Source organism: Crocodylus siamensis, chromosome 2 (genome assembly GCF_052110815.1).
Source record: "Crocodylus siamensis isolate JL-2025a chromosome 2, ASM5211081v1, whole genome shotgun sequence".
Classification (NCBI taxonomy): domain Eukaryota; kingdom Metazoa; phylum Chordata; order Crocodylia; family Crocodylidae; genus Crocodylus; species Crocodylus siamensis.
Window position 1 is genome coordinate 97,623,406 of NC_143396.1, and position 72,089 is coordinate 97,695,494.

General features: G+C 44.5%; 1 protein-coding gene across 3 annotated transcripts; it reads left to right on the plus strand.

Moving 5' to 3' along the window:
• Nucleotides 1-23,182: 23,182 nt before the first annotated feature.
• Nucleotides 23,183-50,737, plus strand: NPY2R (neuropeptide Y receptor Y2). Of its 3 annotated transcripts, XR_016440779.1 has the most exons (3): nucleotides 23,315-23,596; nucleotides 29,452-30,928; nucleotides 49,797-50,737. XR_016440779.1 is itself a non-coding variant. In XM_090036452.1 (2 exons), the coding sequence occupies exon 2, from the start codon at nucleotides 29,488-29,490 to the stop codon at nucleotides 30,643-30,645; it is 1,158 nt and encodes a 385-aa protein (XP_089892578.1). In that variant the 5' UTR covers nucleotides 23,183-23,304; nucleotides 29,452-29,487; the 3' UTR covers nucleotides 30,646-33,198. The 3 variants fall into 3 exon arrangements, 2 of the variants coding, with proteins under 2 accessions (XP_089892578.1, XP_089892577.1); XM_090036452.1 differs by lacking the exons at nucleotides 23,315-23,596; nucleotides 49,797-50,737 and adding an exon at nucleotides 23,183-23,304 and having other exon boundaries at nucleotides 29,452-33,198; XM_090036451.1 differs by lacking the exon at nucleotides 49,797-50,737 and having other exon boundaries at nucleotides 29,452-33,198.
• The last annotated feature ends 21,352 nt before the right edge of the window (nucleotides 50,738-72,089 follow it).

Genomic DNA, 72,089 nt, shown 5'->3' on the forward strand with positions numbered 1-72,089 from the left:
AGTCCCACAGGGGTCTGTTTTGCTCCCAATGCTGTACAACATGCCTATTAATGATTTGGATGCTGACATAGAAAGCTTCTTGAATAAATATGTAGGTGATATGAAACTGGGAAGGATTGTGAACACTTTGGAGGACAGGAGCATAATTCGGAAGGATCCTGACAGGTTGAAAAGCTGGGCTGGAGCTGCCAGGATGAAGCTGAATGCTGACAAATGCAAGGTTGTACACCTCCAGAAGTGTAATAAAAATACAGATAGAAGATGGGTGACACCTAGCATCCTGGAGAAGAATCTGGAAGTCCTAGTACTTCACAGACTCGATATGAATCTGCAGTGTGATGCAACTGCACAAAAGGCAAATATGATTTTGGGATACATTAATGGAAGCATTAGGTGCAAGATACTGGTTAGGCCTCGTCTAGAGCGTTTGTGCAATTTTGGACTCCACGTTTTAAAAAAGACACGGAGAAGTTAGAGAGGCTCCAGAGTCAGGTGAAAAAAATGATAAAGGGGTTGGAAGACATGTCATAGGAAGAGAGGTTGAAGGAGTTAGGCATGTTCAGCTTTTCGAGAAGGCACCTAAGAGGGGACATGAATGTAGTCTTCAAATACTTGAAGGGCTGCCATAAAGGAGTGGGAAAACACCTGTTCTCTCTTGCTGCAGAAAATAGGACATGGCCCAATGGTTTGAAGTTGCCGCCAAAGAGGTTTAGATTGGATATCAGGAAAAAAACCCATCTCTGACAGAACAGTAAGGCAGTGGAATAGACTACCTAGAGAAGTTGTGGACTTTCAGTCACTGGAGCTATTCAAGAGGAGGTTGCTCAGAAATAACCAAGGCATAGGTGGGGAATACTATGAGTGTTTTCCAGGTTTCTAGGCTTTGTTGGGGCTGGGAGGGAATTCCACCTTCATTCTGTATGTGTCAGGGTTTTTTAAGTCTTCTTCAGAGGCATTGGATGTTGGCTGAGCCAAGGCTGAGGATTTTGACTGGAGTGTGGTAATGCCCCTGCTGTGATTAAAACCTAGATCTTCCTGGCTAGAAGGTCTTGCCTCTCCACTCTCCACTTAGGTTCCAATTGCCATATTTGGGGTTGGGAAGGAATTTTACCTCATGATCAGATTGGGGTGGACAGTGGGAGCTTTTGTCTTCCTCTGTAGTAGGGGCATGGCCCTCTACCTGAGATCTCTTGACCCTAAATTAATCTTTCACACAAGCCTGTGGCAGATTAGTTTATGTCTTGTGTGTGTCAGGGTTTGTGGTAGTTTTACTAAGAGGTTAGAGTATGGGTTTATATAGGGTGGTTTGGATAGGATGGTCCTGCCTCATGCAGGGGTTTGGAGTAGATGTCATCTGGAGGTCCCTCCCAGCCCAATTTATCTACAGTTCTATGATTTGATTCTATAGACTCAGGTAAATCAGGCTTGATTCAAGCAAAAGAAAACCAAATCTAACAGCAGAAAGGAAATTACTGACTTGGGTTTTTAATATTGCTATTATATAGGGACATACAGATGTTAAATTATCTGCAAAGAAAATTGCCATGCATTAATTCAGATCCCAGCTCCTCACAGAGAACCAGTCTATCAGAAGGGTTTTTTTTTTATTAAATATTTGCTTTTCCTAATCTCCAGCATGAAAAAAAAATTGCTTCTGTGCATCAACGTTTTACTGCAATGTAACACATTTCCAAACAACATGATTTGACACGCTTCTCCCTTGTACTGTGACACAACAAATGGACGTTAAAATTGAAGCCTGATAATTGTCTGGTTATGGTCTGATACCTGATGAATATAAATGACTGGCTGTAAACACCTTTCAAAACACTTGGAAAGAAAACAAACTAAGAATACATATAAAAGAGTATGGAGTATATGATCCTTCAAAGGGAAAGTAATCCTAACCAAATGTAAAGCACTGCAGCAACTTTATATTGATACTGAGTTCTTATTGATACTGAGTTCTTGCTGGTGATGGCTGCCCCAAGAAACTTAAGGTCTCTCTACAGCTTGAACCTCATTAGCTATAGTCATGCTCAGCTGTATCCATCTGATGGGCCATGTTTGAAAACAGTTGTATAATGAAGGTAGGAAACACAGGGTGTATCTACACGAGACATTTACAGTGGAGTAACCTAATTAGCTCTGCATTAAAGTCTTGGCATCTACACGTGTAGCCCTATTGGCCACAGTAAACTAACTCTGCCTTAGGACAAATACTGTCCTATGGTGGCATTCTTTAGTGCACAGCAACAAATGTGTACACTGATGTGATTGGCGGGGGCACGAGACTGCTTCAATGTAGGAGATGCCTGCTGGCTAGCGTCGTACTGGAGCACCCTCATGCCCTGGCCAGCCCTTCTGCAACATGGTGATCTGTGTCAGAGCAAGCCCAGGCTGTGGTCCCGGGCACATGTGTAAACATGGCACCCAGGAGCAATAATCTCTGCTGTGTTATGCATCAGAGTTTATTGCATCACCTTAATTTCACATGTAGACACATCCACAAAGTGCTAGTAAGAAAGCGACCTCTCTTTTCTGGCCCTAGGCAAAGATGTGTGCTGAGGTAAACACTAAAACCTGTACATTTTTTGAAAGGACTATCTCTGCAGTCTTGGTGCCCATTCAGACTAAGAGAACAGTTGTGTGGACCAACTTTTGATCCAATAAAAATATGACCTCACCTTTCCTTTGTATTCCTTTCCATTAATAAGGTAGGGGGCTCTGGATATATTATTAAGTTTACAGTCAAAGCAAAAACAAATATAACTTTATTGGAATGTGCATTAATTTGTTATATCACATATTAGGTATTAAAAACCACAAAAGACTAGGCAAAAATACTCAAAATATGTCATTTCTCTAGTCCTGTAGTCATTAGAATTAAATGTATATCTCTCTCAGATTCTTAAAAGAAAATCAGGACTTGTTGTGCATCCAGTGTTTCACTGAAATTTATTTCCACACCTGAGCAAATGTTTCTACATCAGAGTTAATGTTTTTAGCTAGAGTTAAAAACAGTCTGTAGGGCTGTGAAATAAGAGAGACATTACCAGAAGCAGTGAACAGACTGCAGAACTGAAGAAGAATAGTTTGTTTAGTGAAACATTAAGACCATTAAAAAAGCAGAGGCCCTTTACACCTGTGGAATGAAGAGTTTAGCAGGAATCATGTACAAAAATATGATAATGAGCCATAAGTCAAGTGTTTCCATCACCACTGCCTGAGTAGAAATGCTGTTGCTACTGCTTGGCAGTTGGTTTTAAACTTTGGGTAGACCAGAAATCAACCAGGGGGTGCAACCGCACCAATAGAGCCCCCCTTGGAGCCTTAAGGCTTTATTTTCCTCTCTCCAAACATAGCCAGACATTTCTTCTTGTTAAAGATTCTGGGTAATGTCTTCCACGACCCTCCCCTACATGAAAAATACTGTACTGAGGACTGCCACTAGATTTTCCCACTAGTGCAGCTTGGGCATCTATTCCAGCTGCAGTAGGAGAAAGTTTCAAATGGGTGGAACACTATGCCAAGCACTAGCCTGCTTTCTTTCTTCCAGTGCTATTCATGCAGTTTTCCCCAATCAGACTTGGTAATGCAAAATTTTCAAACAGCTTTGGAAGCAGAGTTAGTTTCCTTCCCAGGCACTATTTGTCTCCTTGACAGAGTCAGGTTTCTTCTTGCTTGTTCTCCTTCTGGTCCAATGAATCTTTCCATCTTAGCTGCCTAGTAGTCTCGCTTGAATAGGAAGGTGTTGTCACTTATTCCTTGCTTGTATTAGGATACTGCCCTATGAGGTGAGAGACCAGATTTCAGATCTCTTTGGTAGGGGTAATGCAGTCTCAGTGTCCATTCAGACTGTAAGAGAAGAGTTGTGTAGACCAACTTTGATCCAATAAAAATATAACCTCACCCTACCAATTCTGATTCTCAGATATCCTTGGATCATAACAGCTACGATAGCAACAGTATGCTACACTCAAACCATCATATTTTTCCTATTATTTCAATTTTTCAAATCCTTGCATAAAACTTTACCTTGATTACAAACCTGCTCTTTGAAATTAATGATATACCCAGCAAATAAAGCATAACTCAAGTTGTGTAAGGCCATCAGAATGTGCTCTTTGGTGTCTTGGGGTTCACGTAGGGCCAAATTCTGAGCCCCTTACATTGAAGAGTATCTGAAGAGTCTCTTATGAATTAATATTGATCTTAATAATTGGTCTTTACCATAATTAAGCTTTGTCATGGATAGCACATGGTTGTTGCGGGAAAGAGGCCTGACACTATGCCAAACCTCTGCCTAATGCAGCAGACGTCTCCAAGCACACCTGTGTGAAACTTCTTGGGGCTGGTGTAGCTAAAGCACTGCCCGCTGCCTGCCCTTTACTCTCCATACTGATCCACAGGTGAAGAGGGCTGTGTGGGGTGACAATGTAATCTCTCCAATGGTGGCTGCTCTGCAAAGGGGAGGAAAGGAGGCACCTTATATCCTAAATTTTTCTTATGCAGCTGTATGAGCCAGGTCATGATCTGGCCTTCTCTGAGTGAAAATATCAGCGCATGGCCCAGAAAGTCAGTCAGCTATAAATAAAACTTGTCTATGGTGCTACCTTGTTGATCCCATCCCTTCCAATCAGCACATCTCTCATTTGTTTTTCTTCACTTCACACTATAGTTGTGTGTAGTTAAAGAAAAGATTGAAAGCTATTTAAGATGGTATAGTCAAATCTTTTTTTTAGTTTGCTGAGACTCATATTTTTCCTAACTCCATTGGAAAAAATGACACTATCAAAACAAACAAAAACAAAACCTGTCATCGATAATTACAGCTGAGTTCATCTAGTTAAAAAATATCCTTCATTGTTTACTGCCTGCTGAGATGCAATCAGAATTAAATTACTCTGAAGTCACTACTTTAAGATTGAAGAAAGGAGAGTGAAAACTTATTTTCCAGGCTATAAAAGGCTATGCAAATTCATAAACTGTATCCTACCATCGTCACAGGCAGAGGGCAAAGCTTTTGAACAGGGTGTGTCATAGTTAGACATTTCTTTTTTAGAAAAGCACAGTTAACTACTAGTGTCCTGAAAGCCACTACTTACCTGAAACCACTACCTAAAAATGCATAGAAAATCTGCTCAGCTGTCTCTGTTATTCCAAGCATAGGATCTCTGAAGCCATTTTAGATTGGTATTAGCATAGGGAACACTACCTGCTTTGTAAGATCAGCCCTGTTTCATGTAGAAGTGATGTTTAGCCACCTGTATGGCATCACCTTCATCTGCCATGTTATAAGTCCTCTACAATCATTTATTAGTGGCTGGGGCAAGGGACATAGGGCAGGAGCAGTCAGGATGGGGGGATGACATAAAACAAGCATCACAAACACTGGGGGGAATCCCCAGGAGGGTTAAATGGCCAAAGACCCCAAGCTTGTGTTATATGGTCTGAAAACCTTGTTGCAGAAATCTTCATCCTGGTCTCCAGAGCCAGATGCCAGTTCAGGAAGTCTTGAGAACTCAAATATTCTCCAGAAACCAGGTGTTAGAGGTAAAGAGCATCAGAAAAACTCTGAATGGATGTCCGTGGCTTCTTGCATATTTCAGAAGAACCATGTAATTTTGTTACCCTTTGTGCATCTAAATGGCAGTTTTTCAGGTGCATAAGAAGTCTTTTGTCTTTTGGTCTAATAAAAATATCAGATTCACACAAAGAACCTTGTCTGCCTAAGAGGTCTTTTGGAACATATGCACAGTTTGTGATTATACAGTCTGTGCAGTGCAGACACATAAGAAAATATATGTATACTGAGCATGCTCAGTAGGTTACGCAGTGCCCAGATGGTAAGCTATGTATACAGAGCAAGTGTATGTATGTAAGTCACAACATTGTAGAAGTCCCTGACTGGGGGTGGGGAATAGCTTCCTCCCATGCTTTAGTCCCAATATCTGAGTGATTAGAGTAGTGAGTGAGTAGCCCAGGAAGCAGGAGACCAGCTGGGTACTAGGACTCCTGCATTTAGATAGTTTGAGGTTGTGTTTCTTTGACTTCTTAACACAGTGCTTTAACCAGCACAGCACAGGTTAGGCATTAGCCGCTGCCTTATCTAGCCCTCCTTGTGAAATTGGCCTATCTGGTCAGCCAAGACATGGAGCTATAAGGAGCTAGGAGGAAGCTAGTGACCTAACGTGTCTGTGAGTCAATAAGATGGCTGCTGTTCTGGAAGAGACCAATTTTAGGCTGGACCCTTGTTCCCAGTGGGCAGAAACTTCCCCACTGCTTTCTGCCCATTTTATCCAATGGCTATAAAAAGTAATAGCAGCCCATTTTATCCTATGGCTAGCTCAGCTTCAAGAGGAGGGCTGGAGAGGGTTTTGTATCTGTAATGTGGCATTAATGCACCAGTTCTGCTGAGTTCCATAGGAAAAAGGCATGGAATGAAACACTTCTAAATGTGTCATCTGTATTAAACAGATGACTTTCTCTTTGTGTGTAACTAGTGAGCTTTATTTTCTGATACGTTTTGTACAAGCTGAAAAGTAGCATAGTCAGCAAGAGCAATATTATCCTGGACCCAAATACTAAAAATATAGTTGAACCTAATTAACTACAAAGGTGAAGGGGTTGGAAGAGCATGGAAGAGTAAATTTAAGCTGGGAGATTTCAGAAACTTCTGAGAGCAGCAGCCTAAAACAGCTGCTGTTGAGAGGGGGTAGTGGTACCTTACCTGGGAGTTTGATAGGGAATTGCTATGTACAGTTTGTAACCATCTCTGTTTGAGGAATTTGGACTTGTATATGTTAATTCAGGTACATTGAGTTAAATCAGTGAGTGGAGAGGACTTTACCAGGCACCAGCTGCTCCATGACCATGATAACTGTTTTATGTGTCTGCCCCATCTCACAGGAAATGGAAACCAAATTGTCGTTAATATATATATATAGGGGGCTATGATTATATTATTCAGTTTACAGTCAAAGCAAAATCAAATATAACTTTATTGGAACATGCATTAATTTGCTATATTATATATTAGGTATCAATTAATGTGTGTGTGTGTGTGCGCGCGCGCGCGCGTGTATTCTCCCCATTAAGAGGTAAACTACTCCTGTTTAAGCTGTTGCTTACCACAGAGCAGAAACAGACATTTGAAACAGTAGATATGGAGCAGCTGATGTACAGTAAATCCCACTTTTAGTGTAATATATTTTGATTGTCTGTCCACACCCAAATAGTTTATGCAAAGAAAACACTCCTGACTCTGTGGGCACATCTACACATGGTGTGTTAAGGCACATTAACCATTTTTAAGGTGCATTAAGGGCATGGGTCTACACGTGAGTACCCTTAATGCACCTTAAAAAATGGCAATTTTAGGCTAATTGCACCTAAATTTAATATCTGCATAAAGCAGGTATCAGATTTAGGCACAATTAGTTAAGACAGCTTAACCCACATGTGGGTGCCTTAAGGCACCTTAATGTTATGTGACTGAACGGGCCAGAGCTGAGCCTGTGGGGCCTGTGAGGCCACTAGGCACCAAGAAGAAGACGCAGCAGGTACTGCTTTTCAAGGTGCAGACACTAGAGCTCTAGCAGCAGTTCTGGCAGCAGTGATCCCTGTCAGTGTGTGGTAAGTTGGCAGAGGGGCAGGAGCTCTTGTCAAAGCACAAGGGAAAGGCCCCTCCACAACCCCGTGCAGGGGAAGTTGGCAGTGCAGAGCAGGCAGGGCCTTTGCTACTGGCTTATCTGTGCCTCTCCCTTGGGGTGGGTTTGTTCTGGCTAAGTAATGCAGCCCTGAACAGGCTGGATGCCTTCCTGCCCACCTGGGATTTGGGGGCCCTTAGAAGCCCATGCTGGGGTTCCCACCTGGGACAGTAGGCAGTCATAGTCATGTAGGGTGAAAGTATAGCCCCCAGCACAGCTCTCCCTGCTCCACCCACCTCTGTCCTGGGCAAGAACCCGGCTTCAGTGCCAGACGCTGTGGGTGGGAGAGAAGCTCATTTTGGACAGCCTCAGCATGGGCTTCTAAGGGTGTCTGAATCCCAGGCTGGCAGCAAGGTACCCTGCCCCTGCAGGACTGCATTGCCTGGCCAGCAAACCTGCCCTGAGGGAGAGGTGCAGGGGAGCTACCAGCAAAGGCTCTGCCTACACTGAGCTGCCCCCTCTGCATGGGGGGCCTTTTCCTTGTGCTTTGATAGAAACCCGCACCTTCTGCCCCCTCTGCCAATTTACCGCACACTGACAGGGACCACTGCTGCTGGAACTGCTGCTACAACTCCAGTTTGACTTGCAGAACATTACCCGATGTGTCTTCTTCTTGGTGGCACCCAGCAGCAGCATGGGGCCCTGTGGACTTTCATAGATTTCATAGACATTAGGGCTGGAAGGGACCTCGGGAGATCATCGAGTCCAGCCCCCTGCCCAAAGGGCAGGAAGTCAGCTGGGGTCATAGGATCCCAGCAAGATAAGCATCCAATTTACTCTTGAAGGTGTTCAATGTAGGTGCTTGAACCACCTCCGCTGGCAGACTGTTCCAGACCTTGGGGGCTCGGACAGTAAAGAAATTCTTCCTTATGTCCAGCCTGAAACGGTCTTACAGGAGTTTGTGACCGTTCGACCTCGTCATCCCTTGGGGCGCTCTGGTGAACAGACGTTCCCCCAGATCCTGGTGGTCACCCCTGATAAACGTATAGGTGGCCATCAGATCACCCCTGAGCCTGCGCTTTTCCAGGCTAAAGAGTCCCGTGGCTCTCAGCCTGTCATCGTAAGATCTGTTTTCCTGACCTCTGATCTTGTGCGTGGCTCTCCTCTGGACTCTGTCAAGCTTCTTCACATCCTTTTTGAATTGTGGAGCCCAAAACTGGATGCAGTACTCCAGCTGCGGCCTCACCAAGGCCGAGTACAAGGGGAGAATGACGTCCCGGGATTTGCTCGAGAAGCATCTATGGATGCACGCCAGCATTTTGGTCGCTTTACTAGCCGCAGCATCGCATTGCAGGCTCATGTTCATCTTGTGGTCAATGATGACCCCCAAGTCTTTTTCTTCTGTAGTGCTAACCAACGTAGCACTGCCAAGCCTATAAGGGTGCTGCAGGTTTTTCCTCCCAAGGTGGAGAACCTTACATTTTTCGGTGTTAAACACCATGAGGTTCTCGTCTGCCCATTTGCTGAGCTTGTCCAGGTCAGCCTGGATCACCCGCCTATCTTCTGGCGTGGATGCTTTGCCCCAAAGTTTGGTGTCATCGGTGAACTTGGCCAGTCCACTCCTAACTCCAATGTCCACATCATTAATGAAGATGTTGAACAGTATGGGTCCCAGGACAGAGCCTTGACTCTGGCCCACTGTCATCCAACACTGGGGAGGCAGAAACATGGGGAGGGATTAGAGCCAGAGTCGGAGCCGGAGCCGGGGCCAGGCTGTTTGCATCTGAGGGCTGGAAGCTCCTACCCCTCAGCCGGCACTGGGCTGCACCGCCTAGCTATGCTGTCATGGGCTTCCAGAGGCTGTCCAGGCCCTTTAAGGTGTCCACATGTTGATGCACACCTAAATTGCCTTAATGTATCTTAGGCTAAGGTGCATTAAATTTAAGTGCACATAAATTCACATATAGACATGCCTTGTATCACCAATTTTAACTCGAAAAGAAACTAGCAAATTTCCTACCAGGTGACAGCATTTGCTCTATTTTAGCAAAGGTATAATAATATAGCCAAAGGATAACAATAGGTGTACCTACAGTGTATCAACGCATAGATTATTTCTTGAGCACAGTTCTAGGACCAACAGATCTTACACTTTAATGATTTAATCTTCCTCTATTGAAATCACTGGCAGCTTTGCCCTTTGATTTCAGTGGGAGCAGGATGTGGTCTTTTACTCCCATTTCTTTCATTGGGAGCTGATGTTGCTGAGTAACACTTGGCACTTCAGGGAGCCATCATGACTTCAGAACTATGGCATTCACAATATTACTTGACTCAAAAACCCCACAAATATATGTTTTGCAATAAATGTGCCTTAGTTTATGTTTTCTCTGAAGTTTTACAATGCGTAGTGATGCCTTGGCCTGAAAATAGAGCACAGAAGTGGCATGAACAATGTGTGCCCATGGCGGCTGGAGGGGCATGGCAGTGGCAGGAGCGTGGCGGTGGTAAGCAAGAGTTCCCACAGATGCTGCCGGCACTGTCGGCAGTGGGGGGTGCCAGCAGCGATCATGGACCACCCACAGACGCCACCAGTGGTGTCAGTGCCGGGGTGGTGAGCAATGACCGCCTGCAGTGCTGCTGACAGTGTTGGTGGTGCCTTTTCATAGGGGGTGCACTGCCACGCTCAGGGGGTGCACATGCACCTGCATGCACCCCCTATGTGTTGCCCCTGAGAAATGGTGTAGTCATCTTTTTTCAGACCCCTCACCCACTCCTGCAAGTACAGAGCTCAGGCACAATCATGTTTATGATTTTTCAGCTAACAAGGGTTCCTTAGATGGATTATTTCTGTTTATGTATCAGATGCCCTACATACTTCACACCTTGACATGTATTTATAAGATCTAAGGAAATGATGTAACTTACTGAAGCAAGTATTTTGGTAATGAATCAAACCCTTTGATATGTAGTATTCACTGGTATTTCTGACTCACTCCTTGACATGGATGCTACTTGCTGAACAGTCAGAAATAATACTTATTTGAGAAACTGTCATGTGTGCACTTTGAAAAGACTTTAATGGATTTAAAACTTTGTGATGGGGATTTTTTAAAGGAAGCTAAAAATCTAGATACCCATCTTTTGTTAGATTTCAGTAAATGATGGGCCACATATTTCTTCATGCATTTTACAAAACCCCATCTTGTAGGTTTGGATATAGCAATCATCCTCCATAAAAGACAATATTTAACAGCACAATAAAATATGTTTGGATTTTGTAGAACAAATAATCATTACATGGGGCATCCATTTGATATCACTGTTTTATTTCCTTTGACAAGTAAATTCAATTAGTGAATTCATTTTTCACTTGACATACAATCTCATTATAAAGTTTTGAGGTGGTAGCAAACCAGCAAAATTATAAAAGAAACAGTCCAAATTTCTGTTACTAACATTAATTGTTCTTCCACTAAAAAGAAACTAAGATATTTGCACTGTGTAGAATATGACCAATAAAACAGAGTCCTGGTGGTTAGTTTGACAAAATGAGGTTATAAGGGAACAGTATGGCAAAATCATTCCTGAAATACAGTGATAGGACAGTGGCAAAAGCTCACACCCACTCACCTTCATCACTTCTGTTCTAACACTGAGCACAACATATTTTGAGCTCTGAGAGAGGTTTGATAGGAATCTTTGGAAAAGAAACATCCCAGGGAAATGCCCTGAAGGGAGGGCAGTGGTTGGATCAGGGGTGGCAAAAGATATGGGGTTTAATAGGAACAAGAGAGAAGAGGCAGGAGTGATATGGGTGCATGGACAGAACTTGAGGGGTAGGCAATTCGGAGGAATAGCTGCAGGATGGGCCAGGGTCATGACTGGGGGAAGAGAATCAAAAGCATTACACATGCTTCCCTATTGAAGTTGGAATCAGGGCTGATGCAACTGGCCATGGAGCACAGGTGGCCACCTGGGACAGAGAATTGGAGGGAGTGGCAAAGACAGTGCACACACACCTTGCACATGAAGTGAGCAGGGCAGCCGCAGCAGTGCTTAGCTGCTGCTCTGGGGCCCTGTCTGGTGTCCGCTCTTGCCAAATCCCAAGTATGTTACAAGGGAGGGCAGCAATGTTTTGCTCACCTGGGGTGGCAAAAATCCTTGCACAGGTCCTAGTTGAATCCATTTTTGGTAAACTTTGTGTGTCCTCCTATCCTCTCTGTACAGGAAAGTTAACAAAATGACTAGCAGGCTTCTGCTGCTACAAGTATGTCCATTAGTTCAAGTGTTAGTGGCCTGTGCTGTGAAAATTAAGAACCCAGGCATATTATTAATCATCAGTTTGGGGCTCCAAAAAAGGTCCACGCATTGAATTGATTGTTCTTTCAACGTTTAGGTTGTTCAGGCTTTTTTAAAAACCCTTATGACATATGGAGAATGGCTAGGTTGCAGCACTGAACAGAAGGACATGGGAGTTATGGTGTATCACAAACTGATTATGAGCCAACAGTGTGCTCTTGGTGCAAAAAATGCCAACAGCATCCTGGGTTGTATTAACAGGAGTATCACTTGCAAATCAAGGGAAGTGATTCTTCCACTCCATTCAGCACTGGTGAGGCCTCACTTGGCATACTGTGTCCAGTTTTGGGCCCCACACTTCAAGGACCTGGACAGTTTAGAAAGAGTCCAGCACAGAGCAACAAAAGTGATCAGGGGCCTGGAAGACAAGATTTATGAGGAAAGGCTGAAAGAATGAAGGTTATGGAGAAGAGAAGACTGAGGGGTATGTGGTAAGTGTTCAGATAGTGGAAGGGTGATTATAGGGAAGATGGAAATAGGCTTTTTTCTATGGCTGTAGGGGAGAGGACTAGGAATTTTCTGACTGTGAGGATGGTCAGGCATTGGAACAGGCTACCTAGAGAAGCTGTGGACTCTCCGTCTTCAGAAACTGTCCAAAGCAGGTTAGACAGGTACTTGCCTTAGTCAGGGGTGATCCTGCCCTGAGCAGGAGGCTGGACTAGATGAACCTTCCAGCACTCCTTTCTATGATCCTGTGATTATATTAAACAATAATATGAGAACAGTAAGATTACAGTAAAGTCAGGCATTCAAACGATAGAAAACACCAGAATTTGCCCATGTAATACACAAAATGGACAGTACTTCAGAACTGCAGAAAAAGGAAGAAGGGTTTTCTGAGGAAGGCCACATCAATCTACTGTGAGGGGGAACTCGTGCATTGGTGAACAAGTCATAGAAACCAATTTTCACAGTTGGATTCTACATGTTTCTCATTCCTGAGTCTCCTGCAAGAAGCTTATTGAGTTTAATTTGCAGAATTGCTGAGTACAAAGGACTGTAACTGAGGTCAATGGAAGCTTCACTCTCAAGACACACGGTGCTACATAATGCTAAGTACTTTGAAAAGTCAGGCCCCTTAATTTTCAAAATAGCCACCCAAAATTAGTGGGCACATTTGCCAGTTTTGCCTTTAACATCTGTCCCTCAGAGTTTGTCTGCCTGAGGAAACGGAGCAGAATAACTCCCCTCCATCTGGACACTGTTCCAGAATAAAAGTCACTTTTATTTTGAAATAATTAGCCTGAAAATAGACAAAGTATTTTAGAAAAAGGTGACATATACTCAGAAATAGCATGTCCATACAGGGAGCTTTTCTGCCATAGCTATTTCAGTCAATTTTTCCAACTATCAAGGGATATTACCTCATCTCACAGGTGTGTTTAAATTTGTTAATGTTTGTTAGACACAAAGGCTCAGCTCCTCAAAGCTATTTAATCAATGAGACCTAGGAACAAAAATATCTTTAAAGTTACTGGAAGATACTGGGATAAAAACACCATAAAAAGCTCGTGAAGATATGTATAATTCTGTCCACAGTTTGGCCAGTATTCATTTGGTACTGAAGAAAGAATTCAGTACTGAAGTACCAAAAAGTTAACCATTTACTGAGTACATCCACCCTGAACACTGAGGCTAAGTACAGAGAGTCAAAAAGCCCAAAGGCTGAACTGATTTAATCTTCACAGGTTATTCATAAGATGCATAGATTAAACTGACACACAAATGAACAGACATTGACTTTTGAGTACAGAAATGCAGCCACATTTCTGCAGTGGCTCAGGCCAGAAGCTGGAGGGGCACTAGAGCATGGCTGTCTGCTCTGCTGGAACAGACAGGTTAGGCCAAGGCTAGCCTGCCCACCCTGTTAGGGGTGTGTGAGTGTGTTCTTCTAGGGCACACAACAAGATGTTATAGCTGTGTCTTCCTTCATTTTGGTGTCAATCTCTCCTGCCACGACTTTGATGGGAGTAAATAAAAGGGAGACATCACACGAGAGGAGTGCTCACTTAGTTTTAATAATGAGCATCAGCAATGCCCACTCACAAGAAGTGTAACTCAGCTAGCTGCCAGCTGTAAGTCCCTCAGCTGGATCTCCCTACAAGTTCCTGATTCCTTATCAGTCCCACAATTAACACTCACTGGGTGGGCATTTGCAAGACCTCCATGCTTATCAGTTCACAGCAACAAAGTCCTTGTCTTGGATCCGGAGGGAGCTACAATCATTCTGCTGAATCAGCAATTCATCTTCCAATGGGCTAGATGCCTGACACTGCTTCAAGAAGAAATTCTTGGCTAATCTCTCTCTCATTGCCTGTGCCTCCACACAGGTTATTTGCTGTCTCTGACATCTAAAGTCTCAGCTCCTCTTCCCCTTTCAGGAAAATGCTGATCACACCCACAGTCCTTTATACAATGTTTCCACTCAGCTGTTGTCAATCTCTGGTTGTCCCCTGCCAGCCAGGAAGACTTAATTAGCAATTAAGCCTTTTGTTTTCTCAATCTGATTGAGCACCTCATCACTGTCAGCAAGTAACAGACACTTCGCCCAAGTCCATAGTGGGTATTTAGCGTCCTGGATGAGTGAACAGTCAATATGTTGCCTAGTTCCACGTGTCGGACAGAAAGTTCTCAACAAACTGGGTGCTTTTCCTGAACATTCCCATAACAGGGGCAGTGTCTCCCTGTTACAGGGGCATTTGTGGGGGAGGTACAAAGCATCCTGGGATGCTGGAGGACTGTGAGTTAATGTGAATATGGAGGGTATCTGAGAGAGAAGTTCAATAAACCAAATTAATCTAAATCAACGAAGTCTGATACTACATCCATCCAGGTTTATCTTAAACGAGTTTCAGTCATTTTGAAAGCAGTTTATGTGCACTGAACTTCTGTTGTGTTACAGATTTGAACCGGTTTCTGATCACTTATACCAGTTCATGAGAAATTTCTGTCCCTAGTCTGAACCACTGGCTTCTTGTGGAAAAATAGCATGTGACTGTTAATGAAGCCTGTATCACCATGCATCCATACAAAGGGGTTTGAATTAAATTATTTTAATTAAATTAAATTAAACCTTAATTCTGACATTTCCTAACCTTTGGGTATCTGACCTTACAGCCTTAATGTTCTTTGAGTAGAGTATTTTTATATATTAAAGATTCTACACTGTGAGAGAAGCAGATCTGAAAACAAAGCATTTACTTCTGCAGCTGCTCAGTGTGTGGAACTTCAGCTGAATTTAATCACGCTGGGTGCACCTACAAGTGCAATTAGCATATACTAATAAGCTCTGGTGCAGTTTGCACTTGAGTTTATTGCTCCTGGGCACAGTATTTACATGTGGACCTGGGACCAACAGCATGTTGAACCAGGGTGGAGCAGCCTGTCAGTCTGGGCCTGCTCCACCCTGGCTCAATGTGCTGTGGAGGGGCCGGCTAGGTCATGAGGGTGCTACAGTGTGGGGGTTGCTGGCAGGCAGCCCCTGCACTGTAGCACCCTTGTTTCCTAGCCAGCTCCAGTCACTGTCTACACATGCATTTTGGTGAATGTAACTACTCCACTGCAGGATAGTACTTGTCCTGGGCAGTACTATCCTACAGCACAGTTAATATATTGCACCCTAATACAGTTGCATGTGTGGATAATGACACTTTGCTGTGGAGCTAATTAGTCAGTTCCCCAGTAAAGTGTATGTGTAGATGCACTCACTCAGTGGACAAACAGGCAATAGAATCAACCGGAGCCAGTCTTAGGGGTGGGTGATGTGGGTGACCACCCAGGATGCATGGTCAGGGGGACACCAAACACACATGCACACACATGGGTAAACGGCTCATGCTCACAGCAGCACTTTCCTCCCACCCTGCCTTGCCCTGCCTTGGCTGATCCCCACCCCACCCCAGCCTTCCCCCCATCTCCAGCCACTGCTCAGGGGTAGCTGGGCAGGGTGGTGCCTGCTCTAGTCTGCCCACCTTACTCCCTCATAGGAACAGGGGTGACTGCCTGCCTGCCTAGTGCACCATACCACTCTGCCTCCTCACTGGACGATGCACCATGCCCCTGCCTGCCTACCTCTGCCTATGCCTGCAGCAGTACCACTGGCTTGGGATGTGGAGGTGAGGGTGCCAATATACAAGTTTGCCCAGAGCACCATTTTCCCTAAGGCCAGCTCTGGAATCAACCCTTTAGTGAGCTGCATGTTTTTTCAGCAGATTGGTTGGTGACAGGTATTATCTAGAACGGGGCGGGGGGGGGGGGGCAATTATTTTGGACAGAGGGCCACTTACTGAATTTTGGCAAGCCATGGAGGGCCGGATGATAGGTAGCCAGGGGAGATAAATATTAATTTTCTAAATTTTTTTGGGGCCCCATGGGCTGGATGGAATGGCCTGGTGGGCCGCATCCGGGCCACATTTTGCCCATCCCTAGTCTTGAAAGTCTGTTAGAGTTGCTATTAGCAATTTTGAAATGATACTTACACATGTCTAACAGTTGCACCTTTTGCTACCTGACTGCAGTATCTCTATAGCCTTCTAAGGCAGATATATTGCACTTGCATGCCTATACAACAAAAGTTATTTCCTATTTTGACATTTACATGTATATATATTGAGAGAGAGCACGAAGTGGATCTATTGTACTGAATCTAATGCAAGAGGGAGCAAGAAAGAATGATAGTTATAAATGTATTCTGAAATGTCTACCATATCATAAATTTAAATGATTAGACACAAATTTTAAGTCTGATCTACAGTCTTGAAAATCTGATTATGGACATCTTATGAACAAAGACTACCAGCTGTGTGATGGTTTAGTTATTCAAACAAATTCATCTCTGCAGTAACTCTATTCGTTTTTGTAAAACTGCACCAGTATTGAATATGATCTGTTGTGTATACAAAGAAACCAGTAATGGAAAGCTACCAAATTCATTTGGTAATAATCTTGTGGAACTGAATCTAATGCAAAAGGGAGGTCCATTGATTTTCATAAACCACAAGCCCTGAAACATGAGGTTCTCCATTTTGCCATGCAATAAGAATGGGTACTAAGAATGGGCAATAGCTATTACTTGCTATTAGTATTTTGAACCTGATATTCACATGTCTATTAGTTGTGAGTTTTAGTATGTAAGTTAGCCATAAGTTAGTTGCGTAATTATACACTAATAGTATGTGCTTTTTGTCACTGGTGTATATTTAAATTAACAACTGAACATGCTTTGATTTTTAAAGTAATGTTTCAAATAATCAGTTGGAAATATCCACTTTGTTGTACTCTGAATTCCTCATTAAATTACCTCTCTCTTTGTTCCTATAAACCTTATGAATCATTTGTATTTAAAACACTCTTTTAAATTGCTTTCTTCCATCTTTTGTGCTTCCCATTAACACTCAAACCTTAACTATTTTAAAAAATATTACTCACTCCTTTTTAATTAATATAAAAGCCAGTGAAATCTTTCAAAACAAAAAAAATCAATAAATGCATAATATATTTGGAAAGATTTTATGTAAAACTTGTAAAAACAAATCTGTTTTTACAGCAGAAGTGTCCTAAGCACTAAATTAGGGGCAGGCCTGGCTGGGTGTGAACATGTTCCAGCCACACTGGGAAGCCTGAGGGAAAGAGTCATGGGGCCAGAAGGAAAGGGAGGAAGACATTGCTATTGCAGGTTTTGGCCTCTTTTCATGGCTGTTTACACATTTTACCTGTTAACTATATTGGCTTTAGCCAAATGCATACTGATGTAAATCTGGAGTAAAACCATTGTAAATAATGGCACTATTCTAGATTACACATTAATAACAGAGGGTGGGCTTGGGCTGGTTGAGCTGGATTGATGACAGTGAGAGGGGACTTGTCTACTGGAGACAGGATGATCTGAAAACAAATGGATCATGTGTCATTAGTATGTCTACCCCAACTTTCTTTGTAAATTGGATGTGTGGTCACCTGTCACAAGCAAAGTGTAATTATAGGAGAGAGTCAGTAGGCTTGTGTCCTATCAGCTTGTGTCACAAGCAAAGTGTAATTATACTACAGGAGTCAGTAGGCTTGTGTCCTATCAGGTTGGGAGGGCTAGTGACTGAGGACTGGAGAACTCTGAACATTGTACACCCATGTACATTGTACACCCATGGGCTTTCTTTTTCTGAAAGGAAAGAAAGAGACTTAGGAGAGGATTATGACTAACAGTCCACCAGGTCATGGGTGTTTGGATTTTGAAAAGAGGAATGCAGATGGTGTGGTACATCATCACATTAAACACAACACTTTTTTTCTTCCACTAAAAAGAAACCAGAAGTTTCTTTTTTCCTTTCCTTTCCTTTCCTTTAATAAGCCGGTGGCTATGGATATATTATACATAGGAGGCTATGGATATAGTTTTCAGTTTACAGTCAAATAAAAAACGAATATCACTTCATTGGAATGTGCATTAATTTGCTATCTCATATATTCGGATTAAAAATCCACAAAAGACTAGGCAAAAATACTTAAAAGGTATTGTTTCTCTAGTCCTGTAATCATTAGAATTAAATGTATATCTGTCTCAGATTCTTAAAACAAAACCAAGCCTTGTTGAGGATCTTGCCAGTGCATTCAATGCTTCACTGAAATTTATTTCCACACCTGACTCAATATTTCCATGCCGGAATTAATGTTTTTAGCTAGAGTTAAAAACAGTCTGTAGGGCTGTAAAATAGGAGCTACGTTACCAGAAGCAGCTAACAGACTGCTTAAGGCTTTGTTTTTCTCTCTCCAAACATAGCCAGGCATTCCTACCTGTTAAGGATTCTGGGTAATATTTTCCACGACACTCCCCTACATGAAAAATACTGTACTGAGGACTGCCACTAGATTTTCCCACTAGTGCAGCTTGGGCATCTATTCCAGCTGCAGTAGGAAAAAGTTTCAAATGGGTGGAACACTATGCCAAGCACTAGCCTGCTTTCTTTCTTCCAGTGCTATTCACACAGTTTTCCCCAATCAGACTCGGTAATGCAAAATTTTCAAACAGCTTTGGAAGCAGAGTTAGTTTTCTTCCTAGGCACTATCTGTCTGCTTGACAGTCAGGTTTCTTCTTGCTCGTTTTCCTTCTGGTCCAATGAATTTTTCCATCTTAGCTGCCTAGTAGCCTGGCTTCAACAGGGAGGTGCTGTCATTTATTCCTTGCCTGTGGTCTTGTGATTAGAATACTGTCCTGTGAGGTGAGAGATTTGATTTCAAATCCTCTTGGGAGCAGTAAACCAAAGTCCTTCATGTCCTAAGCACCTGCCTTACAAACAAAGCTATTGCAGCATCACCTCACCACATCAAACACTTGGTACCAGTGGTTTTCTGTTGACTGTAATTTCTGGGGGTTTACACAGCACTGCCCACAGCCAAATTGAATTGTTATGGGGCATACATGGAGTTGGACATCTTAGAGCCACAATTAATTTCTTCCTACCATGAACAGAGCACAGTCATGCAGGGTGAAAGTATAGACACAGAAAATAGTGAGATTCAAATCATTACATGCAGTGGAGCAGAATTACTTTGATGCCTAAAAACTGTGAAGTGACATTTAGGTGCCTTTAGTGGCAAAGTTGCCATAGTCTCCAGGTGGGCAAAACTCTTGGGTAGATTTTATACAATACTATGCTTGATTTGGGAGAGATGCTTAAGTGAGCCACATCTACCCAGCTTTCATCCTAGAACTCTTCACGGTTGCTGCCTTACCCAATGTGTTCATAGCTATAGTTCATTGTTTTAGTTTGCCTTCAGTGCAAGAGCCTCATTTGTAAGGATCAGGTAGCTCATTTATTGAATGTATGGTGATGACTCATGTTCTATTGTGATCTAGATCAGGACCTGCAATATTTATAGGATGTAAACCCAGGGACTCAGGAAGAAAAGTGTTCAGTATCATTTGGTAGCCAGAGTTTTGGCAGCATATTTCATGCTCAGTAACAGTAGTCTTATGCAGTATTAATGCTCTCTGCCATTAGTGCTATAGTTATGATGTGTTTATAGCTAAGTGGTGGGCTTTGTGGAGCCGACCACTGCAGCAACCTAGTAGGCAACAATAAGTTCTGTTGTTTGCAGGAAAACCTTTCTATGTGCATGAGTTGCTCCTGAAAACTGCTACTTCTCTTTATCGGAGGAATACAGTGAAAGGAACAATCAGCTTGAGTTGACTGAAAAAATCACTAAAGCAATGTGGGAATAAGAAATGGCAGTAGGCCTATTGCATACATGAACAAATATCTATTGTACGCACAAGGGTATGTCTTATTCTAAAACAATCATTGACAGTGAAGAACATCATGGACTCTGTTCGGTGGTCTGTATTTCTCTATTTCTCATCTCTGAGTAGCCTGAAACAGGTCAATTACTAAGTTGTTTTATCCAGTGTCTGTTTCTTCTGACCATGATATTGGCAGTTCCTTAACTAAAAAACATATTTGGGGATATTCTATATTTATAAGTTTACAGTACCCATTGAACAGCACCCTCATCTCTGCATTGCTGGGAGAATAGTGAGTATCGGGAGAAAGGTTCCAAATCCATGCATCCCTCCCTTTGAACTCTCTCTTGTTCTTCCATTTTCTATAATATCAGATAGGAAATAGACTTGCTCCTTCGCCCATGTTTTTGTCATGTACACAATTCTTTGTTAACATCAGTGCATACTCTTTCCCCCTAGAGCTCCCAGGCGCTACAGGTTTCTTTGTGACCTCTGGCAGGATAGAGCTGTCACAACCCCCTCACCAAGTTAAAAAGTTGCACTCTCCTGGCTGTACCTGCGGGCAGCAGAGTCCTATAAAGCCCCGAGTGACTGAAGAGGAAGATCCCAGCTCGGCAGTTTGAGGCGACTCTAGTTAGGGACTCGCCTTGACTTGGGCTCAGGCTCTGTTGTCATTTTTAAGTAAAAGGCGAGGAAGATTTGCACCTTAATGTAGCACAAGCTTTCATGGACTGAAGTTTTATGAATGTCCTTTCCTAGAGTTTGATGAAATGAGTTTCAGCCCAGCAAAACTTGTTACATATATATAATATATAGCTGGTTAGGTCAAACCCAGAGTTGTAGATGGGATAGAAAAGCACTGGCTAACACTAATAATGAGCAGAGAGATGTGGTTAACTGTGTTAGTCTCAAGTCAAGTAGAAGGCAGGGTAGGTGGACTAACCAAAGTAGATACAGAGAGGGAGGGAGAGACAGTAGATTTGCCCCTTATAGACTAACCAAAGTAGATAAATACATATAGGTGCTTGTGTGAGTATGTGTATAGACACACACACCTATCCACATGTCTATATGTATATATCAATGTAATATGTGTATATCTATCTATATACACACACCCAGGACTGTCTCAGGGCGCGGGAGGTTGAATCAGGCCGACTGCCCCAGGTGCTGTGCTGTGGTGGGCCCTGCAGAGCCAGGCAGAGTGGCCGCAGTGACTCTGTGCTGCCACCGGTTTCACATCTGGCCGCTTGGCACCCCTGTCCACCACTGAATCTGCCACTGGCTTCTTTGTGTCCGGGGTGGGGCCTCGCACAGGCTGATTTGCCCCGGGCCCCGCTGTGGTCATCTCTGCACACACCTACCTATATGTATATATCTATCTAAAAGCCAAGGAGTATGTGTATATTCACAAACACACGTATACCTATCTATCTATCTATGCATCTACTTATGCCCGTATATAATATAGAGATGAAGGTTCTAGCCCTGACTCTAACAGTGTTTGAAATTTTATGCCTGATACCCTGGAAGAGTTCCCTAACTACCAAACTAGGGGCAGGCTTGAGTGTCAGTATGTCTCCTGTGGGCTTAGACAGATAAATATTTAGGTGTGTATACTCAAACACACACCTATACATGTATCTGTCTACTTTGGTGTGTGGTAGGTGTGGGCTTAGATAGATATATAAGGGCATAGATATATATGGGCTTAGATATATAATGGAGTGTGTGTATGACACCCCCATATATATTTATACACACATATATACACACTCCATATATAGATATGCCTATAGCTATCTATATAGATATAGATGGATATATATATGTGTATGTGTGTATAGACAGACAGACAAATAGGGGGTGTGTGTATGTGTGTACAAACACACACGGTACATTTATAGGCAGAGATATATATGGGATTAAATATAATTGTGTACGTATATATATACACACACACTGTCCGTCTATCTAGGTATATACACCCCCCCATATATAAGCCCGTATGCATAAGATAGATAGAGGGTCGTGTGTCTCTGTGTATAGGGGTTTAGATATATATACGGGGGGGGTGTATGTATGTATACACACACGTACATCCCCCCATTCGATTGATCAATGGTTTTCAACCTTTTTGGATCAGTGTACCGCCCCAGCAGCCAGACGCAGAGTGGGGTGGGGGGTGCAGTGTGCGGCTGAATGTGGAGCAGTGGCAACAGGGGCGACACGTAGGGGGTGCACACAAGTGCACAGGCACCCCTGAGCGTAGCAGCGCACCCCCTACAAAAGGCGCCACTGACAGTGTCAGCGGTGCCTGTGGGTGGCCACCATTCGCTACCCTGGTGTGGGCAGTCCGCAACCCCTGCTGGCGGCTGCCGGCACTGCCCGCTCACCACCGCTGGGCTCCCACTGTGCACCCCCAGCCGCTGAGGGGCACGAGTCGTTCATGTGTGGCAGTGGCTGTGGGCGAGCTTCCCCGTGTCCAGTGGGGTGGGCAGCGCCAGGGATGTTGTGTGGCGTTGCTCGGTCCCTGCCCATGTGTACCTCCTAGGCCTCTAGGGCCTTCTCAAGTACCCCAGGGGGTATGTGTACCTGTTGTTGACAACCCCTGAGATTGATAGATAGATGCGTGTGTATATATGGGCTTAGATCTCTCTCTCTAAGCCCATATATACATACACATCTATCTATCTGTCTGTCTATCTCATCTCGCTGTAGTCCCTGTGCCCACCCTGCCCCCTACTCCGCTTCGCGCGGGCCCGGCTGGGCAGGGCTGTGTAGCCGGGCGGGCGGCAGGGCGGCGCCCCTCACGAGGCAGCGCCGCGCTCGCGGCCGCTGCAGGCAGCTGGGGCAAGGCCGAGGCCGACCCCCCCCAGCCCAGCGCAGGGGCTCGCGGCTGCCTGGGGCGCCCCGCGCTCTCCCCGCCCACAGCGCGCGGGGAAGGGGCGCCCCGCCCGGCTCTGCCCCCCGCCTCGGGCGGGGCTGCAAAGTTTGCGCGCTGCCGAGGGCTTGGCCAGAGCGCGGCAGCCTCCGCGCGGGAGCAGGAGCCGCGGGGTAAGTCCGGGGCCGCGGGCGGGCGCGGCACGGTCCCTCAGTGCCTGTGCAGCGCGGGAGGGCGGCTTCTGCGCCCGGCTCCTCTCCTCCAGCCGCTGCCGAGCGGGAGCCGGGGCTGCGGGAGTCTCCCCGCTCCGCCCTCAGCACCGACCCGCTGCAAACCCTCCGGCTGGGGAGAGCTCCTGCCTCTCCTCCGGGCAGCCCAGGGGCAGCAAACGGGGCAGGGCAGGGAGACCACCCCACGGGCTCAGACGAGATGCTCCGTGGTACCCGCCTCGGGTCAGAGCAAGAGGTAGGCGCTTTCTGTATGTAGCACCTGGGGAGAGTCTGCTTCATCACCAGCTCCCCCCTTTCCCTCCCCCCAGCAACCTAGCCGGTCTACCCATTCATTAACCGACGTTAAATTTAGTACCACTATTGCGGGGTATTAGAAAAAGGCGCATCTGCATGTCTTAAAGCACCTTAGATAAACAGCAGTTTTTTTGTGAGGCTTCAGTGTGCGGTAAAGTAGGCTAACGCACATTCAAGTGCATGGGTGACTGGTGCCTCTTGGGTTGGGGGGGCACTTGTCCCCCTGGCGACCAGGGACACAGCCAATTGTACTAACCCCGAAGTGCCAGCGATGCTTGTGCTGGAGCCCCCCCTCCCTAGCCAGTGCTCTCAGGGGGGCACCAGCGCTTCCACCTGTACCCCCTGTCCATCGCCTAAGCGGGGAATGCTAGCTGTCAGGGGGTGAACTTGCACCCCCCCATGTGTTGCCACTGTTAAAGTGCATGTGCAGACGCACCCCTAGAACCTGCCCCGTTGATCTCCTTCATTATCCCAGCAGACTCTCTTCCCTGCTTGAGTTGCAGGGCTTTAAAACCTACCTGCATTTGCTTGAAAGTAGCAAACTCAAAGCAGTGGTGAAGGGGGAAAGAAGTGGATGAAGGCAGGCATGACGTATTTCAGGTTACTTAAAGTGGTGTGTGTGGGGGTGGGGGGAATGGTGGGGAAAAGAAAGACAGAAATAGGGGTAGGGCAAGAAAGGAAGACAAATAATTTGAGACTCAAGGGTCAGGAAGGAATTTTATCTGTGGTCAGATTAGTACAGACTGTGGGGGGTTTTGCCATCTTTGTAGCAGGGGTGTGCTCTACCCAGGACCTTTTGAATGTATCTTGACAACATTTTATAGAAGGAAGACATTGGCAGCCATGGTTCCTCTGCTTTAGCTGCGGCAGGTTAGGGTGTCAGTCTGTTGTGTTTGGGTTGATTGTAGTCTTATGTAAAGCTTGAATCAGTGGTGGGCAAAATATGGCCCATGGGGGCCTGTGGTGGGTTCCATGGTCCTGCCCGGTGCAGGGGGCAGCCCAGGCTTTGGCAGGTCGTGCTGCCTCTGGACACACAGCAGGGCTGGGGAAGCACGGCAGCTGGACGCAGCTTCCCTGCAGTAGCGGCTCCTGGCTGCTGTTTCCTGTGTCTGCTGCTGGCACTACTGCCCAGGAACCCTAACCTGTCTGTCCTGCACCCACCACTGGGGGCTCTAAATGGAGCAGGCAAGCAAGGTCTCAATAGATACCAGCTTGGGACCTGCATGGGCAGAGCACGCTTAGCCAGGCAGATAGGATGGGGCTGCAGGTAGCTGGGGAGCAGCATCCAGGAGTGTGACAGGTAGGCAGGGCAGGGGCTGGGATTGGGATTCCGGGGTGGTTACAACATGGGGCTGGGGTCCAGGACAGAGCCTTGATCCACTCCCTGCATGTCCCTGTGACAGGTACTAGTTTCAGGGGCTGGAGCATGAGGGGAGTGGATTGTGACACTGCCCCAGGTCCTGGCCCTGCGTTGTCACAGCTTCGCGATCCTGATTCCAACCACAGGCCTGCCCACCTATCCCACTCCCACCTGCAGCCAAATCCCATCTGCTTGACAAAGCATGCCTCGCCTGCGCAGGCCCCAGGCCAGTCTCTGTGGAGACCCTGGGATCACCAAGCGGTGTCAGCTTGGTGCTGGGGCCTGGGGCAGAGCTGTGATCTGTTCCTTGCATACCCCTGCCTCTGGAACCAGTGCCTGCAGGGGCATTCAGGCAGCAGATTGTGGCTCTGTCTCAAGCTCCAGCCCTGTGCTGTCATGGCCCTGGTCATCCCAGTCCCAGCTTTGGCCCCAGCCCTGGCCCTTCCCGCCTGTTCTGCTCCTGGATGTTGTTCCCTGCCTGCCCATGGTCCCATCCCATCTGCCCAGCTTAGTGCGGTGCAGAGCCACTGAAGGGGTTTTGGAGAGCTGTTGGGGGGCCAGGGGTGGAGGGGGTGCTGACTTGGCCTGATGCAGGGTGTGGGGGTGGGTGCTTATCTGTCCCGTGACAGCTCACCAAAACTCCCTAAGTGGCCTTCCATCCTAAATAATGCCCACCTCTTGTTTAGATGATGGTTTATATGGGATGGTTTGGATAGGGATGACCCTGCTTTAGGTAGGGGGTTGGACTAGATGACCTCTGGAGGTTTCTTCTAGCCCTACTTCTCTGTGACTCTGTGATGCAGTGATTTGAGACTGATGAGTCCCACCAGCCTCCCCACAAAGTCTGGCCAATTTCTTATTAAGCAAAGAGCAGAAATCCTGCAACTCCTGCCCCTCTCCCTCTCCCCCATAAGAATCTCCTTCTGTGATATATGTTCTATCTACCCCTGTTCCCCAGTGTACAGTCCTGAGATTTTTTGGAGACTTAGAGTATTGGATTTCTTTCAAATCTCCAGTCTAATAGCATCCACAAATAGTTCTCAGCTATAGGGATATTCTTGGAAGGAAAGGGCAGATACAGCAGAGTTCTGAAGTTTTACACAGCCTTATCTTTGCAAATTATACAATATATCATTTACATTTGACTAATATTATGCTAATTAGAATCCGAATCCTGCCATGGTTGTTCAGACAAGTAGTTCCTCTGAAGTTGTGGAACTGATCCCATTAAAAAGGATTTTAGGATGAACCCCTATGAACAGCTGTCTGAACAGTGTCACATATATCAGGCTTAAACCTACTTTTGTTGTACAGTAAATTTAAGCTAAATAAAAAGCATAGCACAGTTCCTACTGGCTTAGCTAGCCCTCTAGCTACTTTTCAGCTCATGTAGTCAAGAACTGCTTTTGAACCACAAGGGTCTCCATTTAAATTCTGTCTGTGATACTGAGTGGTATGCATGCTTAGTGCAGGGCCAAGTCATCTGTTAGGAGAAGGATGGTAGAGAACATTAGTTGAACGTCTACTTGACCAGACACAAGATGCGGCAACACATATAAAGACAATCCAGCTAATATAGTAAATCACATCTAAGACGTACTTTTATATGTAAAGGAGGGGAAAAAGTCTATGCTGTAGTGAATCCACTAAAGAAAATCAGTGTGAAATCACAGGCATTAAGGGATGGATTGTGTCATTAGGCAGCCCTTTGCTCAAGGCCACTGGTGTAACCCCTGGAAGCAAGGAAGCACAGTTCTCCCTGCTTCCTCCTTGCTTTGGAAGGTTTGTATTTGAAGGCGGGAATAGTTGGCTTCTACAGGGCATGTCCGTCATGGAAACAAATAGTGATACCTGCACTTCTACCAGTAACAAGTGATGGCACTGAATAATACTTCAGTTGTCCTGCTCAGTGTATTGCAGGGTAGAACCGAAACTGGCCATTTCTTACTCATCGTTCCTGGCAGACTCCGAAAGCAGGTGCACAGTTCCTAATTACTGTTTCAGCTAAGGTCTAGTCATCTCATCTGGGTGCTGGCTTAGAAGGGGTACCAGTATAGTCCTCTCCCACAAGGAGTCTGCCATGTTAGGCACAGTCCTGTGCAGCTTGACTGTAGGAGCCAGGCAGACACAACCCCATGTGTATCTGGGGGGAATGTGTGTTGAAACATAGGCAACTGGTAGGGGGGCTGCAGGGAGGGACATGTGCCCCCCCTGACAGGGCTGCCCCCACTGCTGGTGGTGGCATCTGAGGGCACTCAATGTGCCCCCGCCAACAGGGCCATCCCCACTGCTGGCAGATGCTTGCCACCTCCGCCCCTGCCGCTGCCACTGCCGGCAGCTTCTGCGACTGCACCCTCAGACTCAGGAGGCACCAGTCACCCATGTATTGAATGATGTCCCCCACAGAGGCTTTGCCTTGCGGGGCATAGTTCTGCATCCTGGGGAGTGGGGAGGGGGTGCAAATGGGGCATGAGGAGTAACCATGGGCTAGTCTGCATTGCTTCCTGTCTCACAGTAGGAGCAGCTTGAATCCACACTGATACAGCAGCAGCGGTACTAGCTGCTGCCCAAGTTGAGAGCCAGGGCAAGTAAAACTTTCCTTTCCTCTCCTCCCCTCCCCTCCCCTTCTCTACCTGTTCTCCAGTGGTCAGCATAATTTCCTCCCCACATACCTCTCCTCTGGGTGCTGAAATTGCTTGCTATATATGCTTCTGTTACTCCAAGTTACAAGTTAGCAGTTACATTCTTGAAATATAGTGCTTCAACTTATGCTTAGTTATAAGTCCATTGAGGCCATACAACTGCATAGCTGTGACTGAACATAATTTTGGTTAGTATGCACAGGGAAGGAACCGAAGTATGATTCTGAAATCAGTGGAATATCAGTGCTCAATAGGAGCAGGGTCTGACTGACTATTCTCTTTCATTGTGATCAGAAAAGAACCCCTGGCTGGTAACTTCCATGGAGAGAAACACTGAGATTTTGCAGATATTCTACAATACATATTACTTATAGTTCAGTTTTAATTGTTTCTTTTTTTCATGTCAATGTTAATGGATTATATAGTTTAGTGGAGCTCACCATAGGGCCTGCTCTGGCTCCCAAAGTGACTGGATCTGGCACATGGCATGGAGCATCAGTGGCAAGCAGGTCCAGCCAGTGCATTTCCTTCTTTACCCTACATCCTTCTGCTGATTCGACTTCACAACCCTCCCTTCACTCTTCCTTTCCCCACCCCTGCAGCAGGTGCTGTTTACTCCCTCCGTCCCCTCCCTTTGGTAGGCAGACAGTGCTACCAGAGGTAAGATCTTTTCCTCCCCACCCCACCCCCTTCTCTTCCTCTGACACTGGCAGCCACCTACATCCCCTGTCTCTTCCTCTCCTATCACCACCAGAGGGGTGGTGGCCCACAGTGAGACCTGTTCTTAATCATCTGGCCTGCTGGTCTAAGAGGCTGAGCTTTGTCGGTGTATCTAATCCAGATAATTACTGTTCTTTCCACTCTCTTGGCTTTTTTATTATAGTGTGCAGTTTATTATAGTGCAGTTGTGACACTAGCTTTCTTGAACAAAACTTCTGGAGTTAGTCCAGCTAGGATAGATTAGCATAGAGGTATGATAATATATGATGAAATATAATAACGTACAACTAAAACCTGAATTTCAGAAATACTTTTGGGAAACACTTGTCATTCTTTCTGTTAGTGAGAGTGTAGAAACTCACTGTGCTGATATTCAGCTGTAGAGTGTCATTTATTCACATGAGAATTCTTGTGGGTATTAATGAAAGTTTTCTGCAGAAGTCACTAGAAATTTTGGGCACTTATTTTTAACAAAGAATGCATTGCCTAGCTGGATCTGAATCTTTTTGCAGTATTTAAGGTGCCACTGTCTTTAAAATGTATTTGAAACCTGTCCCATTTTTTTCAGCCAGATAAAGATTTCATATTCATAGGAGTGAGAAAGTTTGAACATATGGGAAAAGATCTTACTTTAATTCTGAAACATTCTAGGATGTAGGATAAAGGAGGGCAGAATTATAACTTTAGGTATAAGGAAACAGCATTTGCTGTCTTGGAGTAGATCACTGACCCAACTATTGTGGTCTCATATCTTGTCTCTAATAGTGGCCAATGCCTGCAGGTTCATTGAGAAGGGCTTAACCTCTAAACAGTTCATCTGATAGAGCAGTACTATAATCTTGGGGAAACACCTTCCTTAATTCTTCTCTCTAATGATATTTGTACTATAAAGCATGAGAGGTAATGGCCTTTCTGCTCCTAAACTAGCTATTGTATTATTTTACACTAGACTATGTTAGCAACCACAAAATCTCATAGCTAATTTTAAGTATTTTCATCTGTACAGTTCCACTAAATTCTGTATGTGCAACCTTCAGTTTACTCTTCTTTCCTATACATTCTTGATTTTTTCAGAAACAGCTGTACTGTTTAGTGCAGCTTGCTGCAAGCATGGGACCAATGGGGACACTGGGTGAAGAAAACCAGACAGATGACGTGAAAATGGAGCTCTTCACTAGGCTGTATGTGCCAAGACTTACCACACCCCTAAGTGAGCTGGCACCTGACCCCAAACCAGAACTGAAAGACAGCACCATGTTGGTTGAAGTGCAAATTATACTCATCTTTGCTTATTGCTCTATCATCCTACTGGGGGTAATCGGCAACTCCCTGGTGATCCATGTGGTTATCAAGTTCAAAAGCATGCGGACTGTGACTAACTTCTTCATTGCTAACCTGGCTGTAGCTGATCTGCTGGTGAATACACTGTGCCTGCCCTTTACCTTAGTTTACACACTATTAGGAGAATGGAAACTGGGGCCCCAACTGTGCCACCTGGTGCCTTATGCCCAAGGTCTTGCAGTGCATGTGTCTACTGTCACTTTGACTGTGATTGCCTTGGATCGGCATCGCTGTATAGTCTATCATTTAGAGAGCAAAATCTCCAAGCGGATCAGCTTCCTGATCATTGGGGTCACTTGGGCTGTCAGTGCCCTCTTAGCCAGTCCCCTGGCCATCTTCCGTGAGTATTTTCTGATTGAGCTCATTCCTGGTTTTGAAATTGTGGTCTGCTCTGAAAAGTGGCCTGATGAGGGGCAGCTGAACTATGGCACCATCTACAGTGTCTCCATGCTCCTTATACAATATGTTTTGCCTTTGGCAATCATTTGTTATGCCTACATACGCATTTGGACCAAACTAAAGAATCATGTAAGCCCTGCGGCTGGGAATGACCAGTATCACCAACGGCGGCGAAAAACCACCAAGATGCTGGTGTGTGTGGTGGTGGTTTTTGCTGTAAGCTGGCTGCCCTTTCACACTTTCCAGCTGGTCAGTGATATTGATAGCAAGGTGTTAAATCTAAAAGAATACAAACTGATCTATACAGTATTTCATGTCATTGCCATGTGCTCGACTTTTGCTAATCCCCTTCTCTATGGCTGGATGAATAACAACTACAGGACGGCCTTTCTCACAGCATTCCAGTGTGAGCAGCGGCTGGACTCCATTCATCCTGAAATACCAACAGCAATCAAGGTCAAGAAGAATCTAGAAGTAAAAAAGAGTCATTGCACTGGAGGCCCTTTCACACAACCTACCAATGTCTAAGAAGTCAGGTTTAAAAGAGGAAATGAATGCACTATGGACATAGAGATAAATCCATTCTGCCAGATGCATTGTTAATGTGTAGTTTGTAATCATATAAGGTGGAAGAAAACGGCAACTAACATAAAGCATCTGTGGTATGATTCCAGTGGAGTTGGTTTGCTGTCAACCATATAAAATAACGCAACTCCAAAGAAAGAAGAGAGACATTGTTCATGGCTGTCTGTGTTGCGATTAAAGCAATTTTTCCTTTTGTTCTAAGTCAGTCATGAGAAAGGTAGAGAAGGTGTGTGTTATTCTTCCCTAAAGAAAGCAGTTTTTTCCTAGGGAGTGTCAAACCTGGAAGTTGGCTGAGTAGAAATTATAAGTCTGGCAAAGAGAGAAAAGGGAGTCCTTTAGAAGACCATGGCACACTTTAAGAGGAAGGCTGGGAATTGATGTTGAAGCTCATGCTTACTGTCTCTTCTCCATTTCAACTGCTCTGCAAAAAAGAGGGTTATCTTAGAGAATGTACCGCTATTTTTTACTTGTATTTAAGTAATTCAAATAGGGATTTTCTAGAGAGAGCTTAAAAATGGAGTTTAAGCTGAGAAAGGTGAAGTTTCTACGTAAATTATAATCCGGTTTCTTCTAAATCACACGGCATAATAAATACTTCCTTATAACTAACTAAGGGTAAGATGAAGAGAAAATTTTAAATCTGGGACCTGATCCCAGGGCTGGCCCTAGGGAAAATGGTCCCCTAGGTGAACTTGTATTTTGGCTCCCCCTGAGTCAGTGGCACTGCTGCAGGCAGAGGCAGGCGGGCAGGGATGCAGGGTGTAGTCCAGCGGGGAGGTAGAGCAGCATTTTACCAGGCAGATGGGTGGGCAGGCACTGCTGCTGCTGTGCAGGAGCAAGTCAAGCAGACTGGAGCAGGGGGCTCCTGGCTCGCATGTGCCTGGCTTGGCTCCTTCTGCGCAGTGGCTGGAGGTGGGGGGCAGGCTGGGCTGGGCACCATTCCTCCTGCCTGGGGTGGGGATTGGCCAGGGTGGGGGAAGAGTGCTGCTATAAGCGTTGGCTGCTCATGTGTGTGTGTGCATGTGTGGTGTGTCTGTGTGTGTGTACTGCCCACATAGCTCACCCATAAGGCCAGCCCTGTTTCATTCTGCATTAGAAATAGCTAAATAGACCAATGCTTTCAGGTGACATTTTTGGGCATGTAGTGAATGCAGGCTTGGGTCTTCCGTGAACACTTTTTAAATTGAGGGAGCTGTTCATGTTTGGTCTTTCAGGCACTGCTGAAGCTTCTAAAGTATTATTACCTCTACAGGCTTTGAATTGTTCCTGCTTTATTCCGCAATAATAAAGTGGGAGAGAATTTGAAACTTTAGGAAGGCTGCTATGATAATGTGCTTTTCAATGTTTGCAGTTTTGTCTTGCACGTTTTGTCGTGAAGCTTTTTCCATTTTCACACTCTTAAGATTAGAAACAAAGTGTAATCTAGTACCAGTATCCTCAGTTTGCATATATTAACCAATTAACTCTGCATGTTGTAGTTAATAGTTACATTTCTTTTGCTCAGGTATAAAACTTTAAACTGTATTGTACACAGCAAAGTGCAACTCTTCTGTGTCTTTGTTTAGCTTCTTTGAACTCATTAAAGTTAAAGAGATCAAGATAATTTAACTACTATTTTTTCCAAGCTGCCTTTTTAACTTGCTGTAAAAATGTCTGTGATAGTTTTCACTTCTCATACGTATTTTCTATAGATAAATGTTAATTACCCTATCTTTCAGTTTCTCCTAAATTGCTTTAGTGTTAGATTGCTGTTACAAAACTGACCCTTACCAAATGGACAGCAGTGTTTGTATGTATAATATCATACAATATTAGAAAGCAAGAAAGAAAGAAGGTATGCTGTTGTCATCTCTTCTCATGCCATTAAGACTTCTAGCTTCACTGAGAAAAGCTAGGAGGGAAGAAAGAGAACATTAATTGGTGTTTACTTTGAAAATTAAGGTAGATTAATTCATTACCATGTGACTTCATGTCCATAAATGAAATTTTGTCTCAATTACAATAGGAAGCGATGTGAAAGATAAAATAATTCAGGATGATTTGCTGGGAGAGCTTACTGAAGTTTCAAGGTTATGCTATATGTGGTATCAGTTTGATTCATTTGGTATGTGAACACTTCATCAAAAGTACATTGAAATGCTTATCCTTATTTTTTTTTAAAATAGCCTTCTTTCTATCCAATGCAATCCACTTGTACCATCAAGTGCATAAGTGGGGATCTTTTGTTGTTAACCAATCCTGTTCTGAGCCTTCTCTTTAATTTGCTCAAGTTGTTAAGGTCTCTACTTCAGTTCTTAAATGCTGGAAAGGTTTGCTCTTTCTGCAAGTATGTGATCTACAAGGGGATAAGTTGCAGCCCCCCTAGTTCCCTCCTGGCCACTGCTCCCCACATTACTCCAGTCTCCTATCTTCTGCTTCTGTATCTCTGTCAGGGGGCAGAGCACTTCAGGGCAGTTTGTGGAGCTGAGAATGAGGCTGGGGATGTGTAGGCCTGCAGTACGGGGGGGGTGTGGGGTGTGGGTGTGCTCACACAGGCACATGATGCTGCAGGAAGGGGCACTTGGACAGTGCAGCAGTGGAGGAGGGTGTCCATGCAACGTGCAGCCCGTATGCCTGTGGTTTACCTTAGTGCTGCCTGTTGGGTGTACAGGCTTGTTGATACTGTCCATGGGGCATGCAGCCCCTGGCCGCTTAGAAGTTGGACAGCCCTGCTCGCTATGCTGTTGATGTTTAAAGCGGTTCGTTTCTCTGGAGGCCACCAAAATCACAGACACACACTCATTAGATGGCACAAAAGGTGTATTTGCAAAAAGGGTCAGAGCAGAGTCAAAAACTCAGATTACTCTGAACCCACCAAGGAATTTTGCAGGCTGTATTTATCTTTTTCCTCCTGGGCACATGTGCAGAAACAGGAACTCTTACAGCTCACTTCCGTTTCATACAAGCATACATGTGGTTACATCACTACATACATCGCATGTATATTATAATTAACTACTTAAGTATGCAGGGCGGAGAGGTAAATATGCATCAGCTAATTAAGCATGCTCAGAGACTACTATAGGTCACCAAGAGTTTAAACCCCCCCCCCTTTCAAGGACACAGTCAGTTGAATTCCAGCTTCTGTAATCTGTATGAGAAAGGCTAGGGAGAAGCTGGGGGAAAGTCTACGATTTAGTATAAGAAAAGCTGTGGCAAGGCTAGGAAAGGAACAAAGTCCTTGGCAGTGTTTCTTTCTTATCGGGTGCAAGATGCAAGCTGGGCATTTATAACAGTACTCCATTTCTAACAATATTCCATTTCTAACAATATTTCCCCCCTCAAGATGCTTTCTGCTCCCCATTTTCATTTAGGCAGATCAAGATAATTACGAGGAATTTTTCTGAGTACCATGACTTTTGCTACAGTCTGTGCTTTGAGGGGGACTTTTGCAACTTGCATCCCTTCAGCTGTGGTGGTTATCAATCTTTTTGAAGCAGGTGTCTTCATCATACGGGGATGATCGTGGAGTGGATGGGTTACATTTCATCCATGTGGAGTTTGGGAGCTTAACAGAAGTAGAATTCCATTGACCTGCATACTTGCTGCAATTAAGGGCATAACAGGTAGTGCATGTTCGGACCCATTTCAATGTCCATGTACACTGGCTATGTCCCAAACTCCTCCCTGTACCATTATTGCTAATACAGTACTCTCCTAATGCCACTTGGGAAAGATCCCAGCTGCGGTTCTCATCCCATTCTTGACCAGTACTCTTAACATCCGCCTTATCACTTACCAACCATTTTGGGGCCAAAGGAAAAGCCCTCCAAGGCCACTGTTCTCCGGCCCCTCAGAGTCCCCCACAGGCCCAGCAGCTGGTAAGATTGAAGGTACCTGCAATTCTTTCCATCATGTCAACATACAAATTTGTCCCTGGGGCAGCAATTGGGGGAAGCGGGGATATAGGCTGGCGGCTAGGGCTGCTCAATCCTGCTTCTCTTACTACATAGATAACAACAAAGCATATTAAGATTCCCACCATATTCTCCCTTTCTTGAGATCAAATACAGCCTAAACTTTTTCTTTTTACTTTCTTGTCTAATTTTCTGAACTTTGATTAAGCCGTCTCAGGCGCACTTGGAGATCACCAGTAGGTTCACAGCTCTACTTGCTGGCTTCTTGTTCCGAGGACGACTCAGCTTCCGGAGTGAGTTCGTCCTGGGAGTTGGTGTCCTCTGACGCTCGTGGATGTCATTTCACACGGGTATGGTGTATCCAACGGTCATGGCCAGCAATCTTTACAGCGGTGTGGGTTGTTAGAAGTACCTGGAAAGGGCCACTCCACCTCTCAGTCAAAGGTTCCTTTTTCCACCGCTGCACCAAGACCCAGTCTCCCAGGCAGAAGTCACGTACTGGTATGTCTAAAGGCAGATGCTGAAAGGAGGCTGCATATCTGTGAAGAGAAGACAAGACAGACTGCAAAGCAATAACGTACATATGAAGCTCGCTATTACCTAATTCAAAAGTTACATTTTCTCGCATCCCAGGAGGTAAGACTCGAGGGGGCTTGCCAAACATAATTTCATATGGGGTTAATTTAATGCCACGTCGGGGAGTGTTTCGAATGCAAGTAAGAGCTAGTGGCAATGCTTGAGGCCACTTAAGGCGTGCTTCAAAACAGATTTTGGTGAGTAGAGTCTTTAAGGTCCTATTCATGTGTTCCACTTGTCCTGAACTCTGTGGTCTCCATGGTGTGTGTAGTTTCCAAGTGATCTTGCGAGGTTGTGCGACTTCTTGAACTACCTTTCCCACAAAGTGTTGTCCTTGATCCGACTCGATGGATTCAGGCAGAGAATACCGGGGAATGATCTCCTACAACAAATACTTCACTACTGTAGCCGCAGTGGCAGTCCTGGAGGGCCAGGCCTCGACCCAACCAGAGAGCTGGTCTACCATGACAAGTAAAAACCCATGATGTCCGGACCGTGGGAGCTCGGCAAAATCAATCTGCCATGCTTGTCCAGGGTACGCTGCCCAGGGTCTACCTCCCATTGGCACAGGGGGTTTCCTTCGAGGGTTTACTTTCTGGCATGTGATGCACCTGGTAGCAATACGCTGAGCTTCTACATATAGCCCTGGGGCTACTGCTTGGCGGATCACTAGATCACCCATAGCCAAGCCTCCCATATGGGTTCTTGCATGAAGCTGATGCAGCACTTCCCGAAGCAATGGCCTGGGTATCATGACCTTTCCTCCCGGTACTATCCACCACCCCTGGGAGTTCTTTTTTGCACAAGCTTTCTGTGCAAATTTATCTTCTTCAGCGGAATACTGCGGGACTAAATCCCGGACGTGTGGCCATATGGCATGGGACAAGGCCTGCCTGGATACTTCCTCTGCTTCTCCACCAATAAATGCGGCTTCCTTTGCTACCGCATCAGCCTTTGCGTTTCCAAGCTTATGCTTTTCCTCAGCAGCCTTCCCATGGGCCCGCACATGAATGACTGCTACCTCTTTAGGCTGGTGGAGTGCCTCTAGTAGCTTGATAATCTGAGGGCCGTTAGCAATTTTATTCCCAGAAGCCGTAATGAAACCCCTTTCTTTCCACAATAGTCCGTGCGCATGGACCGTAGAAAAAGCATAGCGAGAGTCAGTATATACATTAACCCGCTGGCCTGTCCCCAGCTGTAATGCTCGGGTGAGCGCAGTGAGTTCCGCGGCCTGTGCCGACCATGAGCTTGGCAATGACTCCCTCCATACTACCTTATCCAAGGTTACCACTGCACATCCTGTTCGTCTTTTTCCATCGATGACAGAGCTGGAGCCATCTACGAAGTATTCAGCATCTGGGTTTTCAATTGGGTCCTCAGCAAGATCAGGCCGCACCTGTGTGGTTTGATTCAGGACCTCAAGGCAGTTATGCATTGGTTTCCCCGGCTCCGGCATCAAGGTTGCAGGGTTCAAGGCTGTAGTATGTTTGAAAGTAAGTCCTGGATTAGAGAGCAAAAATATCTCATACCGAGATTGTCTGGAGGGGTTAAGAAACTTTCCTCCCTCAGTCCCTAGAATCTGGGGAACTCCATGTGGGGTGTGTATTTCCATATCCGCACCCATGACTATCTTTTGGGCTTCTTCAACAACCACTGTTGTGGCTGCCAGAGCCCGAAGACAGGCTGGCCACCTGAGTGCAACTGGATCTAGAACCTTTGAGTAATATCCCACGGGTCTCCAGGTTGGGCTTAATGGCTGTGTCAGCACCCCTGATGCGACCCCTCGATTCTCATGAACATACAGTCGATATGGCTTTTTGCTATTTGGGATGGCCAGGGCAGGGGGCTGGGTTAATGCTGCCTTAAGCAGATCAAAGGCATGCTGCATTTCTTTATTCCATTTCCATTTAGTGAGACTCTCCTTAGTCAGGGAGTCATACAGTGGTCTAGCCTTTCCACCATAATCTGGTATCCATAGTCGACAGAACCCAGTTAGCCCTAGGAATGCCCGCAGCTCCTTGGGTGTCTTAGGTGAGGTTAGACCTTGGATTGCCTGTATGTGATCTGCACTCAGGGCTCTGACTCCTTTTGAGAGCTTATATCCCAGAAATGTAACTTGAGGCTGACATATTTGGGCTTTCTCTCTAGAGACTTTATATCCTTTTTCCCCTAGGGTGTTTAACAGTGACCTGGTGGCTTCCTTGCAGAGTTGCAAATTTGGGCTTGCAACTAGCAGGTCATCCACATACTGGAGGAGAGTCACTGCGGGGTGTGATCCCTTCCAATCCTCCAAGTTCTTCTGAAGGGCAAGTCCGAAAATATGGGGGGCTGCTATGAATCCTTGTGGAAGAACTGTCCACATGAGTTGGGCTTTATGGAAAGTATCTGGATCCTCCCATTCAAAAGCAAACAATTTTTGACTCTCTCGGTGAAGGGGAATGGAGAAGAAAGCATCTTTCAAATCTAGCACTGAAAATATTTCAGCTTCCCCCGGTACTTGTGTCAAAATCGTGTGTGGGTTCGGGACTACAGGATGGTCTGAAAGGACCTTCTTATTTACTGCTTGCAGGTCTTGGACCAGTCTGTATGAGACCCCATCTGCCTTCAGCACTCCAAGAATGGGGGTATTATACTGTAATTAGCTTATGCAGGGGTTCCATCAGCCCATACCGAAGGGTCTACTCCAGTCATGTGATCTTCAGAACTTACTGCAGGGTGTCGGTCCTCCAGGAGAGCCATCTGATAGTTCAAGCTCTGCTTGACAGGTAGCTGGACCACCATCTGATCGTCTCTGAAAAATATCTCAGCTTGCAGTTTTGTGAGTAGGTCCCGCCCAAGTAGTGCAACCGGGCAACTTGGAGAATATACAAAGGAGTGCTCAAGCAAATGGTCCCCCACTCTGGTGAGGAGTGGCTTACAAACAGGGAGTCGGGATTGCGTTCCCTCAGTCCCTTCCACAAGTACATGCTGTTCACTAGTTCCTGCACAGGGGTTTTTTTCTGGAATCATTGAAAATGTAGCCCCAGTATCCACCAAGGCTTCAAAGTTTTTGCCACCAACCCTAACGGTTACCATGGGATCTTCTCGGGCTCCAACCCGAAGGGTAGTGGTCTTAGATCCCCGTCCCCTTCATTCTGTGTCCTCACCCTTTTCCTCTGCCTGCATGAGGTGACCTCTCGGTTCATCCTCTCTCTTCTCGTTTAACTTTGGGCATTCCCTCTTCCAGTGTCCTTTCTCCTTGCAGTAAGCACAAACGTCTGCTCCCACTCTTTCTCCTTTCCCTTTCTGCATCCCTGCCTTTCCAGGGTTACCTCCAGTTATAGCAGCTGCCAGTGCTGCCATCTGTCGCTGAGCCTTTTTATCCTCCTTGCGCTCCTGCATACGCTCACGATTCCCATATACCTTATATGCAGTTTCCACCAGCTCTGAAATCGGTTTCCCAGCACCTCCCTCAGTTTTCTGTAACTTCTTACGAATATCAGCAGCGGATTGACCAATAAACATAAGATTTACCATGCGTTGATTATCTGGGGCTTCTGGATCTAGGTCCGAAAACCTGCGGAACGTCTCATACAGCCTCCCGAGGAAAGCTGAGGGATCCTCTTCTCTTCCCTGTCTCACTTCATACAATTTAGACAGATTAGTAACCCGAGGGACTGCCTTCCCCATTGCTTCCACTATAATCCCCAGATACCGTGCACTCAGCTCTCTTCCTTCTGCAGTATGATTATCCCATCTCGGTTCCTCAACAGGGCAGGTATCACGCAAGGTACGACCAGCAGCTCCCTCCGCTTCTACCCTGGCTGCTGCAATGCACTCTGCCGTCTCCAACACTAATCTCCTCTTCTCCGGGGTCAGGAGGGTTTGGAGCATCATCTGGACATCAGCCCAAGTGGGTCGATGGGTTTGCCCAATAGATCGAAACAGGTCCCTCATCTTTTCAGGGTCTTCATGAAAAGAGGGGCTCTGATTCTTTCAGTTAAATAAATCTGAAGTACTAAATGGGGTGTAGACAAAAGTTGCATTGCCCCCCTCTCCGATAACCTCTCACATTGGGCAATTCAGCACCGGCTGTGATTCTACAGTCTTGTGCAAATAATAGCCCTTATTCCCTGATTCAGATGGGGCACTTGGCTGAGGCTCACGCTCTGAATCATTAGGTATGCTTTGATACGCCGGTGGTGGTTTCCCTGAGGGAGGGAGCAGTGGTGCAGAGGGACTGGATCCCGAGGAGGTGTCTGATTCATCCTGGCTACCTGACAGGGTGACCGGAGGGCGGGTCCGTTACTCAGCCAATTCAGAATCCCCCCCCTCATTAGACTCAGGGAGTACAGGCGGTCCTCCTCGAGTCTTTCCTTTAACAACCATCACATGAGACTTTACTAAGCATTTCTTAATCCAAGGTGGCTGATTTTGAACTACCCACAACCAACAATCGATATAAGGAAATTGATTCCAATATCCGTTCTGCATAACTATTTCATGGATAGCTATCACTTCTTTTACTACAAAGGATCCTTTTGGGGTCCAGTGGACCCCAAACGTTGGCCACTCGAGTTGACAAAACTTAATTAAATCACCCTTTTTCATCTTCACTCCATAATCTGCCTGCTTTGCACATTTATTGAAATTTTGTAATATATAACTTAAAGGCGTATCCGAGTTTTCTACACAGGAGCGACCCGCACCCATATGCCCACAAGAGTGTGCCCAACGCACACCAAATACCAAAAGATCGTAGTTACAGACGGTTCTCATATACCAGGCCGAAAATTTCCCAGTATTAAACCAAATCGAACGCGTCTTTGTTCCCGGATCCAGACCAAATTGGGCAAGGGAATTCGTATACTCACTCAGATACCCCAGAGATCTCGATCAGAATGCCGGAATGTGTGTCTGGCGTCCTCAGAAACCAAAAATTTTGCACAGGAGCTTTTAATCTCTCGGGTACCCCGACTTACGTCTCAAACCCCCTGGGCGAGCCCAAAAAGGCGGCTCGGTGCGCACTTCCCGTGGTGGCAGAGACGATCTTGTCACTGAGCCCCGAGGTGATCCAGAGACGTCCCATCTGGGGTGCCAAATTGATGTTGAAAGCGGTTCGTTTCTCTGGAGGCCACCAAAATCACAGACACACACTCATTAGATGGCACAAAAGGTGTATTTGCAAATAGGGTCAGAGCAGAGTCAAAAACTCAGATTACTCTGAACCCACCAAGGAATTTTGCAGGCTGTATTTATCTTTTTCCTCCTGGGCACATGTGCAGAAACAGGAACTCTTACAGCTCACTTCCGTTTCATACAAGCATACATGTGGTTATATCACTACATACATCGCATGTATATTATAATTAACTACTTAAGTATGCAGGGCGGAGAGGTAAATATGCATCAGCTAATTAAGCATGCTCAGAGACTACTATAGGTCACCAAGAGTTTAAACCCCCCCCTTTCAAGGACACAGTCAGTTGAATTCCAGCTTCTGTAATCTGTATGAGAAAGGCTAGGGAGAAGCTGGGGGAAAGTCTACGATTTAGTATAAGAAAAGCTGTGGCAAGGCTAGGAAAGGAACAAAGTCCTTGGCAGTGTTTCTTTCTTATCGGGTGCAAGATGCAAGCTGGGCATTTATAACAGTACTCCATTTCTAACAATATTCCATTTCTAACAATATTCCATTTCTAACACTGTCCTGCTCCAGATCAGCTGCCTGCTGAACTGGAACCAATGTAGCCACATGTGCCCAGCCCTCTGGTTGAGCTCCTTGCTACTACTGACAGTTTTGCTTTAGGAGGCAGCCAATGCAGAATAGTTCAGCACGTTTGAAGACACAGTGCCTGGTCTGCTTGACTGTAGTGTGGTATTTAGACAGATCAATTCTAAAGTACCTGTTACTGTGTTGTGTTAAAGCTTAAACTGTCGACCTGTTTTTTCTTTTCACTAAGGCTGCTTTACATCAACCTGGCAATACAAAGATGCTTTAAATCAACTATAAATAATGTATTAGTCAATTTTATTTTTGCCGTTGCCAAAGAAGTTTAAAGTGGCCTTTGTGTAAATAAGAATCCAAAGCAGAATGATCTGTTTGCCATGGGCAAGAACAGTTTACGTCGTAAGTCCAGTCCTTTACACCCTGTGAGCCTGAAACTCTCACCTATGTCATTTTAAGTCTATGAGGATGGCAAGACCAAAGTTACCTGTTTTTGTTGGTTCTCATAGTTCCATATGTGTAGATCCAGCTGCCAAATATGATAACTGTTTATCCTGTATACTTATCTAAGCTTATGAAGTTCATGTTGTGTTTATATATATGCTTCATTCTTGCTAAATGCAGAAAGAGGATTTTACTTTTTCAGACAGGTCATTGTTACACTATAAAGTTTTACAAAAAATATAGGGCTGTATAAGTACCAGTATATTGGCATTCATTCACCATTGCCCTGTGCCTTTGTTAGTCATATACAGTATAGAGAAATGCCAAATACAGCCAGTAGGAAATGTTGAAAAGGGAAATTCATCTGAAATCCCATCTTTTTCCCAGATTTCTGCAACTTCTTTCCCCCCGAGTTAGGCACCTATGTTAGATCAAGACTTTCAGCATCCAGCATATAAGTTATCCTTTCTCTCCACCCATGTCTGACCAAAAACCCCAACTTCAATAAGTGTAATTTTTAGATAACTGGCACCCCCCTTACCTCACTCATGCTGCATAGCAAAATTTTACTGTATATAGGTGACCATCTCACTCCTTGTTTAAGGAAGAACTAGAGAAGGAGAAGGTGGTCAAGACCAGGGGCAGTCAGTTTCCAGCCTTGTAAATTTTCAAGACCAGGTTAGACAGACATTAGGCTGGGATGGTTTAGTCAGGGATGATTTTGCCTTGAGCAGGGGGCTGGATGAGATGACTTCATGAGGTCCCTTCTACCATTATTTTCCTATGATCCTATGATATCTCTTGCACAAAAATGCAATGAAGAAATGCACGTATTAGATTATAATTAGATTAGTAAATAAAAAAATATAGTATCTACATTGTAACTGTCAGACCTGAAAAAGAACTACTGAATTTAGGGGTTTGTATAATCCATTCATTGCTTTACAGTCCAAAATTTCATTACTTTTGCCATATAAAACTGGGTAATGTCACCAAGGGATGGATCCCTGAGAGATTTACATGGTGTTGTAGATGTAAATGACAATGAACAATAAGAGGACTGTTTTTTGCCAAACAAATGACAGATTCCTTGCCTCAGGACGCTAGGAGAAAGATGCATTAAAACTCATGCAAGCACAGAATGTTGAAGACGGGGTCATGCTTTAAGTATTGGCATGTATATGTATAGTAAATAGTGATGCAGCCTTCAACTGCCTGAAGGGTGGTTCCAAAGTGGATGGAGCTAGACTGTTCTCAGTGATGGCAGACAACAGAACAAGGACCAATGGTCTCAAGTTGCAGCAAGGGAAGTTTAGGTTAGATATTAGGAAAAACTTTCTCACTAGGAGGGTAGTAAAACACTGGAACAGGTTACCCAGAGAGGTTGTGGAATCTCCATGTTTGGAAGTTTTTAAGACCCAGCTAGACAAAGCCGTGTATGGAATGATCTAGTTGGGGATGGTCCTGCTTTAAGCAGGGCTTTGAACTAGGTCACCTCCTGCGGTCCCTTCCAACCCTAGTTTTCTATGATTCTGTGATATTCCACCTTCTTTTTAAAGTGATTTTAAACAGAGTTTTATACAAAGGGACAATGAAATGGGTGGCATAATGGACAAGTAGTTAATGAAGTTACTGTCTGGAAAACCACTGGCACATCTCTGGGAAATGAAAGAGCAGGTGGAGATAGGAATAGTTGCTCTAGAAAGGGGAAAATGAGGGCACTACACATAGGGATAAGCAAGAACGGGATGACATAGCTCTTTTAGCTTGACTCAGGGAATTTTCCTCTTCATTAAGTGTAGCTGGTGAGTCAAATAAACCCAATTCAAAATGGATCAAGAGGAATTAAGGTAAAATTAAGGTACAGACAAACTCCATGTAGAAAGGAAAATCCTGCCCTAAGTGCTTGGAAAAAAAATCCAGTGACTGCTTCAGTCATATTGAAATAAAGTACAGCTCATCTTCACAAACTTCCAACCCTCCATTCCATCCAGAATTCAGCATACACAGACAGCTTGTCATTGGCAATGCATCTGAAGCAGCTTATGTGTTATTAATTTCAGTAAGTACTTGGAATGGATACTGCACACATGCAGCTGATACACTATTTTCAGAAAAAATGGTGTGTAAGCAAAAACCTTCCCCTTCTAAGATTACACTGCCTTTTTAAGATCAGTAAGTACCTTACAGTATACTTGAGGGTATAATTTGGAGACTGTGAGATTGCATTACTGTAAATGAGGGCATAATTTGATTTAATAGATATCATAGACATTAGGGCTGGAAGGGACCTCGGGAGATCATCGAGTCCAGCCCCCTGCCCAAAGGGCAGGAAGTCAGCTGGGGTCATAGGATCCCAGCAAGATAAGCATCCAATTTTCTCTCGAAGGTGTTCAATGTAGGTGCTTGAACCACCTCCGCTGGCAGGCTGTTCCAGACCTTGGGGGCTTGGACAGTAAAGAAATTCTTCCTTATGTCCAGTCTGAAACGGTCTTGCAGTAGTTTATGACTGTTCGACCTCGTCATCCCTTGGGGCGCTCTGGTGAACAAACGTTCCCTCAGATACTGGTGGTCACTCCGGATAAATTTATAGGTGGCCATCAGATCACCCCTGAGCCTACGCTTTTCCAGGCTAAAGAGCCCCATGTCTCTCAGCCTGTCTTCGTAAGGTCTGATTTCCTGACCTCTGATCATGCATGTGGCTCTTCTCTGGACTCTCTCAAGCTTATCCACATCCTTTTTGAATTGTGAAGCCCAAAACTGGATGCAGTACTCCGGCTGTGGCTTCACCAAGGCCAAGTACAAGGGGAGAATGACATCCCGGGATTTGCTTGAGAAGCATCTATGGATGCAAGGCAGCATTTTGGTTGCTTTACTAGCTGCAGCATCAGTTTTTTTGGGTAAAATCAGGTTATTCTTCTGGTATTTCCTCTTGTTTGTGTATTCTTGTATCTATGTATCTCAACATATGGGTGCAGATTTCTTACATTTGCATTTGCTTTTATAGTAAACCTGTTATCTGTAGTTTTTTTATAAATTACTGCTGTCTGTGGTAAGTGTGATTTCAGAGTCTTTGACCATACAGACAGGCCTTTTTCAAGGAAGAGGGGATCTATTGTTTCTGGGCACAAGGGTGGATTTGCACTGAATTTGAAGGATTATTATTACTGATGCTGCGAGCTGAGAAGCATGGACCTGATTTAGCTGTCAGGGTTGAAGTTGCATTTACAAGACTGGAGGTTACAATAAGCTGTTTCTTATTTGTAATCTGAACAAATCTCAGGTACCCAATAAACAAAGAATGGTACACGGTCTCTTCTAGGCACTGTCCCTTTCAACAGAAGACTCCACTCTTTACACATGAAAGAGGATGTAATGATTGGTCAAAACATAGTCACCTCAGTAAACCTGTATGAAGGAAGAGAGTTCTGGGATACTTCTATTTAGTACTCCCCTCCTCATAATACAAGTAAATGTACTCTGGGGGCCTGGGTCAAAATGAATGGCTGCAGTGGGCTTTGGATTCAGTCTCTTAAATTTAATGGAGGATATGATGGTGAATTGGCTAGCATGGCTAGTATGTCTCGGTGTACCAGAGTTGGCATATATGATTCCATGTCCACTCCTCACTAACTTTTGTCTGAAGGTTAGTGCCATGGGCAGATTTAGGATTTTGTAAAGGGCAGGTACAGGAGCAGCATCTGGTACCCCTAGGGAGTGGAAGGTCTCAGTTCCCTCCTTCTCCATCCCAGCAACCAGGACAGGCTGAGCATGCCACAGGAGCAACAGCCATGGACTTTTAAGTCCTCAAGTCAGGTAAGAATCCTGTCCTTGCTCTCAGAGCCTTCTCCCTTTCCCTCCATGCTCAGTTGCATGTCTTCTCCCCTCCCATACCATTTGCCCCTTCCCTGCCTGCTACTGCTGCTATTCCCGGCTGAGCCTGGCTCCCTTCCATCAGCAACAGTGGTGAAATAGGAGTGGATGGGAGGGGATGTGCAAATGAACATGGAGGGGAACGGAAGAGGGGAAAGCTTACCCTGGTTTACAGTTAAAGTCCCCACTGCTGTTCCTGCAGCATGGTCTGAGAGGGTGGTATAACTGTGCCACGATGCCCCCTCTGGATCTGCCCCGGTCTGAAGATGGGTCAAGATACACCCTTTCAAGAGTTAGTACTGACCATTGTTGAAAAGGTCCTGAACAGCAAGCTTGAACAAATTGCTTCAAGTTCTCAGTCCCTTGAAGCTTGTACAAGCATTTGCTAAGCAAGAGCAACATCAACTTTCAGCGTTTCAAATTTCATGGTATGTCACACCCATTTTGATAGGTAAAAATGACTCTGCAAAGTGTAAGGTAGTAGAGTCCAGTTAATGACCCAGAATCAGGTCCTTCTATATATTCTCGTTTGTGATGTTTGATGTACTGTACCAAATATCATGTTCTGTGTCACAGCTCTTGTTTACCCTAAGACATTTACATGACAAAAATGAGAACAGGTTAACTAAATAATCCATAGCAACAACTGCCTGTCTCAAAGGGGGAATCACTGTATGCAACATAATATTTTAGAATACTTATATTTTTGTCATTGCTGCTTGTAATACAGCATACAGCACAAGACCATTATCACTTCCTATGGGTGTATAAGGTCTTTTCCCTCTGGATCCACACTGTGGGGTCATTTCTGGCTGTTCCAATTAGCTATACACTAGGAAGAATGAAGAAAGTAGGCACTACTACCATGGCAATGCTTGGAGGCATTACATGTCAAATAGTCATGAGTGGTCACTCATTTTGGATGCCTCCAGATATATGTAAACAACAGAGTGCAGTGCAGTGTAGAGACAGTTAATTTAGCTTTAAACAAGCACTCCAAACTCTCATGCAGTTCAGGCTGGAGAACACAGCTCCTGGGTGCAGCATTTACATGTGCACCCAGGCCTGCAGCAGTTAGAGCTGGGCGGAGCAGTTCGAGGCTGGCAGGAGGCGTGGGAGGTCGACCCCGGGTTCTGGAAGGTGGTGGAGGGGCTGGGTGGGGCACAAGAGTGCTGAAACTATGGAGCTGTCTGGCTGACCCCCTAGCCTGCTGCCAGCCCAGGCTGCAGCAGTTAGAATTGGAGCAGAGCAATTATGGGCTGGCAAGGAGCTCAGGGGGTCGGCCATATGGCTCCGCAGTTTTGGCACTCTCATGTCCCAGCCAGCCGCTCTAAGGCCCTCTGCTACCACCCAGAGCCTAGGGCTGACCCCTGAAAGCCTGCTGCCAGCCTGGGACTGCAGCAGTTTGAGCAGTTAGTTCCAGGCTGGCAGGGGGCATAGGGGTCAGCCCCGCGTGGCAGCAGAGAGGCTGGCTGAGGCATGAGGTTCTGGGTCCTGCCCTACAGGCTCCCTCCTCCCAGCTGGCAGGGCTGACCATGCTGACCAGGTGCAAATTGTGCCCGGCAGTCATTGTCTACACATGCATTTAATCACACATGTTTACAAGACTGTAGGATAGTATATGGCCCTGACACTACTATCCTATAATGGAGTAAATTAATTTACTGTACCCTAATTCTGGTGCATGTGTAGATGGTAACACTTTACTGCTGAGCTAATTAGTCAACTCCGCAGTAAAGCATGTGTAGATATGCCCCCTGAGAAGTGGCAGAGTGAATCAAACCTGTGCAGAGTTCTGTGCTGCTACAACTTGGTTGGTTTTGGTACTTGGCTACTTTCTTTATGGCTAATGCAGATGTGTCTACACTATACAGTGATCTGCAGGGTAGAGACATCCTTAGTTTTTGGGCACCTTCTCAGGGGCACCTGGGTTGTTTACAGTTGGGCATTTGAAATTGAGGCATCCAACTTCAGAGGCTGTGTTAAAGAACATTTTGTGATTATGCACTACTGCAATGTGGTTAATTGCAGGACAGTTGCATCTGTTCCTTCTTGAAGGAAGCCTGTTTTATCTTCATTCCTCTCTTGTCTTTGTTTCTCGCCTGGGAGGAGTAAAGATATTCTGACATTCAAAGCTAGTATCACACTTCAGCCTGTCAGCTTTTAAAATGTTTGTTCTGTCTCCAAATCTGGAGGCTGAGGGGAGTGCCCAGTCTGAATTGTGAGCTACATTCTCATCAGTAGACTTCACACTGTCATCTTTTCCACTCCGTTTGCACAATAATAAGTAAATACAAGTATTATTTTGTTTAAAGTCAGGCGAATGAGGCAGGGAGTAAAGCAAGCTATAGAAAGCTACATGGTGAGTCAGGAGCAGAGCCAGATTAAAATGGGGACTTCCAAATATCCAGTTCTGCAAAACTATCCTAACCACCTACTTCTTTATCTATCCTGGACTACTCAAGGCTGGTAGTCCTTGGACAACTCAAGGCCCCAGGCCACCCCTCTCCCTGCTCTGTGTCTGGCCTTATGCCCCCTGCCCCCCCAACCCATGTCCAGCTTCGTGCCCCTGAACCCCCTGCCCTATGCTGCCACCACTCCGCATCTGACTGCACTCCGCCTCCCCCTGCCCTCCACTCCACGTCTGGCCCCATGCCACCCACCCCTGCTCCCGCCCCACTCTGCGTCCACCTGGCCCGTTCTGCTGGAGCCGTGCCCTGCCCATTCTTGACAGGCATTTCTGACGCAGCACTGGCTGGATCCACGCCCCTCAAGGAACCATTCCCCCCAAGAGCATTACAGACAGACACAGAGACAGACAGACTAAGCCCTTTATATATATATAGAATGAAATGAGATATATCTTGTATGAATGAAATAAGATATATCTATATCTATATCTGCCTTATTCATTTGTCTATAAAGGTGCATATCTATCCTACCTTCTGACTGACTTCAGAGTAACACAGCTCACTACCTCTCTCTGCTTAGGGCTAAAAAAGACGTTCTTCTCAACATCCTTTTTGTGGGTCTTGGCTTTGCTTTTCATACCTCTCTGCTTTCCCCTTAACCTGTTTCATACATTTGGCAAGCAAAATGTTTATGCTATCAACATTTTTAGTATCATTGACATAGAAATTATGTTCTTTCTCATCCAATTCACTGTCCCTCTCTGTGGATTGTCATGAATAGTCTATGCTGCAATCCTTCCCTCACACTCTGTGGCAACAAAAGCATCTACTCTCCTGGAAGAGTTATTCTACTTCAGCTGAGTTGAGTAAGACTTCTGCCTCCACCGGGCAGTTGACAGAAACCTCATGTAGAAACTAATGCACCTTCACCTGCTGGTGTCTTAACCAGAATTAATTTCACACTCTGGCTGAGCACAGCTGCTAAGCAGAGGTGCCAGAAGTGCATGGGTGTACATGCACACTGGTTGGCTTGACAATTGCAGCTGCTGGCTCCTGCTAGAACTCCCTGCCACAAGGTCAGGTATATTTTCTGTTTACAGGGGAGATCAGCTTTACTCATATGGAATAGCTGAGTTATTCATGACAGAGACTGAGAGCAAGAAACCTAAACTCCCTTGCCTCTGCCATTTATTAGTAATCTTGTCGAGGCACTAAAGGGCATGCTTTTTCCAGCTGTTGGTTCAGTTGGCTTCACTTCACTTTTTCCCATTGAGAAGGTATTTATATGAAAAATCTGGACCTCAGAGCTTCCATAAGTTGCAGTCACTGGAGCATCCAGCTAGGTTTTCCTATCCTCTTTGTTCACCTCTTCTTCTTTCCACTCTGTTTGCCTGCTTTATAAATCCAGGCAATATCTTTTGATAGTTTCTGTTGTCCACAAAAAAGAAGGCAGATTTTGGCAATCTCATCATTGTTATCTCAAGCAGATGAGCTAATTATTTCCTGGTACTCAATGGGAGTTCATTTGAAATCGTGAAGGCCAAGAACAAATTGAGGGTCATTTCAGCAATGTGGGGACCTGCCATTGCTTGTACAGTAGTACAAAGGCTTTTCTTGCATTCATGCATTTTGCTTAGATTTAGAATAGCACAGTCACACGTTGAGTATTTGGAAATTAGAACATAAAACTGGGTTATAAAAATAAAGCATCAATATGGATGCCGTTAGAGATAATTATTTTATCAGATATAAGAGGTGATAAAAAAAAGTTTTCATACCTAAGATTAAAGGAATGCTGTATAATGAAAGCAGATTTAGTTTTCAATAACGCTTTGAAGTTTTGTTTTTGAATTAAAACACAAATTACTTTTATCTGATTTCAATTTAGTTAGGATTTTTTGTTCCAGTAATGCACAGCACAAAAGCATAGCTTTACAGGATTAATTTATTAAAACCAGCAGTTTTCTCCTACATGATAGCCATGAGACATTTAGTAACAGAGATTTTAAGGAAACAAAGTGTTTGCAGAAATGTCATTTTAAGTTGAGGAATAATATTGTAGAAAAGAATTGGGATCCTAAAACTATACAAAATATCTATATATATTCATGATATATTACTGGCGATTAGGTGTGTTTGCCACATTTCACACCAGCATGTTTAAAATTTATGATTCTCTTGTTTCTTCAGGCTGCAGGTCCAGTGAAGGATTGTTTATCACGGAATTTGAAAATATCACTAAGCCATCTGTCTAGTGCTTCCTGACTACTACTACCAAGTTATGCTCTGAACATATAATTATTTTCATCCAGAGAGCTCAAAGCTCTTTACGAAGGTGGATGAGCACTACACTTCTCATTTTACAAGTGGGAACATGAAAAAACAAATAAGTAAAGTGACCTGTCCAAGATCACACAGAAATCCAGTAGCAGATGTAGAGCTAGTGGTATATGTTCTGACACAGCTTGCCGATCTAACAGGAGACCAAAAGGAATAACAAACAGGAATTTTAAGGACTCTTGAATACTTAGGCCCTCCTTCCCTACACTGCCAGGCTGATTCATTAATATTATTAACCTACATTGAAGGAGCAACTACAGGCCCATTGGGTTAGGAACTATACACATGCATAAGAAAAGTGATTTTTGCTCCAAAAGAACTTAAAATGTCAGTGTACAAGCCACCCTGGTTCATACAACAGGTAGACACGAGGAGCACATGGATATACATAAGACCGTGCTGGTTATCATGATAAGCAGGGGTAGAGATGCCTAACTGATTAAAAGTCCTCTCCTTAGCTGACTGGTAGAGCATCAGCCAGCACAGGAGTATAGCTTTTGGCTTCCCTTACTGAGATCCCAACTGAGTCATCTTAAAAGAAATAATTACAATAACAACAAGTACTACAGATGAAGAAAAGGGTTAGTTTGTATTACAGCAAGGCTCAGTACATCCAGTGAGTTTGATTTCTTTATGGTTGTAATTTCATGGTTAGCACACCTAAAAGCAAAAGGTGTGAGAAGAGAGGAAAAGAACTTATTATATTCAAGTATTTCATTTTTATTTGCTTTTTTAGTTCTAATGAAAGGGGGAATGCTGTTACCCAAATTTTGTTTATAATTGACTTAAAAAAAGAATGCCAGACCTCTTTTGAAAGCAGGCTGGAAGAACATACTAAAAGGATTTTCACGGGTCCATAATTTGTATTCATAACTGGTCCCCTAACAATTCTGAAGCAGATTTTTTTAGGGGTGGTGAGATAACCTTTCATAAGAGGTAGACATTTTTATTCTCAAATTAGCTAGTTAACAGTGTTGCCAGCTGTGTGACATAAACTAGTGTTCCCCTTCTGGGCAGGCAGATAACTAAGATCAGGAAAAGTAATGTCCTCTGCACAACTTCATATTTATCACCACTCTTATTCTTGATTGCCTGCAACACCTGTTCATAGTCTCTGGGAGGAGTACATGAGACAACCAAAGCTTCTTCCAGGCCCCTCTTTCTATTTATTCTTGTATAGTACGACACAGCACTCACAGTCTATAAAATCCAGCTCATCCTTTATTTTTATTGCTTAGTTTATTACTTCTCTGAAATAGAAATGGCTGCTTCTAGTTATTCTCTATATTTCTATGGGATTTGATGTACAGGATCTCTTTTCTGCTGCCCTGGTGTTATGTAGGAGGTCCCAACCCTTAGCGGCATGGCTAAAGACTACTTATTGTGATTTAAATATAAAGAGAATTCCTATCTCAGGCTCCAGTCCCTCCAACAATTGTTTAAAATGGCAGTCTGTGCAAGAGAATAATGACTCAGCCACATAGCAAAGAACACACAGGAGCATATGTGCTAGCATTGTAAAGGGAGGAGAAGAGAACTGTCTTGCCTCCAGTTATGTCCCTAGAAAGATACCGAATTTTGGCTAAGAAAAGCCATTTTTATTTATTTTTATCTATTCATTAAAGCCTGCTTCATGGATTCTTATTACTGCCTTTTGGGGTTTAAAGCTGTTCATCACACTCTAGGATCTGTTGTCCCCAGCAGAGATTATTAGCCATTCAAATTACCCTTGCCTTCTTGTGATGTTGATGATGCTGATTGTAACATAGTGGGATTGAGAAAAAGGTGGATTCTGTTTCCTTACATCTCTATCCCTCACCCCAGCTTGCCATGAAGATCCTAAAGTCTCCTAGTGACAGTTGTCAATGAAAAGTTTTGGAGCACTATAGCTTTGCAAATCTGAAACGGATGACATTTAAACAGCAGGAAACAGCAACCAGTGTAAAGACCTACAATTCTATCACAGCAGTGTTTCCCATTTAAAGTACATTTAAAGCAGACTCGTAAAAAGAAGTCTATTAAAATGAAGAGGTCATAGCACAGTCACCTTTCAATTTGTAATGTATTTATATTGATAAGGTCAGTTTATATACCTCACTTGGTCTTGTCTACTGAAATCTGGCTGATCCAAAATCATAGTTAGCTGGAGACAAAAGGATGCTAAGGGGGAAGCCATTAGGACTAATTCTTCAAAAAAAGTTGACTAAAGGTGCACTTGGAAACCTTGTATCTATATTAATTGTTCAAATAATCCTTATTTTTGTAGATACATATGAATATATGCATACAAAAACATTTGCTGGACCAAACACTCTGGTGATTAGTGCTATATAAAACAAATCCTTAGATGGATGAATCATGGCTTCTGTGAACAACTAGAGGCAGATTTTCAAAATTATCCAAGGGATTTAGGAAACCCAACACTGACTTTTAACAGGATGTCTCCTCTTAAATCTCTTACCTGTTTTTGAATATTTCTTTGTAAGGATCTTTAGTCCTTTATATACATTTTCTTCTCTCTCAGTCTACCATCCCATTGCTTCAGTGAAGGATCAGATGGGACCCTTTCCACTGGTCTCAGCCAGTGCAGAAGAATTAGATCTTAAGATCTTGTATAGTTCCAAGGAATTCTTTGATCAAATTGTACTTAGTCTGTGACTCTATATCAATTCAAAATTCATCCAAATGCCGCTCAGGCAAGCACTTTCATGATTTAAAAAATATTGAACATGGGTGTCTATTAACACCCACTGATGATGGGATAAACTCACAGAGCAGCTCTCTTATTGCCTCTAGTGAGAGCTGAGGATGTTTCAAGCATCACAGAGCTGGGTCAAGAGGCAGGAGATCTAGAAAGAAAAACTGACAGTTTAATTGTCAAACTTAAAGGGAGAACAAAAAACTAAACAAGATCTTGGAAATTTCATTTGATATGTAATTGTTTAGGGTGTCCACACATTAATTTTTGCCATAGATGAACTTAAGAGTGACAGCATCCCAAAATATATTGTTATTACATGATTGCTGGAATGGTAGAAGGTCAGCTGGTCTATAAAGGCACAGATGTGTTCAGAAACCTTATGATCTTGGAAGCACACAGTACACGGGCAATTCAGTTAGCTCTGTGCATTGTAGCACCCAGCAACTCAGGAGCACTTCAATTCTTATGTACTTTGGCACGTATTTTGTTCAGATGAGCAATATGCAATGCAGAATTCTTCAGGTTAGCACTGGGTTGTGACTCATGACAGAACCTCTTTCATGAGTGTTACAAAAGTTGCATGCCTGTGAAATGGCACCACACAAAATATTCCTGAAATAATAATATATAAACTCATCTTTATATCTTTTTTTTATAGATTGTTATCTTTGCTCATCATATAAAAAATTGGAAGTTGTCCTTGAAAGACTTGGCTATCAGCTTAGGTTAGGAGATGCCTATTTCTTTTTGGAAGTCACGGAAAATGGAGAGGAAAAGTCATACACATCTAAATGTATCTGAGGAAAATCCTAAACAAGAGAATAGAGGTAGAATGCTTCTAATTTATTTATCAATTTATATAATGAGGTCAGGTTGTAGGTACATCACTTTATAAAACGCATAAAAGCATAGATTTACTTTTTTCAGAATGGAGAAAATTATCTATCTCACATAGATTTCTAGAGTCTCAGCTACTGTAAATCAGATCAGTATGTCTCAGTGTTTTTAACAGCATTCTAGTAGTCTCTGTCAACAGACAGATTTCAGAAACCATTACTCCTCCATGTAAGTTTGTTATATGGCACCAGTCACCAAAGTTAGGTAAGATAAATACTTATGTGTGCAAATATTCAGTTACATGTACAAAAATAAAGATTATTTGCATAATGACTTTACATTTAAAAAATTGCAAGTGAATTTAGCTCAAGCCCAGGCCACTTGTGAGTTGCACAGGGAGCTACATCACTATAGTTTATAAACTATTCAAGTACCTCTGAGGCACGTTTCATCCTGGTGATTGGCCCTGAACAGCAGTTAGTATAGCCATAACAGCAATCCCTTTATAGACAAAGTGATCATTTTCAAGCCTTGTCTCAATTAGGAGTTTGTATTCATAGAATCATAGAAGTAGGGTCAGAAGGGACCTTATAGATCTTCAAGTCCGACCCCCTGCCTGGGCAGGAGAAAAACTGAGCTCAAAAGACTCTAGCCGGGTCAGCATCAAGCCTCTTCTTAAAGACCCCCAGGGTAGGAGCCAGCACCACTTCCCTTGGAAGTTGGTTCCAGATCCTAGCCACCCTGACAGCGAAGTAGTTCTTACAGATGTCTAATCTAAACCTACTTTCCAGCAACTTGTGGCTGTTATTCCTTGTTATGCCAGGGGGCGCTCGAGGAAACAAGGTCTCTCCCAAACCCTTCTGGTCCCCCCTAGTGAGTTTATAGAAGGTCACCAGGTCCCCCCTCAGCCTTCTCTTGTGAAGGCTGAACAGGTTCAGGTCCCGCAGTCTCTCATTGTAGGCTCTGCCCTGTTGTCCTCGGATTATGCAGGGGGCCCTCCTCTGGACCCTCTCAATGTTGTCCACGTCCCTCCTGAAGTGGGGCGCACAGAACTGGACACAGTACTCCAGCTGTGGCCTGACCAGTGTCGCATAGAGGGGGAGGATCACCTCCTTGGCCCTACTTGAGATGCACCCATGGACGCATGACAAGGTCCGGTTAGCCCTGCCAACCGTGACCTCGCATTGTTGCCCCATGTTCATCTTGGAGTCAGTAATAACTCCAGGATCCCTTTCTGCCTCCATGCTCTCAAGAAGGGAGTTTCCCATCTTATAAGTGTGCTGCTAGTTACTACTGCCCAAGTGCAGCACTCTGCACTTGTCAGTATTGCAATGCATCCTGTTTTTGTTAGCCCACCCCTGCAACCTTTCCAGGTTTTGCTGCAGTCTTTCCTTCCCTACTAGCGTGCTCACCTCACCCCAAATTTTGGTATCATCAGCAAATTTAAACAGGTTGCTTTTCACCCCGTCGTCCAAATCGCTGATAAAGAGATTGAACAGCATGGGCCCATGGACCAAGCCCTGGGGGACTCCGCTGCCCACTTCTCCCCAGGTCGAATGTCTATACTAGGAGTGTCAGAAATACAGCCCATGGGCTGGAACTGGAGTGTAGAACTGTTCTGTTGAGCCTGTCAGTGGTCTAGCTGGCTACCAGTAGTTGTGGGGGTATGGCGGGCTGAACAGCCATGAGCAGCAGGCTCCAGAACTGTGCCACCACCCAAATGTAACCCCAGGCTGTTTCAACAAGCGCAGAATTCTGCACATAGGTTGAAAGAATCCCATGCACCAATATAGGCTGGGGACCAGCTGGCTAAGCAGTAGTGGGGCACCGATACATTGGTCCCATATTGAATTGGCACTGATATAGAGAAAATTGACAATATCGGAGATGAGCTTTTTTTTGCCTGATGTGGCCAATAATGTGGCTAATAAGTGCCATGGCCCCACCCCCGTCCCACAGCCCTCTCCCAGTGTCACTGCTGCCCACCCTGAGTGCAGCCCAGCCCAGCCCAGCCCCCTCACTGGGAAGAACCCGGTGCAGCCCTGGCCCCAGCCTGCAGTGGCAGTCTACCATACCTTATGTGCAGATCCAAGGACACGCGTCCCCCCCATGCCCTTCCAGGGTGCATACAGCGGTGGGAACTGCCTCTCCCCGTACCCCAGATAAGCCACTCATGACTCTGTCCCACACCCTGCCTCTCCCTGGCTGAACAGAACCTGCCCTGTCCTGAACTCCCTCCCTTACCACGAGGGCCTCTATCTGCCCCTCCCTACACCACTTCCTTCCTGCCAACCTCTTCTCCCAAACCAGACTTACCAACCCAATGCTGGTCTCCATGCTGTGAGGCTGCATGTTGGAATCAGACTGGTATCATCCGATATTGCTCCTTAAAAATCTCTGTTGGTGCACCCCTACTAAGCAGCAGGTCTCTAGAAAAGGACTTGAGGGTTACCGTGGACAATGAGCTGAATATGAGCCAACAGTATGCCCTTGTTGGCAAGAACACTAACGGCATACTGGGCTGCATTAGCAGAAGCGCTGCCAGCAGATCGAGGAACACGATTCTTCCCCTTATTTGGCACTGGTGAAGCCACATCTGGAGTACTGTGCCCAGTTTTGGACCCTGCACTATGGAAAGGATGTGGTCAAGTTGGAGAGAGTCCAGCAGAGGCCATTGAAAATGGTTAGGGGGCTGGGGGCACATGACTTACAGGGGAGAGCTGAGGGAACTGAGTTTATTTAGTTTGGAGAAGAGAAGACTGAGGGGATTTAATAGTAGTCTTCAACTACCTGAAGGGGGGTTCGAAAGAGGATAGAACTGTACTGTTCTCAGTGGCGACAAATGACAGAACAAGGAGCAATGGTGTCACGTTGCAGCAAGAGAAGTTTAGGTTGGATATTAGGAAAAACTCTCATTAGGAGGGTAGTAAAACACTGGAACAGGTTACTCAGAGAGGTTGTGGACTCTCCATCCTTGTAAGTTTTTAAGATTCAGATACACAAAGCCTGGCTGGGATGATCTAATTGGGGATGGTCCTGCTTTGAGCAGGGGGTTGTACTAGATGACATCCTGAGGTCCCTTCCAACCCCAATTTTCTCTGATGCTATGATTCTATGATCTCTGTTGCAGCTGATGCTGGCACCATGGATTTGGCCTGGTAGGAGCCCCTTTGGTCCAGCCCAGAGCCCAGGGTGAGTTTGACTCCCCTGATCCATATTGACAGTGCCATGCCAAGGAAGTTTGGCACCTGGGGGAAAGCCCATGGTGGCAGCCTGACCTCACCCCACACACAGATCTGGAGGGCACCCCCGACCTCCCACATGCTTGCCCAGGAGTGCACACAGTGACAGAAGCTGCCCTCCCCCCATCCCTGCGCCCCCCAAACTAGCCGCTCACAGCTCCATCCTGTACCCTGCCCCAGCTGGGCAGCGCCTGTTCACACCCTTTCACTTTGGCACCTGGGGCGATCACCCTGCTTGCCCCTGCTTGCTATGGCACTGTATATTGATAACTACCCATTCATGGTCAAAACCAAGATAAAACCCCAGTATAGGCAAGCCTTCCCCTCAGAGACCTGTCCTTCAACCAGTGGTATATAAACCACTGTGATGTAGATCCTTGTGCACCTAAGCAAACTTATGGAGCATAAAAATGAGGGTTAAGAATTTTCAGTCACCTGAGAAGTGAGACTACTTAAAATAGCTGCATTCCCCATGTTCTCCTGCATGTATTAAATACAAATAAAAATTAAAAAGGAACCGGCTGAAGTAATCTTGGAGCCACTGGCAACAGTATTTGCCAAATCATGGTTGACAGGAGCAGTTCTAGGAGCACTGCAGATGACTGCAGTGACTGCAGATGGCTAACATAGTGCTCATTTTCAAAAAGGAGAAAAAGGACCTGGAGAATGATAGGTCAATGAGACTTGAATACCTTGGAAGTTACTAGAGCAAATTATAAAAGTCAGTTTATAATCACCTGAAGGTAGAAGATGTGATCATCATAATCATAATTTTGTAACAAATGTCAAACCAACTTGATTTCCTGTTTTGACAGGGTAACTAATTCAGCAGATAAAGGGAATGAAGTGGACATAATAAACTGATATTTGGACTTTTGTGGAGCTTTGATGCAGTCTTGTGTGACCTTATAAATAAAATAGAGAAACATGGGCTGAACAAAATGAGGTTTCAAGTGAAGTTCCTCAGGGGTCAGTTCTGGGTCTGGGATGATTTGGTTCCTGGAATAGAAAGCTTCCTGATTTAAAAGGATTTTGATGAATTGGGTACTAGGCAGCAGAATTAAATTCACCTTTGGGAAACATAAGGTGTTACATGTAGAGAAGGAAAACCAAATTCACAAATTGAGAACAAGAGATAATGGCTAGGCAGTAGCACTGCTGAGAAGGATCCTGAGTCAGCAAACCGATGTTGTCACAGAAAAAAGCAAATAAAATTTTGGGCTGCATTAATGTAAGTCCTACATAGAGAGGTACTTATCAACGTTAGTCTGAAGTTAGGCAGAAGGCAGGGCAGGGAAGTACCTTAGGACTAACTGGTTCAGAGAGGCATAAACTTTTGTAGGCAACAGCATACTTCATCAGATGCTATGAAGTATGTAAGCCATGGAAGGTGACAATTAGGGGTGTGTGAAGCAGGTCCTATTCAATTCAGATTTGGCCTGAATCAGGGACAGTGATTCGATTTTTTGATTCAGATCACTGTCCCTGATACAAATGTGAAGATTTGATGCTGATTTGGAGAATCAGCGATTTGGACATGGACACAGCTTTAAATGTTTTTTTCTACATACCTTGAGGTAGTAGGTGCGGCTAGTGATCGCTGTGATACTGGGGCATATGGAGCCTCCCACAGGAGTCCGGGGGCAGGGGAGCCGTGCTTGGCGGTGAACCTGGAAGTGGACTAGAAGTACTTCTGGTCCACTTCCGGGGCTGCTGAGGAGTGCATAGCTCCCCCCACTCCCCCCCCGTGCCCTTCAGCTTGGTGATCCACCACAGGGGGACCCTGGGTGCCCACCCAAACCCAGGAGGCATCAGTCACTGAGATGGGGAGGGTACGAGGCGGGCCCCCTGCGTGCTCCCTGGTGGACCTGGAAGTGAACTGGAAGCTTCTGCTTCTGGGTCTGCTGCTGAGCATCCTGGGGATCCCCCTGCACTTCTGTGGGATGCTCCATACGCCCCAGCATCATAGTGATCACGAGCCCCTGCTACCTAGAGGTCTGTAGAAAAAGCATTTAAAGTTGTCTCTATGTCCAAATCACTGAATCTTTCCAAAACTCTCTGAATAGATTTGGAAGGTTCCGATTCGGTTCAGAAAGATTAAAGAGTCCTCCAATTCAATTCGGATTCAGAGATTCAGCCACCAAATCAGGCCGAATCCCCACTGAATCGAATCAGTGACTGAAGCTTCACACAACCTTAATGACAGTGCCATGCTAAGCACTTCCGGTTAGACTTCACTTCTGGTTAGACCCTGGAGTCTTGTGTGTAGTTCTAGCATTTGCTTTTCAGAAGGATCTAGAGCAGGGGTCAACAACCCAGGGGCCATGGACCAGATCCAGCTCGTGGAATCATTACATCTAGCTCCCACACACAGGGCTTCTCTGACATTTAGCGGTGAGGGGCTTCAGCTACGGGCACTCTTCCTGTGCCGTGGTGGAGACAAGCAGCAGTTGTGGCCAGGTCCTTGTGCCTGCCTTTCTGCCCTCCTCTGGCCCGGGGTGGGTCATTCAGGTCTGGGAAAAAGTTGTCTATCCCGATGTAGAGTAACTACTGAGGATCCAGGGGCATATGACAAAGATGATTAAAAGGGGTTGGAATACAAGTCATACAACCAAAGTCTGAAAAAACTATGTGTACTTAGTTTAGAGAAAAGGCAATTAAGGAAAGATATGATAGCAATTTTAAAGAAATTGGATAAAGAAGAGGGAGAACAACTCTTTTCCTTTGCACAGAGGGCAGGACACAAAGCAAAGGGGCTAAACTACTGCAAAGCAAATTTAAATGAAATCTCAGTGAAAAATTCCTAACTGTAAAAGCAGTAAGGCAGTGGAACAAGCTGCTTAGGGAAGTTGTAGAAATTTGTAACTGGAGGTTTTGAAGACAATAGGCATTCATCTGGTGTGGTTTAGGAGTAGCTTGTCCTACATTTCTGCAGGAATTGGTCTAGATGACCTTGGAGGTCCCTTCTGACCCTATGATACTATTTCTTAAATTGTTTCAATATATAAGACCTCTGAATAGTTCCTCTCAAAAATACTTTAAATTGATTTTAAATGTGAAACAGTTTTTTTTTTCCCTGAGGTGAAACCATTTTAGAATTTAAGAACCAGTGAGTCTCCCTATCTGGAGAGACTTTTGGCTAATAGGAATTTACCAAAGCTCTAACAAGTCACATGGTGGCTGGCCACTTTCCTCCACTGTGGTCCCCACAGAACAGATATCAGCTAGCCAAACATTGGTAAGATGGTTAACCACCCGCCTGCTCCCCGCAAAACTAGTGTCATAACCTATTTTCAGTGACATGATGACCATATTCTTTGGACCTGGAATAGCATAAGTGACCACCAGCAGAATTTTTAAGGTCTTGTATAAATAGCACAGGCTAAAGGTTCAAGAGTGCTGGCTGTGATTTTTATTAAAATGTGCAAACTATAAGAACCAGCAAGAGCAAGACATTTGTAGGGGTTTACTACATGGCAAAATATACATAAAGAGCAAAGAAAGAAGCTTTAAGTATTTCTAGATATATGCGGTAATCTCCCTCTTGTAGAGATAATGGGTGTCTAGTTTTACTATGCCAGGAACTATGGCACATTCTTTTGCCCCATCTATTGGTGTCTTATCGATTAATTTGTTAACTGAGGGGGTCAGCAAGCTTTCAGTAACAGTAGGTTGAGATAACAAATCTCAGTCCTGTGGTGGAAGGAAGGTGGCAGTTGTTAGGTGTTCTTCCACTAGATAGCACGTAGTGGAGGAATATCAACACGGGTTGCTTCCTGGACAATATCACTTTTTGGCAGGCTTGGCAAGCTGGATAAAATCCCTTTGTGTGCGAGATCTTTGCTGTCCTCTGTACTAACTTATCGTCACAAATACGATATCGAAACAGGAGAACCGTGTTATAGTGAGTAAACTGTCTTGCTATGGGGTCCAGAGGTATGCATTCTAGTATTGATCTGGCCTAGTGCTGTAAGCTTTCCCCAGCTGACCCAGATGTAAGGGAGGCCTGATTATTTCAGGAGCGTCAAAGGCAGCTGAACATGTTGCTAGCCATGTCACTCCCTTTTGTGCAGTTGGCTACAGAGGCAGGATGGGCCACCTAGGCCTGTATGGACACCTTACCTGTAACAGTTGCACTGGGTGAGGAGCCTTTCTGGAATCATTACCTCTCCCACGCAGGTGGGCAAGGAGTGGGTACAAGGGAAAAATAAGTTGTGACAGAAAAAGAATCAGTTGCAACTTCCCTATGGAGCAGTTCCTAGTGATTTCAGTTGCACTTTGGCTTGGGCCCTGGCTCAGGACAGTTTCTTACCCTGGATACTGACTGACTATGGGAGAGTGCCAGCTGCTGTGGTGCCAATGGTCGTGGCACATCTGCTTCCATAGTATACAGGCTGATTCAGAATCAGCTCTGACTCTGTGCTATGTGGTTGAATAATTGGAACCCCAACTTCCATAGTACTTGATTATCTATGTACATATTTGCTTTATTAACGCTGCATTAAACAGCCACTTTTAGCTTTACCAATATCACACGTGTCTCTGTGCTTGCATCTCTAACGTATACACTATATAAAGAATTTTTTTTCAGCGGAAGTGTGAGCAAAGCAGTTCAACATCTTAATGCATCCAACATACCCCAGTATATCATTCGTTTTGGTGGGTACAGTTAATTTCTACCACTCATTTCTGTATTTGTTTTCCCCTCATATTTAGCGTAAACCCACAGGTCATTTGTGTTTGCTATAAAACATATTAGAAGATACCCTGAAATAATACAACTATGACTTACTTAGTGTTTAATATATGTACACCCTCTACACAGAATTTGCAAAAATTATAATGAAGCATATTTTTGCCAGGGACCTAATTGCCTCCATCAAAAAAATATTTTTTGGTAGAAGATAAAATACTTACTAGTAAATCAATATTTAGTTATTATCCAAGGACGCAGGAGGTTTTTATCTCTCATCACTGAAATTATACAGTAATATATTTGGCGTTTGCTCTCTGTTTTTATTTTTCACTGGCAAATCACTTTTCTCTTAAATATGAGCAGAAAACCAGTTATCAGTGGAAAGCAGGCATCAAGTATTTTATTCCTTGAGACAAGATTATTTAACAGAAGAATGTTTTCATTTGCAAATCTTTCCTCCTTTTGTTGTTATCAATTTGTTGCTCATCAAAGTTATTGGATTGGTAAACAATGGTGACAGAATAATATCCTCAAAACCTATATAGCACAAGCAATGCAGTACAGGCTTCCTGACAGTTCCCTGGCAATCAGCCCAATATTATGTTGTTTGCACACCTCAAATATGTGATGGCTTCAAACAGCGTTTTGTGCGTCTAAAGAATGAAGACTTTGTTCCTGACATGGAAGAGAGACTGGAAGCAAATGACCACTGAGATTAGACCTGTTGATTAGTCTTGCCAGAGATGCCCTATAATGATTCATTATCTTGACTTCTGTCTTAATCCGTCTTGACTGCTAACTAGTATGCCCTCCAGTAGTCATTTACTTTACATAGACACCTGCCCGCCAAGACTTAGCCTGGAAATCAAATCACTTTGCATGATCTACTGCAGAACTATAAATACTATCAGCCTGATCCAGACTGAGACAAGTAATGAAATATTCTGTGACTCATTAGAAATTTTGCTAACCTTCTAAGAGCCAGACCCCACAGCTCTTATTTTTACGTGAGTAGGCCCACTGCCTGGGCTCAGCTCCAGCATTCTTCCTCAATGCTGAGGCAGAAAATGATGAATATTATTTCTGAAGTCTAGAGAAAAATTCTGTTTGGTTAATTTCCCTTGACACTTTAGAAACTCAGCAGTTTCTTGTTTAAGGCATAGATAGAGCAATCAAGTTTTAACAGTAACTGGCATTTAATGAGAAAATACATTCACTGCTTCTGTCATCAGTTTTACTAAAGCTGATTGCTATTTTTTCTGACAGCTATTTTTAAAATCAACAAAGGAATAAACAAAGGAGGATGACTGACCTCCAACCTAATAGTTCAATCAGGAATGTAGATATTCCAGGGTGCTGTGTTATTCAAACCGATTCCTTAACACTGTAAAGGGCTGAACTGACTTTACAGTCCATCCTGAGCAAAGGGCAGTGCATAACCAAGCAGTTTTTAGAAACAGAATAAGGACTACTATTATAACTGCAAGTCACCTCAGTGAGTTGCACCCTTTGACTTCAGCAAGCTTTGGATTTAGGTGTGAAGAGACATACTTCAGCTATGGAAAACATGCACCACTTTTTTTCCCACACATTAGCTAGAAGTTTTCAGAATGGTGTGAAATGTTAATGATCTGCTTAGTTAGTTTTATATTATCTTTTATAATGCTTCATCACAATACCCTCTCACTCTTTGTTAAGGGTATATTCTATAGCATTGGCCAGAATACATACTGGCCAGTGCTGATAGCCAGTATGTGATGGGTGTGTCTATACATCACCATATGACACTATTGCTATGGCACCATGCTTTAGTACTTCCTTTTGGGCAGCAACTGCCTGTACTGTTCTGTACGTGCCACACACAATTAGATTTCACAAGTATGTCACCATAGTGGCATGCTATACCAGGGGAACAGGCCATTACAACGACATAGCTGCCGATCATGTGTAGACCAATGTGACAGCTATGCTACTGTAGCGCACCGTACGGTGACGTAGCACATTGCTACATTGCCATAGGGCAACATGCATACGTGCCCATTGCAAAGGAAAATTCTCTGTAATTTATGCTAAATCAATACAGGAAAAAAATTGTTCCCCTTCTGGAAGCATGTTATAGGATGCAAGAGTGCTGTCTTAGTCTTAGTAAAGTAAGTTGAAAGTGTTAATTTGTGCTTTTTGGTTCCCATACCTTATCATTGAACATACAACATTCCAGTATTCTAAACTATGCCCTGACATTGGAAATATTTATGCATACGGTCAACTTTCAGCATATGAGACACTCCTTTGAAGACTGACTGGTCTGAAAAAGTGGTAGGATAGAGCATATGCTTCTCAATCCCTGCCTTTCTTCACTCATGACCAATTAGATTGAATTGAAGAGAATTAAGGAATAACCAGTATTGTCCCTACCCATCCAGAATCAAATCTGGGTAAGTATGAGAAGGAAAATTGTGAGAATGGGATACCTTATTCTCCTAAACAGCTGTGTAAATGCTATGAGAACTTAGTCCTATATGATCAAAGTTAGAGTACTAAGATGCTCCCTGGAATGAACTTGGGGCTGCTAGATCTAAACTCACAGGCCTCCAGTACTTGAGATAAAAATCCTAGCTGTGTTAGTTAGTTCAAAAGATTATAGGATCACAGGAAAGCAGAGCTGGAAGGGACCTCATGGCTAAGTACAGACCATCAAAGAGTCTGAGTCTGAATCAATTCAATCTTCACAGGTTAGTCTAAGCTGCTTAGATTAAACTTGTAAGCAAGTGAACAAACATTCACTTTTGATTCTGGAATTGCAGCCACATGCCTGAAGTAGCCCAAGCTAGAAGCCAGGGGGCACTAGCATGCCTTCCTACTTGTTTGGAACAGACAGGTTCGGCCAAGGCTAGCTTACCTATGCTTGGGGGAGCGGGGGGTTGCAGGGGAGGTGCAAAGCATCCTGGGATGCTGGGAGACAGTGAGTTAACTTGAATCTGGATAGGATCTGGGAGAGCAATTCAATAAATTCAAGATTTAACCTAAACCAGTTAAGTATATCTTAAACCAGTTTCAGCCATTTTGAAAACAGTTTATGTGCACTGAACTTCTGTTGTGCTGTGGATTTAAGCCATTTTCTGATCACTTATATTGGTTTATGTGTAATTTCTGTCCATAGCCCATGAAATCATCTAATCCTGCCCCCTACTTAAGGCAGAATCATCAGTGACTAACTATCCCAGCCAGAGCTGCCACAGACTCTCAGGGCAGAATCCTATTACCCTTTGCCTGCTCAAATGGTAGTTACACAGGTATGCGTGTGCCATTTTTGGCACTTCTACACAGTTTGTGGTCATGCTGTACATGCAGTGTGGACACACAAATATCCACACAGCTAGTGAGCATATACAAATATAGGCTGCACTATGGTTAGGTAGGAACACAGCTACATACATGCATTTCTGAGCATAAATCCTGACATTCTGGTCCAACAAAAAGCAGGAGGAGATCTCTCCCATGTTTGGAGAAGTGACTGGATGATGCTTAACCTGTAGGCAAGTGGCTAGACTACTATGCATGGAAGATGGAGAGATTCCTATTCAAACCCCTGCTAAGTGAGAGATCCAGGAACCTGAGTTATCTGCTTCCTGGTTGAGTGCCTTAATCACTAGGGTATTGGGCTAAAACATGCATGGGCCCTCCTCTTCCAACATCTAGCACCCTCTGGTCATAGGTTTTTTGGGGTATACTTCATGATTTGTACTCTCCCAGTGTGTGCTTGTATGGAACCCTGTACCTGCCCAGTCAGTAGATAGGCTATTATGCATATTCAGTAGCCATGTGGATGATTATACATCCATTCTGCATGTAGAATAGGATCACTAAATGGCACTTGCATGTTTGGGTAACTGCCACTCTTCCCTAAGTGTTTATATGGTCTCACACCTAAAAAGTGTGAGTGAGTGACTGTGGTTTATACTAAATTTCTTTTCTTTATTATAATGCATTGGTAAAAAGAGTCCATGTAAAATATGAAGTAGTCAAAATCCAAAGACATCAACAAAAGGGAAAAATCCATGGGAATAAGGCTGGCAAACAAATGTGCTGCTTAGGAGCCTTCCAGTCTCCGTGTGCCTTTTACAACCCTTGAAGTTACCAGACAACTGCCTTTGCTACAGATGAGGAAGAAAATGCTCTTTAAAACTAGTCATTAGGAAGCCATTGTAGCACCCTCGCCTCATTCTCCACTCTCAGATAATCTTATTATCACATTACAGGAAACCCTCACTATTTGCAAACTCTGGATTTGTGAATTCAAATATTTGCAGGGGAGGGTAGAGCCAGGAGGCAGGTGGAGAGCAAGCAACAGGGACATGGAGGGAGGCGGTGGCAGCATCTTCTCCCCCAGAGGCAGCCACGGCAGCACTCGGGGAAGGGATCTGTCTCCAGGTGCTGCAGGGGAGCCCTGGGGATGGTGAGGGTGGTGGCGGGTGGTGCTTGGAGCAGCCACGGCAGCACTTGGGGGGGTGGAGGGGTCAGTCCCCAGGCACTGTGGGGGAGCTCCGCAGACAATGGGGTGGGAACAAGGGGCGGTCGTGAGGTCTGATGGGGAGCCCCATCAGTATTCGTGGATTTTACCATTCACAGGGATCTCTAGAATGTATCCCCCGTGAACGGCAAGGGTGTCCTGTAGTTCTTCAATTCATTTGTACAAATTCATGCTCAAAATGAAGTGGGAGCTTTTCTGAAGGAAACAATGAAATACTCAAATGCAGACAATGAAAACCAGAATGAGAGTTCAGGCACTAGAAGTAGATAGGTAAGGATAAAGAATCAGAGTTGGAGTGAGCCCTATAAGACATTTTCATTTGAAAAGCAAATTTTGTTCACAGTTTAAATAATCCAGGTTTCCTTAGCTAACACTGTACATTGAGTACTCAGTGTGTGTGCCTACATGAGGTGCTTTACTGCATATAACCATGTGCAACATCTATTGTGAAGTAAATTAAGTTAGTGTGCTGTCTTCTACTATTTGTAAATACAGGTAGTAGATTAACTGCACATTAGCTACTCTGCAGCAGCACTTGTGTAGATACTGACCAGGAGCAAATCTGCTCCCAGTTAGCCACACCTGCAGTGGGCTACAAGGGATAGGAGGGTTCTTTGTCCTCAGTCCTGGTGCTGCTCAGCTCCCCCAAGGAGCCAGGAACTGATCAGTGATGGGACGGGGTTGCTCTCTGCCCCCACACCCCGCACTGCCTGGCTTCTGGCTCCCCACAGGAGCTGGGAGCTAAGCAGCACAGGGACTTTGGAGCTCTAGGCTTCCCTGCCCAGCTGAGGGCTTGCTAGGAGATGTCCTGCTTGTGGCAGGGAAGCCCTGCTGTACACTGGGCTGCCTGGGGGGAATCAGCTGGCTGCAGTGGCAGCTGTCTTATTCCCCCATGCACATCAGGACCCCTCCCCATGTGCACTGGGCCAGGAGACAGCTACCACTGTAACTGCAGAGCTATCCTGGCCCCATGTGCATTAGGACTGGCCCCGTGCCCTCTACCATCCCCCAAGCTAAAGCCCTGGGGGAGCCTGGAGCTCCCTCTGGCTGCTGCAATGGGGCAGAGCAGAGCAGGGGCAGCCCTGTACCAGACTGCTCCTGTTGCGAGCAGATTTGCTCCTAAGAAGGTGCATGTGTAGACATGCTCCTGGGGAATCCGGCTTACTGCACTGTATTTTACTGTGCAGTAAGCCTATATCGCATTAATAGCACATGTAGATGCGCCCAGTGTAATTCAATGGCAACATGAACAGTTTACTGTACACATAATGAAGCATTGTACTATGCAGTAGGAACCAAAATTAGGTTCTCTGCAGAGCTTGACAAGGGACAGAAATATGACAAGCCTGCTGTCAAAAGATAAAGAGAAATGTATACAGATTAAGATGAAAAGATTTTACTGCTGAAGTAAATGTTGCCGATTATCACTTACCACTTTTAGGTAAATGACAATATGCTGTGGTGAAGAGGACTGTCTGTTACTGAGCGCATCTATATGAGATGTTTATTGCGCGGTAGCTTAATAACATAGTGCAGTAGTGTGCCGGTCAAAAAAAAAAGCTAATAAGCTACTGCGCAGTGTTATTTGGCTACTGCACAGTAGCCGTCACAAAAAAACCATGCACCGGTGCTCATTAAGCAAGTACTAAACTAAATGCAGAGTAAATACTGTGCATTAGTGAACATATAGATGCGCCCACTGTGACTTATTTTCTTGCTGGTATTTTGGACTTAAATTTATGCTATTTCACATTTATTTTAATGTTATTAGTTTCTTTAAAGTGCCCATGTGAATATCACAGACACTGCAGAGTCAAAGTACCATACTGCAAGGTCTTGAGTACCTTGAAGAAAAAATCAGGGCCCACCAGGGGAGCTGCGTGTCAGAGATGACAGCTTTCAGTTTTAAGAACATAAGAACATAAGAATTGCTATTTACTGAGACAGACCATAGGTCCATCTAGCCCAGCATCCCGTGTCACACAGTGGCAGAGCAGATGCTGAAAGGGCGAGTGAACTGGGTATGACCAAGTTTTTTTCCACTGTTCCGCTCTCACTTTCAGCCTACAGCATATAAGGCTAGGAAGCTCTAATTCAGAGGCTGTATCCCTAACTCATGTGCTCAATAGCTACTGATGCTCCTTTCCTTCAAGAATTTGTCCAACCCCTTTTTGAATCTAGCCAAACTGTTAGCTTCTACAACATCTGATGGCAACATGTTCCACTTTAATTACACACTGTTTGAAAAATAACTTTTCATCTTAGGCTTATCTGAACAAAATATAACATATTAAAGGCCTGAATGAAAACCCAGAGATACCAGCAATTACAAATAGAATGGAAACAGGCAACTAGCACACTGCTGAACAAAGGGAGGCAAAAGACAGTGCAGATGAACTGATTTGAATATGAAGTCTTTACACAGACCTTCAAAAACAGCTATAGAAAGACTATGAAGGACATCCTCAGGGATAGGATCACAGTAAAAGGAATGCTTAGCATCACAGAAAAAGAGAGCAATGACCTTCTGAGGGACTCAGACTCAGAATATAAATGCTAGCACTAGACAGAAGCTGATAAGCTTTTTCCCATGGAAAGTTTCCAAAGAAATAAAAAATAAATGGTTTTGTTAAGAATTTCTTGTGAAAATTTTCTGATTTCATAAGAAACAACCAAAATATTTCCAAACACAAAAAGAAAATTGTGAATTAAAAAAAATAATTTGTTATTTGTCTTTTGCATTTGAAAACTGAGTAAATGTTCTATACCAAATTTTAGTAAGCCAATTAAAATGGGATGATGCAAGGAGACCTCCATTTTCAGGTGATGGGGGTGGGTGGGAAATCTTTCTAGCTCACTGTGGCCATCAAAACAGATGAATAATATAAGGATGCAAATGATGCAACTTTGGGTATGTAGAAGTGTTACATTTAGATCAATCTACCAAGGTTAGGTCCATCTAAATTTTGGTTGTGCAGCTGTTTACAGGACTTAAATCACCCCAAAAATGTCATAATCAAAGTTAGATCACCTCAGGCGTTCACGACATGGACCCAAAGCTGGGAAAAAATAGCCACTCATCCCAGCCCCAACTACAGCACTGTGCTGTACCCACCCTGTCACCCCTAATCCGATTGGGTTATTTTTAGCCCTCTAACTATCTCCCCACAGACCTACCAACTCTCCCCATCCCTCATGGACCTGCCAGCCCCACTTGGACCCACCAACACTGGACCTGCCAGACCTCTTGATCTTGCCAACCTCTCACCCCACTCTGAGTTACTAAGCTAGGGCTGACCATACCACTCCTGGCAGTGGCAAACACCTGAATGCACCACTTCTAGTTTAGGTTTAGGTGACTTGAAGTAAGCTGCTTCAACCTAAGCCAGGTATAGTTAATTCTTGTTTGCACCCTCTGACTATTAAGAGAAAACACTGCAAAAAAGAAATTAAGTGACCAGGTTGTATGCCAATATAAGAACTCAATAAAACAAATCTAGAAGTGAAATTAGTCTCCTTATTGAAATTCTTAGAAATATTCTAAATATTTCTTCCAAATATATATATCTGTATGTATGTAATTTTGCAAAAATATTTGCCTATGGATTTTTTCTATTTGATATATTCTGTTGGATAATACTTCCTGAACTCTGAGAAGTGGGGAGTTTGAACTTGGGTGCATTTAACCTTGTGTTCAACTCATGGTCTATGCCAGTTGTTCTCAACCTTTCTAGACTCAAGCCAGCCCTCATGGCTAGGAACAGACATTACACATAAACCAGTTTAAGTGATCAGAAACTGGTTTAAACCTGTACCAGAACAGTGCACATAAACCAGTTTGAAAATGGCTGAAACTGGTTTGAGATAAATCTGGTTGAATGTAGTATCAGACTTAACTGATTTGGCTCAACCCGGTTTATGCAATATCTGTCCCAGACCCCTTGTTGGTTTAAGATAAATCAGAGTCCCCAGCATCCCAGCATGCTCTCGGGTTGGGCAGGGCTTTCTACTCCACAGCAGGGCTGGCTATTCCCCTCTGCTGCCTCGCTGGAGATCGGCAGTCTGTGCAGGCATCTGTCTGGCTTGTGCTCCCCTCTCCACTCTGTGGTAAGCAGGCATTCCTCCATCCCTTCCAGACACCTCAGCACTAGCTAGCAGACCACATGCTGGCTACAGCCCGTGCTGTGGGACACAACAGAGGCAGACAGGGTTTTTGGAGCTATTCAACAGGTAGCTTAATGTCCTTCCTTGGAAAAGCTGTTTAATAGTTGTTTGCTCCCTGCCTTCCCCTCACCATTCCCTGCTAAGCAGGAATTCCCCCTTCCCCTCTGCCTTGCAGAGAAGGTATCTGTGTATTAGTCAGCACATGCTGGGTCCCTGCTGAATCAAAAGGTAGAATCAACAGGTAGCTGGTGATGTCCCTCTGTTTTCTTAAATGACGTGATAAACACTGAGATATGGGTGACACTGTTATCAGCCCCACTACACCTGGCTTGCTTGCCTGTCAGTTTTCTTCAGACAGTATACAGAAGCAGGGAGGGAGGCATGCACTGCATGCCCCCCCACCCCTTGCCTCAGTGCTTGCTGGGGGTTGGGGGCAGGCAACACTCCTGGCCTTTGTGCAGCAAGCCAGGAAAAGCCTGGGATTGCAGGCAAGCTGGGGGTTTACACCCCTCCCTAACCAGCGCCTCCTGCTGAGACCTGGCCACACCCCCCTCAGCTCAGCTCTACAAGGGAAGGGAGTGCTGGTCTAGTGCCCCCCAGCTTCCAGCCTGAGCCACTGCAGGCATGTGCCTGAATTTCCTCAGTTCAGAGGGACTGTCTGTGTGATTGCAAACCGGTTCAGCCTGGCCAGGTTAGGCTAACCTGCTAAGGTTGAATCAATTCAGGCTCAGGCTTTTTGAATGTCTGTCCCTAGCCCTTTAGGCTGAAAGCACTTTTGTAAAATACCAGCTCTTAGCTTTCACTCATTTTTGACTGCAGGAAAAAATAGTGCAAATCTGCTGCAAAGAACTCAGAAGGACCAGAATATGTTTTTGACAATTGTAGTGATGTAAAAATCGCGGTTCGTTTCTCGGGAGGCGAAAAAAACTCTCAGTCACAGACACACTCTATTAGCAACACAAAAGGTATATATTTGCAAATAGGGTCAGAGAGAGAGACAAAAGATCAAACACTCTGCTGCCCCCGAGGGAAACTGCCCAGCTGGCTTTATCCCCTCTCTCTTGACCACGTGTGCAGAAGGAGGAACTCTTACAACTCATTTTCGATTCATACAAACATGTATGTGAATACGTCAAATCATGCGTCGCATGTGTATTATAATTAACTACTTAAGTATGTGGGGCGGATAGGCTTATATGTATTAATTCATTGCGCATGGGTAGAAAATATTTGAGGTTACAAGAGTTTGAATTTTCCTTGCTTCAAGGCTAGAATTGCAATTTACTCTTATCTGCATGAGAAAAGCTGAGGAGTATATGCTTTACTGTAACAAAGAGATAGTAACTTTGCAAAACAAAGAGAGAGTGATACCTTAATACAAAGAGCTCTCAGTAGCTCTCCCAGTTCTCTCACCAGGGAGGGCTGACAGCTGCGCTGTTTTAACAAGACTTATTGATAATGCATTTTTAATAATATTTCTAACAATATCCCCCCTCAAGATGCTTTCTGATCTTTACTTCATTTGGGCATATCAAGATAATTACGAGGAATTTTTCTGAGGACCATGACTTTTGCTACAGTCTGTGCTTTCAAAGGAACTGCTGCGACCTGCATTCCTTCTACTGTAGTGGTTATCAATCTAGTGAGACAAGGAATAAGGCAAGGGATAAAAATCAAACCAGTTAGAGCACACAAAAGCACAAATCCTACTTTTTTCCACCAGGGTCCTCCAAATAATTGAAACCACCAGTCTTTACTCCATGTGGGTTCCCACGTTTGTATCAGTACATGGGCTATTTTCCTAATCTCTTTGGCAATCTCTAAGACCGCTTTTCCGTTGTCGTCTATTTGGAGGCAACAATTAGAAAGGTTGAACTTTCCACAGACTCCGCCATTCTCTGCGAGTAAATAGTCTAGAGCCATTCGATTTTGGTATATGGCTTCCCTCATCTGGGAACTTTGTCGAGCCAGC

Excerpts from the sequence above, each read along its gene's own strand:
- NPY2R (XM_090036451.1), top strand. The coding sequence starts at position 23,561 with ATGCTCCGTGGTACCCGCCTCGGGTCAGAGCAAGAG. Across the intron at positions 23,597-29,451 it reads GCCTCGGGTCAGAGCAAGAG|AAACAGCTGTACTGTTTAGT; the intron begins GTAGGCGCTTTC and ends TGATTTTTTCAG.